Raw genomic sequence first — 72,089 nt, 5'->3', positions numbered from 1 at the left:
AAGAACACAGTGCACATAGAAATATCATGATTTAAAGGGCTAACATCAAATTGCCAGGTCTCTTGAAACTCTCCTCTGTCTCTTGATAGTAATAGTTAATATTTACACAGTGAGCTCTTGAACCGAAGAAGAGGAAAGAAAAAAAGAAACCTTGATGATGCAATTTCAGCAAACAGGAACATCCAGTATAATATTTTGTGCATCCATCAGCACACAATTTCTATGGGACAATAATATCCTCTCCTTTGCATATTAAGACAAGCCAAGAAGCAAGAGGGCACAGACAGTTGCCTCTGCTCTCCAATGAATTTCCCACATTGGAAGCAAGGCAATGGCAACAATGGGTACATGTCTTCATGACACCTGAGCAAGCATTTTTCTGTTTTGTTCTTGCTCACACCATGCAAATATGAGCTGAGATCACCAGCTATTCTCCTATAATTTTGGCAGGAAAGTGGAAGAGGGGGAGTAACTGCTGCTCGCCTAGCAGTGAGTTATGGGTTTTTGTATCATAATTTATGCTATCCTGAGAGGAAACTCAAGAAAAATTAATTTACACAGCCTAAAAAAAAGACTGCTAAGGAGCCCCTGTCATGGGTCATGTACTGATTTCATTTACACGGGTGTAAATCCTACATACCATAACCAAAATCAGAGGCATTAGGAAAGGCTTATAAGTGAAAGAGGACTTTGATTCACAGCTCCTAAACACTAGCAGCAAACACCCTTGAAAGCCCAGGAGATTGTTATTTTCAGTATGGGAGCAAGGAAAAGGAATAGCACAAAGTGAACAGGTGAACCCCTGAAGGGAAATAAAAGGAACCATGTTCAATGAGAAGAATCAATGATGTATTAGAGTGACCTTTTGAGGCAGGAGACAAAAACACTTCTGTTGTGTTCCTTTCTTCACTGGCCAGGGAACCTAGGAGATATCCAGAGACATTTAGAGAATTCAGTGTTGACTAAGCCCCATGAGATGGGCCACAGTGCCAGCCTTCCTCTTGACTCACAGCAAAACATTTCCTGCCTGCTCTCAAGGGCACCTGAGGACCTTGCTCATAGATGCCACCTGGTTGCTGTGCCACAGGCAGCACACAGCAGGCAGAGCATGCTGGCTCTTCTCACTTACAGGGTGCTGGGATAGAGACCTCTGGAGGGGTCCTGTCTTCTCTTGGGCTGTAAATCTTGCATTACCTTGGTGCAGAACAAGATGGGCTGAGTCGCCATTAAGAGGTATTTTTTCACCCCATTCAGTTTATTTTTCACCAGCCAGGTAAAAAATGCACCTCTCCTTCCTGGAGTCTTGAGCTGATTATTTCCTTCTGTCAGTGCCTTGCCTCCGTTTTATCAGCAGAGCAAGAGACTTTGGTCCAGGCAGACATCATTTTGAGAAGACAGCCCCTAGCATTAGATGGTAATGACATTTCAAAAACTAATGGAGAATTTTGCTTCATTAAGTAGCCCATAAAACTGGGAATAATTGAGCACCAGGGGGAAGACACCATAATTAGTCAACATTATCTATGCCTGGTTTCACAAAGGAGCACATAAAGGTTTTAATACAGCTCTACCTGCTGATCTGCTGGCAGATATCCCTGGATGTGAACTACTCTCACTTGAACAGGATCTTCATTCCTTTCAATACCACAGTAGCAAAACTCTTTGAATTAGAAAAGTTCTATCCTGGGTCTCAGTGATAGTGCTGAACTTATTAAACTGCAGTGTAACAAAGCCTTAGCCAAGCTGCTCTTGTACTCTGCCAAGCTTCACCTCTACCAAGGTACCTCTCAAGGTACAGAAACTTTTACAGAAAGCCATACTTTGGACCTTCTGCCTCAAGATACTCCAAAAAATAAAAAAATCTATACTATTAAATTTAATTCCCTTAGACTGAAAACTGAAACACTGCAAAATAGAATCAACCCACAACTAAGAATATTATGCAGATATTTTTCAGCCTGCAAACTCTTTCAGTGGTCCTGTAGACAGCTCCGCTTGATGCTTTCAGCAACAATGCTAAGGGAGGGACATATATTTAGTTAGGAATAATCTTCTTTGCCTTTTGGTGTCAGACAAATGACAAAGCTTTGCTTTACTCTACTAATAATTTAATAATAAAAATGTATAAGTCCTAGTCTGCCCTACCAGAACAGATGTACACGTACATAGTTCTATCCAATGCAACATAAAATAGCTTTTTTGAAACAACTGCAATATCTATTATACTTTTATGGCCCACACTCAGTACTTAAATAAACAAAGCAAAAAATAACTACGGTTCATAATTCATTCTCTATGTTTTCAAACTCTGTGGTAGTCTTGCTGGGCTACCATGTCTTTAGAATGATTATTTTGTAAGCTGGAATGCTCTATCTGTTGGCACTCCTGCTTTCTTTCAAGCATCTAATGCAAAATAATAATGACCTTATGAACACAAATAACATTTACAGCATCAGAGAAATAGTTATAAAGCAGTTAAAGGAAAATACAGACATTTCTTTTCCAGGCATGTTAGTGCTTTCCTATTCTTCTCTTCATTCTGTAAGTTAACATTTTTTTTCAGATAAAAAAGACAAATTCATAAATTACTGCATTTGGCAGTGGAATGCAGCAATGGTGGCAAGGCACAGCTGGAGAGTTTGAAATGTGGCAGCTTTCTTCGAGGCCATCATTTTCCTGCTCCTTTGGGAATCGCTGCTAAATGTGGCTACTGCTAATGTAATGAATATCAATCCATGTAAATCTCCGATGTGGAGCTGGAATCTGTCCCCTTGTGGGTAAAAAGGAATTTTTTTTCTATGCAGATTTTTTGAGTGTCTGTGTGTGCATAACTCTGACCTTACTTCAGCAGCTCACCTGCTCTTAGGTACCCAGGTACTGTCGACCTTCTCATTTTTCATTCTGCAGAAAACTAACAATATGCACTCCCTCGCTTTTGAGGATCCCTGGCAGAATAATACACCACCTGTTCAGCCCCCCTTTCCACTCCCCCCTCTTTACTAATTAAGCTCTGAAAGTGTTTCCAAACAAAATTGGATTTCTTTTCTTCTGCTCCCCTCTCCTTCATTCCCTGACTGCACCTTTGTAAACATTTTTGATTGGGCGTGAAAGGCACAGAAACAGCCACAAATAAGGGGACCTGTCACTTTTGCCAAAGCCATTAGTGCTGCATGGAGAAAACTGGCTGGGCTCATGCTGAGTGCCTGTGACATGCCCAGGGATGGAGAGAAGAAGATAGGGCCCTTAACCAGTGTCCAGAGGAGTCTCAGAAATTTGGGGATGCACAGGAGCTTCCTGGCTCCTTTTCTGCCCTGCAAGGGCTACTGGCTGACTGATTCGTTTAAAAAGTAGAGCATTTGAATAGCTGACAGATATTTTCCAAGGAGGGGGTGGCTGAGTGAGGTGTGCATATTCTGAGTTTGTTTCCACCATGGAACAGGCAGTTGGAATTTTAATCTATGTAACTTTAGTCTCTGTGGTTGTACAGTGCCTCACACAATGGGTCTTTGTGCGCTGCCAGAGTACTACTGCAATACATACCATAAATAATAATTGTAATAACAGTTACAAAGCTAAGATTTTTTTAAAGGTCTCTAGGGCTGGAAGTCTTTTCTGGGCAATTGGCATTTTTGAAAATCAGGTCACCTAGTTAGGCTGCTTATTCTGAATGCAGAGTCTTATTTCACCATTCATTTTCTTTAAAACATAAGCCTCCAACTTGGCTCATGTAGATAAATATTAAGTGAGGGGGAAGCAAAGGAAACACTTGTCAAAATAAACCAAGAATAATTATTGGATTCCATTCACAAGTTTTTGGAGAGGAAAGATCAGGCCAACCATCAAATAACAGCTTCAGCCAAGATCTACAAGTAGAGGGCCATTGTTCTGCTTGACAGTTCTTCACTAGGTGATTAACAAGCCTGGCTGATGACCCTTTGGGCTCAGATGTACAGTTGGGGTATCACACATCAGCTGAGCTATCAGCACACTTCCTATGTACATGGCCATGCAAATATAAAATTCTGTGACTTGGCTTCACCCTCTTCACTGGGACTAATCAAAGCCATGTTGTCTTACATTTGCTGTCACTTAAACCATTCATATAGATACCACAAGCTCAATTGTGGCACTGAAAGACAACATTGGCAGCTATTTCAAGCAACAGATTGGTTGCAGCTGGGATTCATGTCTAACCAAAAAGAGTTAGTCAGACAGTCTGGGTGCCATCCACCTTCTAAAATGCAAGTCTTGAGGTCAGAGGAATTGCACTTGAAAAGTGCGTATTTTTCTCTCTGGATCATGAAGGCAACCACCTCAGAAAGATAACTAGACTGGACGAAAATATTTTTATCTGGTATGAGTCCTGTCCTCTGTGCCTGAGCTTTTAGACAACTGTCTAAGAGCTGTCTGTCTTCTAACCTGAAATTTCCAGTATGGACTTCTGTATATGGGTTAATATACAGCATTAGAGCAGCACATAAAAAGTGTCATGGATGTCCTTTGCTTCAGTCCAAAAAGAAAGCGCATACTGGGTTCAAACTCCTCCAAGGAACTCCACCTCTCTTTTTTCTGGACAGGACAGAATTTAGCTACTGAGCAAAGAAGAGGTCATGCAAAGGCAGTCTATTACAGTCATCTCCTCTAACATATTTCACAAGAAATTTTATAGCCTAGCTCTGCTGCATTTCCAAACACACTAAATCACAATTCTGCCACATCGTGATTCAGAAACCAATGCAATCAATTTCAGCTAATTATGCATCCAACTTGTAAAGGAGGTGTACAGAGCTCACGTCACCACGTATGGCTGAACCACTACTGGAAAGCAGGGTTTTGGCAAGGATATTTTGTGTGTGATAACATGGTTTTATATTGGCAGCTTTCCAGTTTTAAATTTATGAAAAAGTGCAAACACAATTTCAAAGCAGAATTTGGTTTTAATAATTGTGTACCTGCTTCTGCTTCCACTGAAATTAATAGCAACCTGCCACTGACTTCAGTGGAAGAAGGTCTGAGGTCTTCATTCCATAGAAACTCCAGCAGAAAAATCCAAGAAATTCATTTTAGCTATTAGATTTTGGAAGGCTGACAACAGCTGCATGAAGAACTGAACCTGAATCTCCCAGGGAGACACGTAACACTTAAATCATGAAGCTATTCCCTTTGATATGCATGCTGTATTATAAAATTAATCTTTTGTAGCAATTAATTAGAGCAGTTATGAAGAAAGTCGTGCAGTCTGAGACTCACATTTATTGCTCAGTGTGGCCTTGTTTGTTTAGTCAGATTCCCTTAAGCCATTAATAGAGCTTTATGTTAATTTCCTTAATGCTTCTGATCAGCATGTTCAGAGTTACAACTCCACTAGGGTTTCACAGATTATCCCAACATACAGTACGAGTAAACAATAGAAGCTACTTCCCTCCATGTGTCATTCTCCAAGGATACCCTAACGAGATTACATCTATGCCAATCCAAAATGTTAACATGAAGTAAATGGAACTCCTTGGGCTGTGACAACTTTCTGACACATTCAGCCCTGAAGAGGTTAAAAATAAAAAGCTGCCTGGGTTTCTCGTTGAAATTGTGAATAAGTAAAGGAAGCAAGTACATTCTTCAGCCAGATTTCTTTTCTCTGAAGGTATTTATCTGGAAATGCTTGAAAAGCTGGGTAAAGCACAATCCCAATTTTCTTGAAAGGAAGTGAGATAAGAGTAAATCTTGAAAATGCCAGACGTAAATGCCGAACTGGAATTTGTTCAAATGCCTTTCATGTCTAATGCATAAAGCCTGGTTATTCCATCAGTCACTTTGAATCAACCCTAGGTACTTAAACATGTGAAAAACCCTAAGCTCATGTAGGAGATTTTATGTATGTAACTTAACAACTGGCCCAAATCTCTCACTGGTTTCAGATTTCAGTAGTGATATGGAAACAGCCAGGCACTTGTCTCAGGATGCCAGAGAATAATCACTACATTTGTTACACTTTCCTAAAGAAGTCATCTAATGGAAAAGTTACACCTTACTGTGCTAAAAATAAATCATTGCACCCCTTAAACACAATCAAACAAACAAAAATCCCCAGTCCAAAAGGAGTGGCGACCTCTACAGTGGCTGCTTAATGCACTTGTTTATGTATGTTTTCTTCTTCAGACTCTAGAGCAGCCTCTCACAGCTGCAAGACTGGAGTAATGATTCTTGTGTCCTTCATTTGCAGCCATAACTTCTAAAAATGGCAGTCTGTGGCTGTTTCAAAAAGCAGGAAGCCCTTGGAGCAGCGTGGGCATGGCTGTTTGAAGGCTGCAAACCTCACATACAGAGACCAGGTACTCCATCCCAGAGGAGGCAGAAGCTGCTGGTATGGACAACAGATCAGACTGTGGCAGGCCAAGCCCTCTGAGGTACAGCACACAGGGTCACGGATCCCAGCATGGACCAAGTGACCTTCTCACCTAAGGAGCCAGCCCCTAGATCTATTTGTCTCTCCCCTTCTCCTCAAAACCTGCAAGTCACCCACATCTGCACAATCTCATTGTCCTCTGACACAGATGTTTCACAGATAGTTACAGTGTGGGCATGTCAGCATTACTCGTGAAAAGAGTTTTTATCCTGAAATATCTCTTCTACACTGAGCATAGGACTAGCTCTTTTAACAGTTTTCTATCTTGGCCCTGATCAGAAAAAACAATCATAAGTCTGTGTCTCCATTTATATGCTGCCTTCTCTTCCTATTTACAATGGTGAGTTGGATTTTTTTCATCAATGTAAAAATCTTTTTTTGCAGCCTCATTTAATTTTTCTTCCTTTTTTTCCTGCAAACCTGAGCTGCCTACTTAAGATCAAACCTTATCCTCTGCAGATATCCACATTCACTGTATTTCAAAGGCACTGCCTTCCGATCAACTTTTAGAAATAGTCTGCACTAAAAAAAATAATTGTGGGATGCAAAAGCTACTATTGAGTAGTTCATTGAACTCTGAGATCTTTGCTCTAGAGATGAACCTGAAGAAAAAAGATGAGTCATATATTCAGAAAGAAATGGATATGTTCATGTCAGTGGTATATCAGTTTCTAATCAATATTAAACCTCTAACTGCCAAGATCAATAACAGCTGCAAGGTCACAGCTGTCGCATAGTTTCTCAAACATATCAGCTAATAATGATTTTTGCTTTGTGCTTTTTATGACTGGTGGATGAGGAATCTCTACTTTCATCTTTAATATTTTCAATATTGAAATTCATATTATGCCCTCATGATCAGGTACCAGGACCTGAATAAGCTTACCCTCTAGCTTAACAGACAATAAACACTCCACAAAGATCCTCCACTCTTTCCAAAATGTACTTCTGGAATGTTGAGGTAATTTGGAGTCAGAGACTTTTCAGCACTGCTGTGGTCAACAGCTTTTGGGTTGTCTGCCAGCATCCAAAACAACGCTGCAACAGCTCAGCATGATACTGAAATGGGAATTGTTCTCTATTACATTGCTGGCTGTACCTTAGAGAATAGCTGGCAAATTGTCACTGCCCAGAGATCCTCAGGAATATGAGAGCTGCATGTTCTGATAGTATTTGATGGAATCACCTACTTGGGAATACTTTTCACCAGTGGTTTTTCATGAGGGGATGTTCACTCCCACCATCTCACAGACAAGGGAAGAAGTTGCATTTTCTGGTGAAGTTGTAGCTTTGTTATAGTTGCAAAGGTAAAGAAGTGAGTAGGGTCTAAGCAAAAGCATAATATAATTTATGAGATTAATAGTTGTGGTAGGGAAAAAAAATCGACATATTTTTGGGTACATATTTTTTCAAATATGTTTGAAAAGTTGAAGTTTAACTGGATAATTGTAATTGTTAGACTGTCTGAGAGGAAAAGCTTCATTGGAAAAAGGATGGATTACAAAGCATCAAGTTTTCAATCTGTAGAAAGCTGGACTATCTACCCACGAAATTCGAAGTGCTCTTTAGGTATAATATTAATGGTCTGTTATTGTAATTATTAGTGTTCCTTTCCTTTTTAGCTCTAATATTTCTTGAAGTCTCAGTATAGGAACACGGAGTTCTCCACATGCACCCTAAGGGAGAAGTGACAGGGGATTTTGTAGTGCCCCTGAACCAGAAAAGGAAATTAATTTTATGCATTTCTTTCCTGTCTCCTCTCTAATTCCAATAATAGTGTGGCTGTGTCAATTCATTGTGTACAGCCTACATTAACACAGAAGCCTGTGAAAAAGCCCCATACAGTAAGAGCTCTTTGCCAGAGCTCTTTATTCTGCTGTGTCCTAACATGAAGGAAGGGCAGATTTTGTTTCAATTAATCACACTAAAATGGGGATTTTTAAAATGAGCATTTTTCTCTAGGGAATAATAATACTTTATTATGCACAGTGCTTAACTCATATACACATGGTAGGAGCTATGATGCTTGTTTCTATTGTTTCAATTAATAAATATATTACAGGATGATCAAATAACAAATGTGTTACAGACACAATCATCCCCAAAAGCAAGCAAGTTATTAAAAAATGAAGAGCTCAATTTTTAATGCAATCCCCTCTCCTCCTCTCTTATCTGTGAGTTTGTGTGAAAACCAAAGGTTACAGGAATGTCTGTAAGACAATGTTTTCGTTCAGTTTCACAAGTGTTTTGCTTTGTTGGCATTCAGTGGTTTTTACAAGAGAAAATAATGAAAGCACATAAAACCTGTAACCATCCCCAGTGGGACAGAAGTCAAACAAGAGAAAGCTGATGGCTTTGAGCTGACTGAGCCACAATAGACAGGTCTTAATACAGTAAAGGATTCCACAGACCGTGTTAAGGACTGTCAAACCTACCTCACTAACACCAATTAACTGGGAGATATGGGGATCTTAGAGTTTGGATCAAAGCCTTTCTTGTCCAGATGAAAGATCACATCAGCTTTGAAAGAAAGCTAAAGATGTCTATGGGAAGAAAAAAAAAATCCCTCTTCCATTCAGCTTGTTTTTCAGTGCATTTTGAATTGCTTTGTCAAGAAGCAAAAAATAACTTCCCAGCTGGAAAATGTGTCAGATGTTTCATTTAAAAACAACATGAAGTCAGGAAGGTGGTAACCAGCTTAGAGGGACTGTTTGATCCTTTCCCAAGACTATGTTGCTTTTGAGGAAAAGCAGTATTAAATAATTCTCTCTAATCAGTTCTCGATTTAAAAACAAGCAATCTTTTAAAAAAACCCACAAACAAAACCAACTAACTGTGCTCTCCTGCTTCATACAAGGATATCATAGCATCAGCACATAGTGCATGATACAGCAAACCACATGCAGGAATAGTGACCTCACTATGCTGTTACTTACTAAAAAGGTTACAGTGGTTATCAACCAAATTGGCTTAATAGTGTTCCATAAAAAGTTATGTGAACAGTAAATTCAAATATATTTGATGCATTAGTGGAGCAGAAAAGCTTACTGGAAAACAGCATCTGACACCATGTTCATTGCCTCATTCATTTTAGAGAGTAGAGATGGGCTGATAGCTTTAGAGATTAATACACACAAGTGCTGCATTGCTAGCAAGGAGCAGACATTTTAGTGAACATAAAAGAAATTCAGTCAAACCTACTACAGACTGTTTTGGGGACAGAAAGTGCACAGTTAGTGTCACATTTTGCCAGGGTAGAGGTGAATGTAGACGCATCCTCTGCTTGTCACAATTTCTCTCATATGTTTGTGTTTTAACTCTGAGAACACAGCCAAGAGACATGCCAGCTCCTTTGTTATACAAGTGGATCAGCAGGCTCAAGTTATTTCAGCATTTTCTGGGAAGGATTTTTAGGCAAGCTTCTATAGAGCACTTAAAAATGCAAGATGTCAAGATTAAACTGCTGGAGCAAACTGAATGGATCCAAGCCCAGGCATTGACATAAGAAGGTTTTATAGCTTAGGAAAAGGTACCCAACAGCTGTAGTCTGCTAGAATAAATTCTGCTCTGCTGTACAACCTACATTATCTTCAGAAATAGTTTTGCCTGTGTCTTCTGACTCTGGACAATATTTAGACTTTCTGTAGAAATATATTTACCACAAAGATGGGTTTATGCAAAGCTAAGAAAAAGAAGTACTCCAAGTTTTGGTGAAGTATGGATTGAATTCAGGGTCCTTTTCTCAGTTTCTTCTCTGAGAGGAACAGGAGGACAGCATTCCCTCTCAGACTTGGAATTCACCTGTGTGCAGCAATCTTGTTTAGACAGACATCAATATGTCAAATGCACGTGCTGAATGCTGCAGAATGGAAAGCACAAAATGTATCAAAACTACAAGACCTAGATTCATGGCTCCTTTGACCTGTGTGAGAATTAAATATCTGGATCAGAAATGTGCAGAACAAAATTCTGATTTTCTAATTTTGAAAAGAAACAAGCTTTCAGGTACTGTGAGCACTTGCTTGTATGGTGTTAGTGCTGCTCATTTTTGCTTTGATTTAAAACCAGAAGAACAGAAGCAAAAATATTCCAGCCTTTTAAATACCAACAAAATGTGTGAATTATCTTATAAATAAAAAAAAATCCATTAAAAAACAGTCTTGGAAATAATCATATAAATATTCTGCTGTAAACAAACTGAGCAAAATAAATTTATAAATTTAGGGGAGAAAAGCAGTAGAAAACCATAAGCATTCATTGCCTTCAGAAACCAAAGTGGATAAATAGGTTTAGTCACGTTTGTCCCAAGAGAGTCTCAAAGCATGCATTTTTTTCAATGTAAAGTGCAAAGAATTGCATTGCATTTTGAATTCCATTTTAAAACTAATTAAAGGTTTGATTGTGCTACTTTTTCCGTGTTGGAATGCATTTCAATACATACTCAGCTTAAGGCATGTGCTCAAGGAGAACTATACAAGCACTCAACATCATTAGCTATGATTTCATGTGCTTTGCTGGATCTGGACTGTAATGTATAGAGCAGAGTACTCATCTTGCAAGTGAGTTACAAAAAATAATGTAATCTAGGCAATTAATGAAATGGATTTACGCCAGATGTAGGTTGCTATATTTCAGAGCAGCCTCCTTCTCATTTAATATAAATATTGAGGCTATTTAAGTCAGACATGCAGTGTTGCATGGAAGATTTCAGATTTTGCTCACAGAGGCCCCAGAATAGCATCATAAAAATATATTTAGAGGCCAGCTTGACTAATGGGGATATTTAAAATCTGTTTTGATATTCTTTCCTGTCCATGCTATATTTTTATTTGCTACTATATTTTAGGTTAATGTCATTTGCAATAACAGTTTACTAAGTATTTTGATTGCAAACAAAGATCTGAAAAAGCAAAGTGACAATTTTGATTTCAGTTTACCAGGAAAGCTTCCTTTCCTCATATTTCCCAGTCATATGCCTAAAAAGCTCTCTTAAATAAATATCTCATGCCCCCATGTGGTTAAATGGAAACACTACTGAATAAATCCTTCGGCATGGCTTTTCTCTTTCCCTCTATTTGCAAAGAGCAGTGTGTGCCCTATGGAAGAAGGTGGCCAAACTGTGTAAGAGCATAATTTAGATATTATACCGATAATGAACATCTACAAATAAACAAAATATAGAAAATTCTGACCTGTTTTAGGCACTACCATAGACTAACCAATGATAGACTGTATTGAAATCTTACTAAAAATGCCTTACCTGAAATTGCAGCATGTATTGCATTGACCAGTGCTTGGAGGGCACCACCTACAACCCACTTCTTAATGTCTAGGTATCTTAGGTTTTTTTATCTATAGTTCAATTAAAATATGCCCTGAAAATAACAGCTTCTGTTCTAAATCAGTAGACTCAGTGTCAAGGAGGTGGATGCGTGAACTTTTTCTCAAAGCAAATGTCCAATCTTAGGAGTCTTGGAAAAGCAGATATCAAAATAGATTTCTTAATATACTTCTTCACATCCCAGACCCAAGAGAAAGAATGATTATCATGTGTCACATCCAGCACTTTGTTGTTTACAACAAAAAGAAACAAAGGAGTCTCCACGTGTAACTGGTCCTATGACACTACAATGATAATTTTCTAGATTAGAATTAGTGGTAATTCTGTATTTGTAAGGAAACACCTTTTCAATAATTCATATTCATCTGAAATCACAGTCCTGCAGACATGTCTATTACACATGATTCTGCATGTGGAGATAGGTTCGGTTCCTTTTGGCCACAGACATGCTTTTTGACATGCCAGAGAATCACTGAAAGTTGTACTGAAAGATGTTATTAGAGACACCGAATTTTTCTAAATGCCAAGGTCAGTACTTCCATCAAAATCAAAAGCTTCTGGGTATCCCCTACCTCTCTGTTCAAACACTTAACTCTCCTAAGCAGCTCCCCAGAACTGTTGCCAAGTTTGTGATGCCTTCTTTCTCGGTACTCAGGGTACAATGGGTAGATTGGCCAACCGTGCTGATTGTTAAATGCTTCTATTCATTTATGTGCACTAAGTAATTGGCACCATTACCTGTGGAGCAGAATATGGCTGTGATGCTACAGCAGACAAGCATATGACACTTCAATTACCTGCCTACTGTGCCCATCCTCTTTTGCTGTGACTATCTCCCTTCTACACTCATAACTAATCAAATTAATGGTTACGTCCATCTGTTCTGGACCAAAATCCATGGCATGGTGCTAGGGTGGGATCAAGCCCAAGAACTGTTTCTTCCTCAGTCCTGGCATCCACCTGTGGCGATCCACACTGACCTCTCCTCAGCCTTCCATTATGGTGACATCCTGTGCAAGGGGCTGGTGGGATGAGCTTTAATTGAGAAATTAATATACAGCAGGAGGGCAAGAAAGAGAAAGGAAAATATGTGGAAGTAGGAGTCTTACAGCTGTTTGTCACACAGAGATGTGAAATTCGCAGTCATTATGCTCTCCTGCATCTAGACAAATAGTTGCTAAATTAAACAATTTTTAGAGATAGAGAGGCAGAAAAGGAGCTTCCTTCATCTGTGTCCAGCCTGTCAGCCTGCTCCTAAAGAACAATTTTAATTTTTGCTTCAAAAACAAATGCAAGAGTATAAGGGACTATATGATAGGACTAGGTGACCATTACCAACTTCTCCAATGATGTACTGTCGTAAACAGGAAAATAAGAACCTCACTACTGTAAAAAATTACAGGGCTGTAATTCCACCAGGGGATTGTGGTGAAATCATAAACTATAAGAGCAGAGCTCAAGTGGCCTTATACAGTCACCACAATGCAGCAATGGAATTATAGCCCTATAACTCAAAATGTACTTAGTTCTTATACTCAAGAGCAAGGAACTAAGCTTTGGGTCAACATCCTGCACAGACTGTCCAGATTTGCTCTTCTCCTCCTGTGCTTTCTGCCTCTGATTCTTTTGCTGCCCTGGCACCACACACACCTCTCATTCTTCCTAGCACTTCCCTTACAATGCAGCAACCACCACTACAACTCCTTTGCTTTCGGGACTAAAACTCCTTGGTTTTGTCTTTTTAGAAAATCTGTGCAAGGTTCAGGGAACTGAGTAGCAAAATGAACTGACTTGGCATTTGATAAGGATTTTGAGGAATTTTGATTTTTGAAATTTGAGGATTTGTGTATTCTATTAAAAGCTTCTGATGCCCAAGCTGATATGTCAAGAATTTAAGAGTGACACTTCCAGGCAATTGTCTCCCCACCCCAGAAATGCTGGACACCACTGATAACTCCTAGAAGGACCAATAAATGGTTTTTACTCGTAAAGGTTTAGACAATGCTCTCAGGCACATGGTGTGAATCTTAGTGCAACCTCCACAGGGCCAGGAGTTGGACTCCGTGATCCTGATGGGTCCCTTCCAACTCATCAGATTATTTAATGAATTAGGGACCCCTGTGTAACAGTTTTAAAGCATTCTCCTTCAAAACAGAGTGAGGTTGAACACAGCTGTTTCAGTAGATACGGGCCCCAAACTAGCACAGCAATTAAACCTGAGTAATACTGGTGTTTTCCTCTAGATCCTTTTATTTGAAAATGGCATGTCCCATCCTGTATTCATGTTCTAGATTTGTCTTCTCAGTGCTTTTTTCCCCCTTATTTATTTCTTCAAGGGCTTTCCTCATTCAAATTCCCTGAGGTATCACAGATGAGCAGTAAAACATCCAGCACTGGCTTGCCCCTTACCATTCCCAGTCTTCCTCCAGAAACTTTCTGAGTCACATCATAAGGATCAGATCTTCACAAGAATCTGTCCTCTGTATTTCAGATGACACAATTAAAAAAAATTGTTAGGAAGGAGAGAAAGTAGGGGAGAAAAGTAACTTTCTTCTTTTTTTTTTTTCACAGGACCATTAAGAATTTCAGTGCTAAAGCAGCCAAATTGTCCAGCAATAACCAGTCCAAGGGGCAAAGAAAGCTGCACAGAATCAGCAATAATTGGGCCACTGTCTGCACTGTTAATCTTGTCTCTTTTCCATCAAGTTGTACCTCCCTTCCCCAGCCCTATTTCAACCAGCTGAGAAGGCCCTGACCCTCTTCCTGGGAGGTGGCTCTGGCAGGAAGCTTGCTCCAATAAGCTGGACCTGCTTCTCCAACTTTATCAGAAAAGTGCTTGTAGTCTTTTTCTTACTCCACAAAACATAGGTGTTCTCTCTTAATATTTTTCCTCTCCTAAATTGTTTACATTTTTCCCTAGAGTGAAAAATCAGTCCCTGCAACCCCCAATTCAACTAATATATAATTTAATCTTCAAACTCCTATGTTTATTACAAGACACAGGGGAACTATTAAAAGAGTATAATATTTCTGAGGAAAAAACATTCTGAAAAAGGGGAGAACAAGGAATGAAGGTATTTGTGTCTATTACTAGCACAAGTTCCAAACTGAAAAGTGAAGGGAAAACATGGAATAATGAATCTATTAGGAGTCCCTTGGTTAATAGTTAACTTGAATAAAATCTACTAATGATTTTTTAAAGTCCTGAAGGAGTTTTTAAGGCATAATTTAATGTTGTATTTTTTGCTCATGCGCTTCCCATTGCTGCCTGTGGACTCTATATTTAATCAGATTTCTTGTTCTTGTAAGACTTTATGAAGTCTTTCTTGATTTGCAGCCAACCAAAGCACTTTTAATAATGTATGGTAAAAGGGTTAAATTTTTAATAGACAAGAATGGGCAAGAGTGCTACAAGCTAGAGTAGATTGGTAAGTATAGTATTACACTCTGCAGAGTAGTTAGTAAAAAGGAAGATATTTATACCTCAAATGTTATTGAAAACATGTTTATTTTATTACTAACGCAAATGTATAATTGAAGAACCTGTCTAATCTGGAATTATTGTTCACACCTTATTTACCAAGAAGACAAAGTCATTTTCAGCTTGTTACCATAACAGCTCAAGCATCTCATTGTCTCTCATGCTGTCCTGCTGCTCCAAAAGCTCAAGGAAAAAAAAATTAAAATGTAAAATTACACATCTATAGTCTGTATTCATGGAATCAAGGGGGGAAATATCCTCTAACAGTCGTTATTAATTCATAGGGGTTAACCTAAAAATGAGATTACTTGTACCTTGATTTTTTTTGTATTCATTTGTCCTTAGTTTACTATCACCCAGCTAAAAGGAAAGCTCAGAAATACATGTAGGGGGAAATGTGGTTTAAAACTAAAGGTCTGATTATGCAATTCAGAGAGGGCTGTTTCATAAATGTTATTTTTCCATAGCAAGCTACGGTACACAAAGAATGGGGCTTTCACAGTGGAGTAAGTTCTCCTATTCTTTCACAGTAGAGTAGGTTCTCCTATTCTGCAAAACCCCAAAAGCTGAGCTAATGCCTCATTAATAAAGACTAAAATTATCACTGTGTCCACAGTAAATTTATAGATGTTGAGGCTTTATACCTGTGGTATTTCAGTAGAGCAATTCCTGATTTGGTATTGGTTTTCTAATGAAATGTGGCAAGTCTGTTTGTCTGTGCATAAGTGTGTGTCTGTTAGTCACCCTTGATAACTTTTAAGTCTAGCAGTCAAGTTCAGTCAAATTTGGCAGGGAAAAATTTCTCTGAAATAACAGACATTGCAAGAGAGGATAGAGACACTGCTCACAGGGACATCCTACAGTAAGGTTAATCCTTACTGGACCTCAGAGATTACCCACTGTCATTTAATATTCAATCAATAAGTTATGGGAAAGCAAGCTTCACTGGTTCCCCTGATCACTGAAATATTTATTATCAGTAGGAGAGGGACACCAGGCCCACATCTGCATACAGAGTCAGGGTACTGAGTGAAGTGGAGGTATATCTATCTGCTTGGAGTCCATCATATTCCAGGCAAACACTCCTTGCATTGCTCACCAGAACTGAAGCACAACACAGCAAAGCAAATACAACCCCCTGCATGCCATAGGAGTAGGTGAAAAAATGAATAGAATTGCTTGCCAATGAAAAGAGTTACAAATTTTTAAATCTTCTTACTTCAAAATGAGCCATCGGATAGGTCATATAATACATAATGGCAAAATGAATATATTATGAATGATTTATCATTATGGAAATGCACAGATGCTTATTGGTGTCATGAGTCATATAACATGCAATTTTCAGGCAATATGTTGTTAATAATGGATAAGAATTTATCAGTATATTCTCATATGAAGAAAGAGCAATATTAAAACTTGTTCTTTCATTGGAATCAAATAACTGTGCATGGAGTTGCTTGTGAAATTGAGCTACTTTTGCCATTACTACTAATTACATATTAATGTCAACATTTTTAAGTAGATATCCATTAACTTGTCACAGATCAGAACCATGTTACTCTTATACCACTAAGCCAAAATGCTCCTACCTATGTGCCAAAATGTGCCTATCTACATTAAATGAAGGGAAAACCAGAAGCAAACACTACCTTGCCCAGGTCTCTAGTATGCACCATTGGGAAAACACTTAAATTGTCATTGCCTGTGAGGCCTGTTTCACATGTAGATGGCACATTCATTCCTACTGAACTGGGAAATTTTAAAAACAGAAGTCCAGTTATGTTAAAGTCCTCTGAATAGCTTGGCTGACAATTGATGTAAGATGGCAAGAAAAAACAAGCATGGGACCAGAGGCTAAGAACCCAAAAATTATTTTCAACTATACCAAAAGCTGTTTCCCCTCCGTGTACCTTGATCCCTTTGTGGATCAAGCAGAAGCAATTAAAGAATAAACATCCCACTTCTACAACACAATGTGTCACCAACAAATGTGTCTTCCCTCTGCCAATAAATAATTTTAATTGATCATGACAGGATGCCTCAGCTGCCTCAGCTGGAAGTCAGCTGGGCCAGCTAATGCTGCTGCTGAAGTCATGATCACATTGATGAAGAGCACTCATGTTATCCATTCTGGTACTTGAGCAGTAAAGTCTGACAAGTTCTTCCTCAGGAAGGTAATGAACAATCACTGTAATTTCTTGACTTGAAATTTCCAAGGAGTTCCTGCTGTAGAGCCATCAGAGGCAAATTAAATCATTAGAAAGTAAAAAGACACCCTGACTGCCTGGCCTACAAAATACCTGAAAACTTCACTTTATGTTGATTAGAAAATCAACATACAGAGACAAGCTGAATGTCAAGAAAGCCTGATATGGTGTGGGCAACCGCAATACATTTTCTTTTTCTGTCCAGGAAAAGCACCATTTGTACTCATACCAAACAATGTAAGAGAGAATGTTTGGACCTAGCAAATACTATTTAATTTAGAAGGCAAATATTTTCACAGAGTTAATTGCAAGATCATTGATCAAGAGAGGTTCATAAAGCAGTAGCTAGATAAAAGAAAGGCCCAGCAGTAAATGACCATATTAGATAGATATCAGAGTATGGATTGCATTCTTTATTGTTATTGCATGTCTTTACTGTTACCATAAAGTAAAGGAACTTGGAAAATCTGTCTACTCCCACAGATTGAAGCCTGCTGACATAAGGCTCCAGAGAGTCAAGAATTCACATTCAGCCCTTGATGAAAAGAGACAATTGCTGCCCTATTGTGGCAGTGGTCCCCCAGCCAGAGAATAAAGAGCCTTGACTCCATGATTGCAGAAGGCTTGATCAAATGCTTTTATAAGTTATACGTATTATACTAAAAACTATACTAATACTACACTATACTTATACTATAATATACTAAAGAAAAATTTGTGACCCTTACAGACAATCACGACACAGCTTTGACCTAACTGGTCAATCAATCAAAATCACCATTACCAGTGTCCAATTAAGAAATCTCTTTTGGTAAACAATCTCCACAACACATTCCACATGTGCCAAACAACAGATGCAGCAAGTGAAGATAAGAATTGTGTTTCTTCTTTGTCTGATCTTTCTTGCAGACTTTCCCCAGGAAAATCCTGGGAGAGAATTAAGTCTCTCCTTGTTCAAAGAATATGTGAATACCACACTGCCCCTGCCCTGCCAGAGCACTAAGAGGACATGGGCTCCTTCTAGAGGTCTTCTCCATTATCATTTTAGTCTCTCTGTTTTCCAAAGAATTTGGCTCAGATTTGCAAATACCAAAATTTTGGTATCCCCAGAATACCATTTCCCTGCCATGAATATTATTTAAAAACAGAAGACAAGTCACCTACTCTGAGAAGAAGGCTCATACCAAGGCATTCTGAGGACAAATGCATCATCATGCATTCTTACTTCCTGCATACATGGTTTATGTGTGCTCATACAAGCCCTCTTCATGAATCATTACTGGTATCTTTTCCCTCGCTATCTACCACATCCCACTCTAAAGCAACTTGTAGAAGAGTCACAGAGAATGCAAGGGGAACCACTGTCCCTTAAGACTACACAGAACTGTACTTATTCCCATCACATGGGCCAGAAAAGTGATCTTGCATCCCAGAAAGCCAACCATAAGCGGGGTTACATCAAAAGAAGTGTGGCCAAGAGGTGAGAGAGGTGGCTCTGCCCCTCTACTCCACTCTCATGAGTTTCCACCTGAATTACAGCATCCAGCTCTGGGCCCACTGACATAATAAGGATATGGGCCTGTTGGAGTGGGTCCAGAGGAGAGCAATGAAGATGATCAGAAGGCTGGAGAACCTTTCCTATAAAGGCAGCTGAGACAGTTGGGGTTGTTCAGCATGGAGAAGGGAAGGCTTCAGGGAGATCTTAACCATCTTTCAGTACTTAAAGAGAGCCTACAAGAAAGCTGGAGGGAGACTTTTACAAGGGCCTGTAGTGAAAGGACAAGGGGGAGTATCTTTAAACTTAAAGAGAGTGGATTTGGATTAGATATGGGGAAGAAATTACTCACTGTGAGGGTGGTGAAACACTGGAACATGTTGCCAAGAAAAGCTGTGGATGTCCCCTCCCTGGAAGGGGATGGCCAGCTTGGATGGGGTTCAAAGCAACCTGATCTAGGGGAAAGTGCTCCCAACTATGGCACAGGGGGTTGGAACTAGATGATCTCTAAGGTCCCTTTCAACTCAAAACCATCTAGGGTTCTATGGTCTTTGAACCCAACCTTTTCTGCTGTCAGCCAGGGCCAAAAGGATTGCACATCTCAAAAAAACAAGAAGTACAAAAACGTAAATGTAAAAATGTAAATGTAAATGTAACTGTGCAACAGCAAAGCAAAGTGACATACAAAAGCCAGTAAAATTAAAATACACTCTTTTCTCACAGGAGCTCCTAATTATCTTACTGATACCATTCTCATCTATTTTAGCAATTTGATGGTCTCTGTCACATAAAAAATGAGCAGAATCTTTGACACCCTCTCCACCGGCGGAAGTTGATCTAAGCAAAACTCCCTTTTTCACTTCCAGTTCTGTCAATGGGATTTCCTTCTGAAGGCTGATTATGGCTTTCAGAATCTCAGTTTCAGAGAATCTAAGGTAGAAATGACTGCAGCCATGCACCCATCAAAACAGCCAACTTAATTAAAAAATGAGATTAGTTGCAAATCCTTCAGCTTCACTGTGCAGCAAAGACAGTAACATACTGTCAAGAGATAAACAGTCCATACTATCCATTCTGCCCACAGCATAAAACATGTTCTCTTGGAACAGCACTTCTAGTGCTGTAATGGAATGGACATTTTACAATTGTGGTGTTGAATTGCAAAATAACATGCCTGGAGTCCAGTTTTCAGTGTGAGCACTTAATGCGAGCAATCAAATTTCCTCCATATGGGGCTGATTTTAAGTACTAATTTAAATCAGTTCAAGAATTTAGGAATAACAAGTGAAAGAACAACACAATATGCTTTTTTGTCTAATATTAGCCTGGCTCACCAGCCTATCTAGCAACCAATTCAATGTGTGTATAAGGGTAGGTTTATTCTGCATCCTGAATCTCCTTCTGAGACAGACATGCATGGGCAGTCCAGTGCTTTCACTGTGTTCAGCTAAGTGGCAGATTAAAAATGGAAAATGGAAAATTTGGCCTGAAAAATATAGATGTAAAATAACATCTGGAATTTTTAAAAATTTACCTTATGGGCAGGGTTTTAAAAGCATGTACCTAACCCATTCTGAATGCAACTAAAATGTCAAATTTAGAGCATAGATATTATGTACGTCAATAGATTATATTAATGCATAACATCTCTTAGGATCTGATCAACAACTCCAATACACAGCACCAGATTATAATGGGACAAATGTTCCTAGCTGTACATAAGTATAAACAAGCATTCTGTGGTCCAAAAGGATTGTTTAAGCAGAAGAATGCTTACATGGGGAAAGCTTCCTTTCATAGTCCTTCTGAGGACACCGATACAAAAGAAAGAAACAAGGTGATTTTTTCTACTACTGATGGAGCATTGTGGCTGTTGTACATCTCTACTGTTGTGGCTCTCAAAATTAGCTAATTATGACATACTTCACTAGAAGAAAATATTAGTAAAGTCAGCGAGTCCCTAACAAGGAGTTATGTTGCCTAAGAAGCTTCACAAAAGAAATTCCCAACATTCTTCCAATAGATTCAAATTATTTCCCTAATTAATACTGGGAGTTGGAGCTTTAGAGACTGATGTCATGGTGCAAGCATGTTGTTTTGTTTTCTGATTATATAAAAAGATGGCAGTTTTATTTTCTGTACAGATTCTGAGCTCTCTAAGTAAGCTTAACTTGAGAAAAATGGAAGTAATTTCAACCAAGAAGTTTATTCTGTTTGCTTTAGCTACTGTTGTCTTTCTCACATCAAACAGCATGTGTCTAAATGAACCAATGAAGTCCAGGCTGCAGAGCAGAGAAGACAATGATGATAAATATTATGAGGTAAGATCTGTATTGCTATGACTTTGTTTGGGGGAACTGTGGGTCAGATCCTGAGCACACTGGGTGTTTCGGCACAGACTGTCCTAAACCCGTTCCACAACATTCAGCGTTACAGCACTAGCAGTATGAAAAAAGCTTATCAAAAGAATTTTCAAGAAATTCCTTTGCTCAAACACACATACTGTGTAAATCAACTCATATTTCAATTTTCTTGCAGTACAGCTTTGTGATTAGGCTGCAACTTTTTCTGAAATGTTTCTTACTTACACAGTGAATCCTCAATTAACATTCCTGTCAGGTGTTTTATGCAATAACAGATTATTAATCCAAATTTAATAAAGGCATGTTTGTAATACTCAAAAAATAATGATAAACAGAGAACATTTTAAATCTAATATACTTAATGGTCTTAAAATTTTACTCCGGAAATTGCCTATAAAAATTTCTTTGCAGGGTTGCACATTTATTATGTCTCAATAGGTGCCAAATGAAATTTGCACACTTCATCTGCATTATTTTTCATGTCTTCGCTACAAATACTCCCTAGGAAATGGGAGCCAACCTCTCTTTTTGACTTATCATCATTGGTATAATAAACATACTTCAAAACAAAATACAAATTCAATTATGCTAGTCAAATCCTCTGGACTTTAGCTCACTATCTTTTATATACTTCCAGAAGCAGTGTGCAAGTGCAATCAGAGGGATAGTTTATTTAAAGTTTAAATCATGAAGTATGAACTAGTATGGCTCATTTCTGTTCTCTGCCAGTAACTGGAGAAGCTCACAGGGAAGACAAATAGGGATAAGGAAGTGAAATTATGATTAGTAGCATTTGTGCGTTTGACTGAAATTTAAATCCATACTTGTACATATCTGCTGTTAAGTCCTGGAAACTTATTTTTGTCACAAAAGTAAGTTATTTTTAATATGCTGAAGGAAGAACACTGCTCTATAAGAAGGGTCATACTGATAAAGCTCTTTTTCAGGCAACAGCTGCCCTATACATCATGAGACAGGTAATATACTAGGCTCAGCTCCTCACTGAATGACAGCATAGATACAGAAAGCATATTTTGTGCTGGCTACACAAAAATTATGAGCCCAGGAGCTTGTGGGCTGGTGAAGGACCAAAGCCATTTAAAGCTCAGGGCATCTTCTATGCTGTCAGGCCAGAACCTGGATACTGATAACCTGGATGGATACTGGGTCCAAAGCACCCACCCAATACTGAGGAAGAAATTAACTATACCTTCAGGTAGCATGGTCCATCCTCCTGTTCATCCAGACCAGATGAGTAAGAGTCTGGGTCTGTGTGAAGTCACAAAATATGTTCAGCATCTTCCACTCCACAGAACTTCAGGTGGTGGTACAAGCAAATGTGGACCTGACAGCAACTGCTGTCCTATCTTAACTGACTGCACAGGTACTGACACATGTGCCCAGAAATATTTCCAACTGACACCATTTGAGCTGAACCATTTGCTGACAATTATATGGAAATATGCCCTTGTGGTCAGAGCTCTGAAAAGGTAAGCAGGACAATGTCAGCATATGAAGTAATCCACATGAAGGAGCTCACATTACAATGGAGTTTAGCAAATAGAACTAAAAAACATTAAATATTCAAGAAAAAAAAAGAGCATTACCCAGCAGCTTTCTAAGGAGTTATGAAATTTAATACTTTGTGTCATTGGTAGCCGGAGTAATGCCCTATAAAATGATCATGTCCTTTCTAAAAATATTTTTCTTTAGATTAAAGATAATATTTTTGAAGAAAAGCAGAGGAGTCTCAATTTTGAAGAAATGGAAGACTGGGGATCAAAAGGTATCATTAAAATGAACACTTTTACAGCAAGCAAGATGCCAAATTCAGTTGCTAATTTACCTCTTAGATTTGGAAGAAATTATCCAGAAGAAAGAAGCATTAAACCATTTTCTAATTTGCCCCTGAGATTTGGAAGAGCTTTTGGAGAGAACATACTTAATCATGCTCCAAAGGTATCACACAGGCTTGGGAGATCTCCACTTGTTAAAGGTTCCAGTCAATCACTTCTAAATTTGCCACAGAGATTTGGGAAGTCACTGGCTGTCAATCTGCCTCGAGACATTGAGGAATCTGAACCAGGTAACGCTATAGAAATGTTCAAGCCACATATTAAAATGCATATTAAATCATAGGTTAGCAATGATTAAATACAGCTAGAATTCCTCTAGGAATATTTCTAAGCATTTCAATATGAGTTCAATTTGCCAAAAGAAAGATTGCAGTTCATCAAATCAAAAAGCCTCATCAAAAGTAGTAGAGAAACTTTTTATAAAATCTTTTTTAATGAGAAGGTGCCAAATAACCAAATCTGAAAATGTTCATATGACAGGATTAGATTTGATGCTTTTTTAGATCAGGTTGCATTTTGAAAAGTCATAGCTTTGGTGAAGAAGGTTCAGAATCATTAAAATATCCCATTTCAGCCTATAAACCTTAACTGAAAATTACTCTTCCATTTTCTAAATTTACGCAAATTAGAGTTAAAAAAATACTAAATTCCAAGCTGAACCGCAGCATTCTGAAAATTATTTTTTCTCATCCAATCCTATTTTTTTTTCATATTTTCTTACTGAGACAATGTTTGAGATTTTGATTTTTCATTCCACATTATCATGGAAAAATTTTTGTGACATCTCAGAATTTTTTTCAGCACAGAAAAACTATTTCCTATTACTAAGATTAATTTAAACCAGCTCTTCAACAACAGTCCTTCTTGTCATAACTGCTGCTTTACTGGAACTGCCCATTTGTCTTGTAACCAAGTTTCAGTTGGTTACCCCTGACCTCCCTCTGACACATGCATAAAGTAGAAGTTCAGGCCAGAAAAGATAATGGATATATTAGAAGCCAAGGTTCTCTCTCATTTAATTTGATTCCTTTCATTTCTTTCTCACTGTCTCACCTAATTATAACAGCTTTTGTTTTATTTGTCTGGTATTTTTAGGGATATGAGCTCTAACAGTTACATTAATACTGGAATGAAATTATGAAGACAGAATCTGAAAGACTTGGAAAAGCTGCAATGTGTTTTCAAAACTAAAGGTCATGAAAAGGAAATGTGTGAATTGAAATGCAAACCTGCCTTCACGTATGCATAATGTATTTTTTTCTGTACAAACCCTTGACATATAAGGCAATGATAATTGTAGTGATTGTTGTGGTATTTTGCTTCAGTGGTGGTCTAGTATAAATTCTATTTAATTTTGCGCTACTTATGTCCTATTGGTTATAAAACTGAATTTCAGAACAATGGCTGTATAATTTACAGCATTTAAAGCAGAATTTTTAAAAGCATAAAATTAATAAAGGTGCATGGTTCAAATAATAAGAAGCCTACAATGTGAATAATAACAATGAGAAGAAGAATCAAAACTGCTGATAGCCTTTGTGTCATGAGCAGCTAGAGAAAATCAAGCATTGAGTAAAAACTTTTCCTGTTTTTACAGGAAAAGTTTTTATGGGTCATCTTAGATATAAATCTGAAAGACAACTTGTCTCTCTGGCAGCTGGCTGCTACACCTCTTCTTCAGCTCACCAGCTAGTCCAGCTTTAAACTGACATTAGAATCACACACACAAACGGGCGCCTTCATCAGCAGCCCTTGGATGCTCAGTCTGTTCAATAGCTTGGAGCAGACAATCTGTGTCTCTCCAGCTCCTAGCCCTCAGACCTCCAGATCCCTTTGACTCCTCAGTTGCTGGCAATCAGACCACTCACTCTACTGTCCAGCTAGCCTGGCTTGAGGTGTGCTATCAGATCACACGCACCCATGTTCACAGTGTCCCTGCACAGTGTCCATGCAGTGTCTGGCTGAACCTCCTCAAGCCATTGAGTGGCTCTGTTCTAGTCCCATCAAGAAGTGGTCTGGGAGTTCTGCTCTTTGCTATTGTCCTGTTGCCTCCTCTTCCTCAAGGTTTGGGTATCTGAGAGTTTATTACTTCTTCCTGTCTCTTGTCTTAGTCTTTATGCTGAAAAACCAATAACCAGATCTCCTTACATTCCACATATATTTACAAGAACCTGGGAAAAAGCCCTATCAAACTGATCAGATCAGTTCATAGATGGGACAGAGGTTGAGGTGCCATTCCTCCACAAAGTTAATGAGGCTACAGGAAACACAACATTATTCAACCTGTGTCTGCTGAATCTAATGCAATCCAAAGGAATCAGACTATAGTCCTGAGAATATCTATTCTCTCTACTCACTCATAACAGAAATAACAAAGAAAGAGGAAATTCTAAACAGGTAAAAACCAGTGAGCTTACACTTTCTGAATGTAAGAGTCCCAAACCAATCTTTGGGTTTTTCTCTGAGCCTCAGAAAACACTTTACCTAACAAGTGCTGCTGAAAGACCTGCTTTGCAGTATAACACTTGGCTACATCAGCCAAGTCCATGCTGAAGGACACTGGTCAACAAATTGTGTGCGGGGAAAGTCAAAGATCCAGGCTATGAAGTAGAAGTCTTGCCACTGCCTACCACCAGAACAGGTGTCATTTATTCCTCAGTCAGGAAAACCAGACTGAGGAAGTGATTTACAGTCAAATGGACAGCAGAAGGAAATGCCCTGAACTTTGAGCTGTGTTTCTGGTCCTAAAAACCTCACTGCACATCATGTGAACCAAAAGGAAACAAGATTTGTGAGAATCCCTGAGCAGCAATAGAAGCTGCCTTTTTAAGGCACCTATCACCTAGCAACAGAGAAAGGGTACACATCTATTGGCATTAATGATAGCTGCTGTGGGAGGAAAGCAGAAGCCCAAACACTGGCCCAGCAGCAGGTTACAATTAAGTTGTCCTTTTATAGCAAGCTTCATAGCATGGATAAAGGGGGTGGCTATTGATTTATTTTCCCTTAGCAGAGGAACTGCTAGCTGAAAAGTACATAAAGCAGAAATTATGCTGTGCTGTGCAAAATTTCTGTTTGGCTTGAGAGCACATGAGCCAAGAAAACAATCACTGGATAGTGCAACAGGAGGAGAAGGGGCACAACAGGCAACATACATCGCTCTAGCTATCACTCACTGGATTATTTATTATCCACACACAGATATTATTCATGAATTGGGAAAAAGCAAGAAAAGGACACAAGTAAATCAATTGACAGACTACTGGGACTTCCTGGCATGAATTCTTGTAGGGTTCAGGAGCTCCCAGCCTTCCTTGCCATACAAGTAATATCTATGCCTATTATTAAAGTCTCCATGAAAAAAACACCAGGCCTATTTTAGGTTCTTACTTAAGCTTATAGAGAAGACAGCTGACAACGTACTGATTAATTTATAAGTCCAAAGGCTCATCATGGGATTGATTTCCATATATCATTCAGACAGATTTAGTTGAGTGTAAAGTGACACTTTTGGTTTACCCGCAGAAGGAGCCAGACTTGGGAATCGTGTTTGAAATCTGTCAGTCTTAGATTCCTTTCAATTGCTTTTGCAACTGCCTTTTACATTTGCTTTAAAATATGAAAATGGGGCTATCCTTAGAAACAACAGCCCACTAGAAATTTCCAAACTTTAAGCAAGACATTTTAAAAATTTCCCCAAGTTTAAGAGCACCTGTTAGCAGGAACTGGAAATGCTTTCATCAGTGCCACCCACAAAAGTACATCTGCCACAGATACATTGACAGGCATAGATATCTGATTTGCATTTGTGCTGGTCTCCTGATGACATAATGTAGAAGGGCCTCAGCTAGTGCCACTCAGGTCTTTTGTAGCACAGAGCTTGGATGAGAAAAATTTCTTCTACTAGGAAAGAAAAGGGAGGCTTACAGTATCTCTACATGTATTTTATCTCATGAAAAATGGATAGGGCAAAATACAATTTTCATCTCTTCATATCTGTGCACAATGTATCCTATGCAGTGATTAGCCAGAAAGTCAGTCCTATGGCTTTACTCAGAAGAGTATCTAATTAAAATTTTAGTGAAAATCAATAAAACATGGGTTTCTCTTACAGTTGTCATACAAATTATCCACTTAGATCCCCAGAGTTAACTGGTACAAGAAATATTCTAGATTGGTTTTCAGAAAACTCAGACTCCTCTGTAGGCTGCCATTGTACTTGAAATACTGAAGAAAAAAAAAGTATATGGTTATGACAGATTTCTAAACCCAGAACTTATTAAATGTTATTTAAGTTCATTCCACCCTTTTATTACCATCCTCCAACATGCTGATGGTGCATAAAGTGAAATGAAAAGCAGAAGGGTACTTCCGTTGTTTGCAGGTCTTAAAAAAGGAGTCAGGTGATTAAGACAGACATAAGTCAGAAAAACCTTGCACAGGAAAATTCATTTTGCTACATCCCAAATTTTCAGAGGCACCCAAGTAATGCTTTGTCTCACACAGCAATACTTCAGCAGATAATTATTTCTTTTAAAGTCATGCTTTCAACAGGAGGTTGGCCATGCTTTCAACAGGAGGTTTGACCACATGTTCTCCTTTCTCCTCATATGTATTTGATACCTCAGCACTGAAAGAAATGTTTAAATAATAGAAACAGGAGCTAAACTTCGCATGCTGCATTCTGTAGCACAAATGCAGAGACATGCAGCAATGCAATATGAGTGTTGTAGGGCACACAGAGCCATGCAGCTGTCTTTGCAAATATCACATTTATGCATATACAGGTAACAAGTAATAGATGAAAAGTGGTTCAAAACCAGAAGCAACAATTAGGAATGCTGTAAACCAAAACTTTGCTTGGGTTTTGATCCTTAGTTTCTAAAGCCACCCCACCTCACATGAAAGAAAACATTAAATCAGTTTGCATTGCTGAGGTTCAAAGTACATCATAAATCTCTGAGGAGCTTTATATCAAAGTTATCAGTTGAAAACAGATTTACAGTTTGTGGAGATGCTTGTGGTGGGCTGATCCAGGGTGGACAAAAGGAGCCTACCAAAATCACCACATTATTCCATCTTCAGCTGGGCAGTTAAGAAAAAATATAACAAAAGTCTCATGGGTGAAGATAAGGAAGATCACTCCCAAATTCTCTACCTCCACCTCCTCCATCCTTGCAGTGCAGGGAATGGGGATTTGGGATTGGGGTCAGTTAATCAAGTGATGTTTCTGCCATCCCATCCCCCTCAGGGAGAGGACTCCTCATGCTATTCTTCTGCTCCAATGTGGGGTCCATTTTCCTGGAGACACTCCTCTGTGGGCTTCTCCAGTATGAGTCCTTTCCATAGGCTGCACATCTTCACAAAGTGCCACAGTGAGTCCCTCCCATGAGGTGCTGTCCTTCAGGAACAGACTGTCCAGTGTGGGTCCCCTGCAGGGTCACAAGTCCTGCCAGCAAACCCACTCCAGCACAGGCATCCCACATGGGTCACCAGCTCTCTCTGGCATCCCCTTGCTCTGGCATGGGGTCCTCCATGGGATGTAGGGGGACAGCCTGCCTCACCTGGATCTGCAGGATACAGGGGGATCTCTGCTCCAAAACCTGGAGCACTTCCTATTTGCATGAAATAGTGAAGGAGAACAGAGGGGAACTTTTAAAGATCATCTACTTCTCTTAGCTGCTAAACTCTGCAGGTACTTAAAATGCATCCACATCTTGGGGCAATAAAAGTGTTTGGAATTTATGCTATGGCAAATATGGAGAAATTTATTTGTAAAAGAATGGAGACAAACTTTCTTTGAACTCTGCTGTTGAAGAGAGCGGCTCAAGAAAAACATAAAAGCACGTTTGGTGCTGAGCATGTCTTTGAGTGAAGTTACCATTTTGACTAAGTACCTACTTGCCTTTAGAGACCACCATCAATTCTGAGAAGTGCAGTCTGCCTATCCCTAAAAACACATTTCAAACAAAATTGTACAGCCCAATTCAGCAGCTGACTTATTTTGGCAGCTATGAAAGAAAAGTCAGAAGTTTAATTTAGATTCCTGTGAAGAAATTAAATTCCAATGTAGGTGCTGCAGAGCAGCCTATAGTGTAGTTATACTGGGATCACATATGGCTGGTGGACACTTGAAAGAAGTGTGAATCCAGGTGCTTCTGAATTGCTCTTGATGTGTCAGTCTGTGGTAAGAGCAGGGGAGGGGAAAACAGCAGACCGTTTTCAGAAGGTTCTTCCTGTGTCTGCTCAGACACCATGGCATGTTTCTGGAAGTTCTGTATTTCAAGACATTTTCTACCAAATATGTTCTTGCACATATTTATACTGCATATGATTTTATGAATCCAGGGGGAGCCTGGAGGATTTCAGAGCCCACACCCATCTCAAATGTGTAACTAGTGAAAAATTCGTTCTGGGTCTTATTTCCCTCTGCTGCTAAGTGCAGATAGTGCACAATTTGGCACTAGCACAACATGTGCAATAGTGATTTTCTTAGTTAACCCAGAAATCACCAAGATGAGGATACAGTAACTTGGGCTGACTGAAAAGGAGCACATAGGAAAAAAATTTGCAGGTAATGTATAAAGTAATGGGGTTTTGTTCCCCATTTTCCAACATGTAACAAAAACAGTCTCATTTGTTAGTATTATTTGCCAGTGAATAATCTATTCTTTTTTTATATAATACTTTTCTCTTGAATCACTATTGCATTATATGCTCTTACATGCATGCTACAAAATTTCTTGTTCAGATTCTGTCTTGTAACATGCAAGTCACAGCTTCATATTCTGGGTTATGGCATAAACTAGAAGAATTTTATGTCATTAATTTGATAATCTAAATAATCAACTATTATATTCAAATGAAAGATATACATAAATACATTTTGTACAAGAAAACTGACTCGGAGATACAAAACTTACGCCTGTTCTCTAAAGTAAAAGCAATTTGCAATTATCGAAATGAGATTCAATTCTGGAATTCTCGTCGATGCAAAACTGCAAAATGGTCCGTGGCCACGAGAGGGCAGAAATAACATTCCTTGTAAAGCCTGATTTTGGGGAGAATCGTGTATTCCCTTATAGAACCTGGGATGTAAATTAGCACGGCAAACTCCTGGAGGAGTTAGGAAAATGGAAACTACAGCATTAGCTTTACAAAATCTATCTCATGAGCTTTAAACCTTAACAAGTCTGGTCATCTCAACTTTCTGACTTTTAATAACTATTCCCAGAACAAATAATTCTTTTTTAAAAAGAAATTATAGTGGCATTTGACATAAAGCCTGAAGAGAGGATTTGTTGCAGTGTGTATTAATCTGCCTATAAATGCTTTCTAACTTTTGCCTTTTAACACCAGCTTAAGGATAAGAATATGTATAATTTCTCACTTCAATAAACAGCTTGCTTTGGCTCTTTTTGGATCTGAGTGCATCTCTAGCCCTCACAATATTATGGCTATCAAAATCAGTGACAAATCCAGAGAATGATGTCTCTAACTTATTCACTGAAATGCTCAAATCCCTCCATTTTTTCCACCAAAATTATGGGGGAAAACAAAAATAATTAGACACATTACTTTTCTCCCTATTTAGCTCAACTGGCCTCATCTTTTCTTGACCCACTACTATGTAGGTAACATAGCTTTCTTCACTTAGAAATGATGTTTCAATGTTTGGTTTCCACCGGCCCTGTCCCATTTCACCATCTGAAGCATATTGAGTTTCAGCATGTAGAGACTATTGACTTACCTCAGCAAGTCTTCATCTTTTCTGTATTAGTCAAGGGGAAGGTTATAAGATCCCTGTCCTGAGATCATATATGTACCACATCTAAACACAAGTTAGTATTTTACCTGCCTGTGAGAACCATCAAGTGATTTTTAGTCCCTGGCAGCAGAATATTTTGGTTAAGAAGGTGGATTATGCTTTCCATTCCTTGTTGTAGAGTTCCTTCCTCTCTTTGCCCCAGGAAAAGTGGGGTACTTTCCACTTTCCACATTCTGCATGTGGAACAACCTTGGACAGGCCTTCAGTGTGGGATTATAAGAGCAAGCAATCAGCAGGGCAGTGGAGTAAGAGAGGAAAGCAGTGGCCAAGCTCTCAAGAAAAAAACATAGATAGGTAGAAACAGAAGCACTACAAGGAGAACTCACTGCAGGACATTTTTAATATGCTTAGCTAGATAGCTGGAGTAGTAAAGTTGTCAGGCTTGTAACTGTCATTTTTAGGACTGTGTTGAAGTCACCTTTTCTTAGGTTTCCTGAATAGCCTAGAAAGAATTCTTGAATGACCATATTTCTTAATACCAGCATTTCTGCTTTTGACTTCTGACCTTCACAGCATTTTAGAAGCAGAACTGGTTGTGACAAGTTTATTCTCTATATTCTCCATGACACAAGATGGGACAAAAAGGACAAGAGTGTTTTACTTAGCAGTCTTTGAAAAGCCTTTAAAATACACATGCATGAGTCTTTGGGCCCTACTGGGGTGAGTGCTGAAGGACATGGCTGATATCCTGAGGCACTCTAAACCATTAACAATCATGGCAACTGGGAGACATGTCTGGAACTGGAAGAAAGCAAATGCCATTTGTATCTTTGAAAAGGGCAGGAAGAAGGAGCCATGGAACTATAGGCTGGTCAGACTTATTTCCAGCCCTAGGAAGATACAGAGCCACTCATCCTGGAAGCCAGTTCCAGGCACAATATGAAGATGACCAGGAGCATGAACTCACCAAAGGAGAGTAATGGTTGATGAACCTGATGGTATTTTACGATGGTATTCTATGACAGACATGGTCAGGACAATGGACATTGTCTACCTTGACTTAAGTCATGCTTTTGACACTGTTTCCCATAAGACCCACACATAGAGGAGATGATGAATTATGGCCTGAATGAGTACGAAAACTGGCTGAATTGCTGGGCCCAGAGGGTGATGATTGGTGCTACAAAGACTAGTTGGAAGCCAGTAATGAGCAAGGTACCCCAGGAACAATACCGGGGACAGACGTGCTCAATGTTGTCATGATTATCTGGGTGGTGGGGCAGGGTGTGTATCCTCAGCAAGTTAGCTGATGCTGGAAAATTGTGAGTCATGATGCCAACCAAAGGGATCTGAACAGGTTGGAGAAATGGACCGACATGCAATTCAACAACTCATGCAGTTCAACAAAGGCAAATGTAAAGTCTTGCATGTAAAAAGGAACAGCCCCATGCTGCGAGGAGGACCAGCATGTGCTGCAGCTGGCCAGCTGGAAAGCAGCTTTGCAGGATGGACTAGGGGTGCTGGTGGACACCAAGTTGGACAGGAGCCAACAAACTGCCTTTACTAGAAGGAAAGCAAAGGGTACCTGGGGCTGCATGAGGAGTGGACAGCAGTTTGAGGGAAGTGGTCCTTCCACTCTACTCAGCACTGGTGGGACCACATCTGGAGTACGGTGTCCAGTTCAGAACTCCCCAGAACAAAGAAGGTGGTGGTACTGGAGCAAGTCTCGTGAAAGGCCATCAAGCTAATGAAGGGTCTAGAACATTTCTTGTATGATGAAAGGCAGCCTGGAGAAGAAAAGCCTTAGGGAGGATCTCATCAATGTGTACAAACACCTGAAAGGAGGTTGCAAAAGAAAATGGAGCCAGGCTCTTTTCATTTATGCCCAGTAAGAAGACCAGAGGTGATGGGCACCAACTGAAACCCAGGATGGTCCATCTGAACATAAGGAAGCACTTAGCCTGTGAGGGTGACTGAGCCCTGAGAGGGTGTGATATCTCCTTGGAAACATGGTCACAGGCAGCCTGATTTAGGTGGCCTTGCCTGGGTAGGGGTTGCACCAGGTGACCATCAGAAGTCCCCTCCCACCTCAAGCATTCTGTGATTTTTTGATATCCATCTTTCCCTGACACTATTGCTCCACCAGCACAAGACATCCACGGCAGCCTGGTAAGGGAGCTATACAGAGATGTATCAAGGACCTTCATTCTCCCAATTAGTTTTTTGTCCAAAGAAATTCAGTCATGTGGAGATACAGGTGGCAGCGAAACACACAACTAAGGTACTGATAGATTTACATGTGGGGGATGACCTTTTTTTGTGAAGATTCGGAGGGTAGAACTGATGTCCTAAGCCTTTTTCTTCCAGTCAGCAACACCCTCTATAATAACAACTGAGATAGCTTATTCCCATTGTATCCTAAAACCACAATTCTAATTCTTTCATAGTATATTTCTGGAAGGAAATTTCAGACAATTTTTAACAGTTGAGTAATTAATGAAATGAAGGAAAATATTCTGCTGAGCCTTTCCGAACATTCAGCTCTAGAGAAAGACGGATCATGAAAAAGACATACTGAAATATTTTTTTTTCAGAATATATTAAACTTGTGAACTCTGGAAATCACTGATACAGCTGTATCACTGGCACATGGCACCAGCATTAAAGCTTAGTTCACTTTAATATGATGGACAAGCCATCCAGGTTAAAAACAAATCAGTGGTTCAAAATCATAATAAACCAATTACTGGCTCAACTGGTTATTAATAACAAAATAGTGCATTTAATAGGTGTTCAGAAAAACTATTTATGTACTGTCACCTGCCAAAAGACATGCTTCCAGCTTTTTTCACACTGCTTTTCCAAGAAAAGTAAGACCTCCAGCTAGTTTTGCTCTCACTGGTGAAAAAAAAAAAAAAAAAAAAAAAAAAAAAAAACAACAGAAAAAAACCACTCTTTTCAAATTCATCCACTTATTTTGATGCCAATTCAAGCCAAACAAAAAACATATTGAGAGAAAAAAGAAGGTCAGCAGAAGAAAGTAAAACAGATCAAAATCTATCACCATGTCTGTCAAACACAGGAAGGCAAAAACATCCAGCAAGCCAACCTAACCAGAATCCAAACTCCACCAGTGGTGGCCAGCTCCAACTGTTTTGAAGGATGATGTGAACATCCCACAAGATCTTAGCAAAGAATAATGGTATCTCTGAGAACAGGAATAAAAAATTGGCACTTCATGGAAGTCTTGCTGCTGTGCTGCCTGCCTTACTTGAAATCCACTAGGCTCAGCGAATTTCTCAAGAATTGAACCGACATCCACATGACTCCACTCAATTCTTCTCAATCAAATTTTCTGTAACAAACTGTCTTGGTTTGTGGCTGTATTTATTGCTTTATTCAGGAGAGGTAAAACTGCACATGGCCTATGTGTGTCTTGGATCCCAGCTCCCAGGTGTGCTCTAATATCCTTCCACCCCACTGAACAGTTAAACCCCTGCTGGCATCACCAGCTGCCTCATCCTATGTGCTGCTCCCCAACACCCTCTTGCTGTGATGTCAAATACTACCAGAACACAGACCACAGCATAGTCATGGGGCACTGAATAAGAAGGTAAGCTTAGTTCAGAGTTCAGCCCTACACAGCTTCCTATTAACGCTTTTCTTCCAAAGAGACAGACAATAATGGTTGAGAAGAGAGGGGCTGATCTCCAGATATTGTCTCCTATGTAGGAATAATATTTCTTTAGGTTCTGTAAGCACAATATTTGTTACATTTAGAAATCAACTTTTACTTAGGTATCATTTCCAAAATAATAATGTATAATTTTCCTATACCTTCTTACTTCCTCCCACTGGGAGCTTTTCCTCAGCAAAGCCCCCCAGTGAGATAATTCATTGTCTTGATAATGGATTTCTGAAAGTTCTGGGGCTGAAATGTGTATGATGGTGGCTCCTGCTTTAGAGAGATATCATCCTGGAAACTACTGATTTCCTTTGCGGGTGATTTCCCCTGGATCAATAAGGACTTGTGACTTTGGTCACTAAGCTAAAATCTCCTTGGATTCTTCTGCCAAGGAACTGGGCCAGTTTGCCAAGGAACATAGCTACACAGACAGTGTGGGCTCCTCTGTGACTGTGTTCAGAGAGCACTGTTCCTAGGGATGTCCTGACCCTTGGTCTGCATTCTCCTCCTAATGGGAGGTGCCAATGACTACAAGCTTGAGGTCCCCAAGCCAGCCACCTGGAAGTGCTGTGCAAGGAACTAATTTTCTGGAGCTGAAGGCAAGTTTTAGGATTTGAATGGTGGGTTTGGACTAGTGCAGCTGCAGACATAGGACACATATGTTCAGAACCCTTTTGATGAGGGAGGGTGGATTATTGTGAATCAGTGGTCCTGGTGCTGGTGTGCTGGGTAAGACTGCAGATAGGTTTAAGTCTGTATGTACTACGTGGATTTGAAGCTGAGTGCAGTCAATCATGATCCGGTGCTATGGATGATAGCTGAATGCTAGGAGACTGATGAAATACGATTGATGGCATAGATCCCTGCCTCAGTGGGCAGCTGCTGTCATGGAGTTGCAAAGAGAACCCATGAAATGTGGGAGCTCCCTATATGTGCAACAGGCAGGGGCAAAAAATCTACTAGTCACAGGCTCCATCTGTAATTCTGGCAGCCGGAAATAAATTTCTGAGACAGGCTAATAAAGCTGGATAGAAAGGAAATTCCACTGGGGTCGGAACAATGTGGACTCAGAAGTGCATTGCAGAGAAATTTCTAGCAGAACCACAGCAGTTCTGCTAAAAGGAAAGTCTGATTTCTGTTTCTTGCCCACTTGCAGATTATGGATCAACAACTCAGAACAATTTTCTCATTGCAAGCCAATTATACTTTAATGTGAGTCATCAATGTAAGATTCCCACTGTGTTCATATAGATACCATAGCAGACCTACCCAGTACTCTATAAACTTCCAGCATGATAGAATTAGTTTAGGGTTTTTCACTTGAATATGCTACATCAACTTATTTTCTTCAAAAACATATGGCTGAACTCCCAGACATCCTAGAAGAATAACAAATTTCAAATATTTTCAAATTAGTTCCCTATTTTAATAAGGCAAAGCAAAACCTTTTGCACTTTACTAACATATGCCAGAGAAGAAGAGGACTTGTTTAAAATATCCGTTTTGTCAAAGCTTTGCCAAAGTCAGAACAGCAAATGTACCAGTCAGATGAATATAAATTGCTCCTTTCTCCTTGAGACTCTTCTTAGACTCTTCTTCCCATTGCAAGGTCCATATCCAAAAGCTAGCAGATCACTAAGTACACAGCAACACAGAAGCCTTAAAAGCACAACTCAAATGTAAGGATGCAAAACAAAGGCCTCTCAGTCTTCTTCACCTGAGGAGCCATTGTTTTTTAGTCAAAAGGAGTCTTGTCACAGTGTGTGGCAAGCAGAGTGAATTCAGTGTTTCCCTTTGTGAACTTATCTAGCCATTATTACACACTGTGCTTGTCATGGAACAAAGGTTCCTGAGGGCTTCCCCAGGACTGCCCCAGAAGAAGCAGGCACAGATACAAGGGAGTGCTCTGCTGGCTCTTGGTGGATGGGAAAGGAAGCAGTAGTGCTTCTTTGTCTATTTTGTCTAAGAAGCTGATGGTGGCTTTTTGAGCAGACTCTGTGTCTTTGAACCAAAGCTTCATCTGATAGAAAGTAAAAGTCCTGGCGCTTTTGTCTTGCACAAGAGAGCAGCTCAAAGCAGAGGCAACTTATTTAGATATAAATGCCTGCATGAAGTTCTAGAGAGCTCAGTGGTTTACACTGACCTAGTACAGCTCCTCTCCCCACAAACAGCTGATCAACCAGCATTGAAATACAAATTTGTTCAAGTGAAAGGAGGACTGAATCATTTCCCCTAAGCACAGATGTAGAGAGAAAAACCATGGCAGTTAAGGAAGAAGGTATTTTCTATTAAAAGTATCATGGGTTTAAAGTCCTTTTCGGAGTGGGACTGGAGCTTCACAGTGAAACTGAATTCACCAGGGAGACTTTCTGTGCAGAAGTCCTTTTCTGTGCAAGTCCAAACTTTCCGCTCTTACTTGAAAGCTTATTTCCAGCTTCTGTTCAGCAGTAATACAAAGCAATAGTATCACACCCCTTTAATCTGCTTCTTTTAACTTTGTTTTTATGTTTCTTTTATTTTGTCACCTGGTAAAAATAACCAGTAGCAGTAGTAAAAGCAACCACTGTTTCCTGTAGACACTTGTCAGAATTAGGCAGAACTCATCTGTTTTCTCCTTTGTATTCAGATGCAGTAAAAAATCCTCTGGTATCTGGTATTTTATTCTGCATCTTCCCCTAAAAGTTGAAATATGAAACATGATAACCTGCTACTGCATAACCTGCCCCAACACTGCCAAGCAAATGAGGAACCTGAAGTCCTATCAAGAACCTTCAATTTGAATGTAGTACTAACTCCATTTCAAATTCCTTGCTGTCCGACTGTCTCAAAACACAGGTAAGAACAGAACCGGTAAAGGAAAATTATTCCATTAGAAGTATTTGATATCAATTTACTGTTACTGAAAGCATTTTCTCGTGGTTATGTTTTTCTGATAAGACACTTTTTTTTTTTTTCTTTAATGAAACAGAGTATCTTCAACTTTGCACAATAGTCTGTCAGTCCCCCAGGAAATATGTTCATTACAGCTGAAAAGAGGACTGCTAAAATAAATTACACAGTGGCTTTAGCATTCAAAATCTCCTGAAATAATTTTTATAAAGAATAAAATGAACACATATATTGCATTTATTTCTAATTTGGAAAAGATGGGCATATTTCACATAAAATCACCAACATTTATCACAGTATCTACTCCTGTTTTAAACCTCTTTTTTTTCCTAGATTACAGTTTGACCTAGAATTACTAAAATAAACTTTTAAATTAAAATTTAAAATTAAATTAAGCTTGCATTTAGCTTTCATAAGCATCAGTATGTAATCAGGAAGTTTCAGGAATCAATGTGTTTTTACTGTTTTTTACAGGCTCAATTATACTAATAGCTGGGGGGCAGGATATGGCAGAATTCCTGCAATTTTTAAAGGTCTGTAAAGCTGAACTTCCATGCTGCTTGGCACTCATGACTTTTTTTTTTTAACCTAAATTTGTATTTTTTCCATACATAATGCATTCCAGAGTGGACCTCAAGTCCTCCAGTGTTCTTTCATATGAGATTTTGTCTCTATTATTAGCAAAATCAGGTCCTAGTTTCCATCTTTCTGGCAGGCTTCAGGTTTACTACACTTGATAAATTCTTTCATTATTTGTAATGTCTCCTATCCAACATCTGAATTTCAGTCAGAATACTTTGATATTATTGAATTATCACGCCTGTCAAACTGTGTATTGATGCCTCCCACTTACATATCTGCCCTGAGGCAAGTTTTTGTGGTATTCCTTGCATTGCAGGATTTTGGTGAATTTCCATCTGCACTCTTTTAACTATTAATAGGCTTGGAAGTTTACTGAATTATAGACCTGATTTATGTTTTAATGAATATCCAGGAAAGAATCATGTTAGTTACACAGGATACCCAGAAAAAGGAAAAATTAAGCAATGCAACAGCAAGGCACCTTTCAGATGACAACTATGTTGGACCCAATTCGGAAACACAAACATTAAATACACATAGCATGGTTGTAACATTCTTTTCTCTGTGACCACGAAAATCTGTATTGTAACACAGGTCATAAGCTACATTTTTCTGCTACTGTAAAACACCACATGAACTCCCCAAACCATACCTGGAAAGAAGGCAGCTGCATGTTTTACAATGTCATATGTTTTTAAAATGTTACATTTTTTCCTAGTCACATAAATCCAGATAAATAAATAAATAGAACAGTTGTTCTCAGCTTTTAAAAATAATTAATCCATTAATTTTATTACATTATTTTCTTGGACTGGAGCATTTGCTACCAATATTTGCATAGCTAGACCCTGAATAACCAGAAGCATGCATATATATTTGAATAATGCTACGTTCTATATATATATACAAAGAAGGTATCCTATGTATTTTACCCTATCATCAGATAGTCAAATTCAGAGTTGATATACTAAGATTATGTGTATAGTTATTTACATGTTTATTGGGAAACACTTAATAAAAACAAATTCAGACCATCCCAAGCCAAAAAAAAATCAATTAATTCCAAATCTGTATGTTGCTCAGTGACTATGCCACTGGCATGTATTGTGGACTACAGGAGAAGATGTGTAGAGTGAAACAGTGAGTGCTGAGGATCTGAGGTGCCAAGAAAATATATTTCAGATGCTCTTTACTTTGGATTAAGGGTCCACTTGTGGCTGTGGTACCCTCCTGGTATATTTCTGGAACACAGCTTTCAGATAATTACATCCATAAGGAACCCAGTTCATGTACTCCAAGACCAAGGTACTGCAAAACAGAGACCTTTGGGAGATTCATGTCAAAAGTAGAGTCCTGAATTAAAATGCCAGTATGAATAAGAATTCTCCTTCCAAGACCTGCTGGAAGCTGTTGGCAGCACATACCCTCAGATGTGTTGGCTTCATACACTGATCAAAACAATGACTGGAGGCCTTCACAAGCTCATAATTTAAGACACTGTATTCTTACACTCTGGTTTGAGATCCACATGACATACGAAACAAACCTGAAGGGAAAAATGTAAGTTTTTAATAACAAAGAAGCAAACTAATATTCTGATCCCAGAACATTATATTTTTGCTGGTGTGGGTTTTTCTCAAAAGAAAAGAGCCAGAAAGCTGGAAGTTGTCTGTCAGAATTCAGAATAAATCTACTATTGTGGAAGTTAGAAACCCTAATAGTGTCTATTAAATCATTGTGTGCAGTGCTGAGGCTCTTAAGGATTGCTTATGATAGACACTTTAAAAATAAGTTCACCTTTTTTGAAAATCTCTGGGCTGAGACCTTTTTTAACGTGTCTTGAGATCTCAAATGTCACTGGATCAACATCGGCTATAAATGTTTCTTTGGGAGAAGGAGACTTGTAAATATTTTAAGTTTAACACAGTCCCATTTGAACAGAATAGATGATCAGACCTTTGTATGCAATGCTTCTCTTTTATGTCTAAGGTAAAGTGGTTGTTCTGCAGCTTGGCAGCCTATAGAGAGCAGCCAACAGGAAGGTTTATTAATGTTTCCAGTGAGAACTGGCCTAATGCATACAAACATCACAGCCACACAGGTGACTTGGCATCTGCCTGACTACTTTCAGACTGGGGGCAAAATTTTAGACAGAACTTGTAAGTGAATGCTTGAGTTCCTTCAGAAACTGAGAAACAGAAAAGTTTTCTGATACTCTATAGCACATCAGATTCTTATTTTGGTTCATCATACACATCAAACTGCTCGATGTCAAATGGCACCAATATATGGAAATGTACAGAGTATCCTCAGCCTCTAGCACATCCATGTGAGTGCCTAAAACAGCATTCCTTCAGTCTGAACTAGAGCTACTAAACAGTAACATTCCTCACCCCTCTCTAGAGATGGAGGGGGAAGTTTCCAAAGGCATAAATAACAAATTCTGAAATCAGTGGGAATTAGATGCTAAAGCTTCCATCTCTGCTATTTGCTGTCCATATGCTACTGAGAGTGCAGGTATGTATGTGCTGGCAGCTGTTACTCAATAACACTGCAAGATGCACATGCTGCACACATCTATTGCCTCGTTTCTTCCCCTCACTGATCAAAACATCATTGACTTGACCCAACCTTCATTAAACAATTGCCAGTTGCTGTTGTACTAACTCCTCCTAGTGACGGTTCACCCTGATGGCATTAGCCAGAATAAGCTGAGCAAGTCACAGTCATGAAAACAGAGCCAAGTTGTCATTGCTTAAAAGACTTCAGGTGACCATCACTGCTGCTGCTATCAAAAGACATTTTGGTTTTGGGGTTTTTTTTCTTTCAGCTATAAAGAGCTCAGAAAATTCCTCCACTGCTGCAAGCTTCCCAGAAGAGCACAGAAGAAGCATGGAGGACTTGCTCTAGGTGTACTGCCAGAAGACAACTGAGCAAGGGAAAAGGATCGCCATATACATTTGTTAATGGATGTACACCTTATGGTAGTGGAGAAGACTCTCAGCCAATGTAGACTAGACATATACTTCTCACAGTCAAAATGTTTAAGTGAAGTGCTTTCACCAGAGAAGCACCAGGCAGCAAAATTGTCAGATGGCAATTTAGACTGATATGTACAAATATCTGCATGGGGACTTTAAGCTTTTATTTTTTTCACAATGCCCTAAATATTAATGTGGAAATATATTAGTACTCACAAATCTCTACATAATATTTAGCTGAAACACTTGAAGTTCCAAATTTCTGTATTTATTTTTTGCCCATCATTTGATAACTGTTTACTGTTGGCTGTTGTCCCAAACATCCTTCCTGAACTTAAAGATTTCACTTTTGGCCTAATTTACCGCATCCCCAAATACCATAGTCATAAACATGAAACGTCAGTGCTCAGCTTTTTCAGAAAGCTGTTGTAAAAGAAGAGACATGTCTAGGAACAACAGCTGAGGAGCTGTTGGGGAATGCTTTTGCAATTAGGGCTCCTTTTCCTAGACTCTAACCACAGCCAATTTGTTCTTTAAAATATACTGAAGTTGGTGCCACTTCCACTCAAACCAGTTCAAACCAGTTCCAAGATTTCTTTTTCTTCATGACAGCATTAAAAAAAAAAAAACAAAAACAAACAAACAAACAAGCAAAAAAAAACATCAAACAAAAAACTGGCTAACTGAAAGATAGGGGATTCAGGATTCAGATCACCGTTATTGTCTTACAGGAAAGCTTTGAAAGCAGAGCACACTGCTTAAGGCTGACTCAGAAAAGTCCAAAGATAGCCTTCAGTCCTGCAGCCTTTCCTGGACAAAAGGAATGGAAGATGCAGACCAGAATGTCAAAGAGTTAAAACATGACTCATAGACTGGAAACTTCCCTTCCTGTCCTTGTTCTCCTCTTTGTTATCATGAGCTAACCGTTACGTGAAATGATCACAGAATATCTCAATTTGGAAGGGACCCATACAGATCACCAAGTCCAACTCCCTGCTCCTCACATGACTATCTAACACTAAACCATGGCCAAGACCATTGTCCAGATGCTCCTTGAACTCTGACAGACTTGGTGCAATGATCACTCCCCTGGGGTGTCTGTTCCATTGATTGGTCACCCACACAGTGGAGAACCTTTCCCAAATATCCATCCTGAACTTTCCCTGATGGACCTTCATGCCATTCTCTCACATCCTATCATTTCTGGCCACCAGAGAGAGGAGATCAGCACCTCTCCCTCCACTGCCTCCCTTGAGGAAGGTGTAGACTTTGTGGAGGTCACCCCTCTGCCTTCTCTTCTCCCGGCTGAGCAGACCTCAGCTGCTCCTTGAACATCTTGCCCTTGAGACCTTTCATCACCATGGTCCCCTCCTCTGGACACACTCTAGCAGTTCGATGTGCTTCTTCCACTAAGGCACCCAAACCAGCTCAGAGTGCTGGAGGTGAGGCTGCAGCAGTGCAAAACAGAGCAGGACAGTCACCTCCCAGTCACCTCCTAGTCACCTCCCAGTCACTTGGCTCACTGCACTCTGCTGATGCACCCCAGGGTACAGCTGGCCCTTTTGGCTGCCAGAGCACGCTGTTGACTCATCTACAGCCTGCCATCAACCCAAACACCAGATCTCTTTCCCCAGGGCTGCTCTCCAGCCTCTCATCACCCAATCTGTACATATAACGAGGGTTACCCCATCCCAGGGGAGAGTCCAGCACTTGCCTTTGTTAAATGATGCTGATGGGACTTCCATCCCAGAATCATGGCAAGGTGCTAGGATGCCACAATGATAGGACAGATGCAAGAATGCCGAATGAGCTTGAAACAAGAATTTTCATTGCTCTTGTGTTTGTCTTTTCTGAATATGCAATCCCTTGGATTGCATATTCATCCCTTGAACATCCCTTGGATGTTCAAGGCACACTAGGGTAGAGCCCCTAACCAATCAAAGTGAATCCCATTCTGGAGAAAAGAAAAGGTCCAGAAACAAACCTTTCCTATTCCACAAGGCAGAGATTGCCTAAGCTGCATGTAGTCTATGTCTCTACATTCCTACATTCACACTGCAAGCCAGGAGAGATTTTGGCCAACTCAGGCATAATATCTCATGAGAAAGTAGATGAGTCATAGCAACTCTGTGTCCCATCTCAGAAAACCAATGTAGCAGTCAGAAAGGAAAAAGAGGTTAGCAAGCTACTTCATGCACCTATGTTAATGACATCCATTTGCTGGTGGTTCTGGACAGCTCTCACAGTAAAATGTTACTGCAGGAGAGCTGCTCAAAGCATACTCACAATCCTGAAGGTGCTACTCAGGGGCCAAGGAGTGTAGCCTTTCCTCCATGCTAAGTTTCTGTAAAACACAGAAAACAGGCAAGCAACAGAGCCACAACAACCCAAATAGCATCAGTTTCACTGATCTCCAAATGTACCAGGCTAGAGATAATTAAAAGCTTGGTCTAGTGCTAATAATTACAGAGTAAAAAGCTGAAGTGGGCAAGATTCAAATGAAATATTTTAGCATTTGTGCCTCTGATAGTACTGGCACAAATTTAAGTGGGGAAAGTATAAGAAGCCTAAATATGCTTATAATAGAATTTGTGAATAAAATTTCATGAAGTATCCACAGTGAGAATTAATTAAAATGTAAGGCTTTTTCTAATCCCAGGAAAATCTTACTGATTATGGCTGATCTTTCCACCTGCACTGCCATCATTTTCACACTCTCATTTGCTCTCTGTTGTTGGTTTTGGGTTTTGCTGTGGAGCTGTTTTCAGATTCTTGTTAGTGAAAACCACCATGCAGTTTCACTGGATTCTGTGAGCACCTTGGCAGAAGGAGCTGAAAACAGTCCCCAGAGTGTAGAAATAACTCATTTTAAGGTAAAAAGTTGGAGCCTTTACTTATATGAGGCATTCCCATAGCTCCTGTTGGAAGTGTAAGGAAGTGTGAGAGCCAGGCTTTCACAAGGGGAAATGCTCAGCATTCTCAGGAACTTAAAGTCAGGCATGAGTGCTCAGTGCTTCTCAAAATCAGCCCTGCATGATTTAGATTTTGAAACACAGGATAATTTCTACACTGGCAACATCTATGAGTTTTGATATTAGCAGTCCCCTGAGAAATCAAGACAAAACCATACCAATTTATTTGGATTTTTATAAGGAAATAGAGCATAAGCTTTATAAATTTATGTGTTTCTTCTGCACAGAGGCCTTCCTACTGAACAATATTATGATGTCACTCAGGTGGCAAAAAAAGAAAAAGTGATGTGTGTATGAATGATGAACTTTAAGTTTAAATTTTCAGTTAACCAGACTGTGAAGTTAGAGAATACAGCAGCAAATTGAATATTCACTCTACTCTGATGATATGAAGTGCAACTATGATAGGAAATCAAAGGGCCATGTTCTGTAAAAAGGGAATAGCTAGTAACAAAGGACAGCAAACACAGAAATTCAGAATACAGCATTGTGCCACTTCAAGTAGCTCTTCAACAAGGATCTCTGATTTTGCTTTATAGGTTGCCTATATTTATCAACTAGTAATACTCAAAAAATAGCCTTTCTACTTTTTAGAATCCAGATCAAACTGAAGTAACTGAAGTAATCATGACACCATATGTATTTCAGTCCATTTTTCTCATACATATTTATATATATGTATTTTTGAAGGAGACTTGTCAGGGACTATTTTCCTCATTGGTGCTGTTCAAGAGGTATTTGAGTCAATTTGGATGCTGTGGGACTTCTGCAATCCAACATTACGCCACTTGATGGCACCAGCAAAACACTTGATCAACTACCAGGATTTTAGATTAAGGTAGTTTGAAGTGTAGATGTCAATTCTTCAAAAAGAGAAAATAACCTCTTATATCAGCATTGATAAGTATATTAGAAACATGAGAATAATTCTGTGATGATTTCACAGTTAACTTTACAGGGCTGTGAGGTGCATTCCTCATGACATTTGCTCACCAGAATGGGTTATCCAGGTACACAGGCTGAGGAAGAGATCACAGCACCTTTCTACGGATTTTCTTCCCTAACAGGAAGCAACCAGGGCCTGCTGTGACTGTGCCCTTGTATCACCTATATAAGGAGGAAGGAGATTTTACAAGAGTAGGTCAAATTCTGTCCTCATACACGCTGAAAAGTACATAACCTTGGACTCTGAATATTTGACCAACAGATCATTAAAATGCTTTCTCTGTTATTATGCACTCACATCTTAACCTGAAATATGCTGGGTATCTAAAAACATTTTCATTTTTCCTAGTTTAAGCATTTTCTTTCCCTATTTTCTTGGTCTTTAAAAGACCTTTAAACTGAAGGAAAGAATATATCCTTTTAAACAAAAAGTGAAACACAACAAAAAGTCTCCCACATTAGTAGTCCAAGGTCTTTCAGAGCAAATATTCTTCCTGCCATCAGGAACTATGAAATGGTGACAGCCACATGGAACCTTTCCTGAAAAATACACTCTGAGTGGTGCTAAGCAGGCCTGCTTGGGAGCTATTAACACTCAGTTTATTTACCTTATAGCCTGTGAGGGCTCCTTTGAGCCATTACTGTCTTTTGTGGGAAATGAATAACAAGGTATTTGCAATAACTCTTTACACTTTCATGGACCAACAATGCCTTTGCCTGGAGGATGAGCACTATCTATCCTTGTGCAGTTTTGCACACTGGAATCAGTCACTGACTGGCTGAAGATGTGCTTTGCTGAGTGCACTGGCAGGGGGTCACACACTCATGACCTCCAGTCAAAGGTACTGGAGAAAAGTAGTTGCCTCCTTGCTTCTATAGGTGTAATGAGTCCTCAGGTTCACATCAAACAAGACCACAAAAACTGGGAAAGGTGTTGAAAAACACCTTTCAGCCACTGCCAAGAGCCTTAGTTATACACATACACATCAGGCTAGAGCATTGGCAGCTGTCCTTCCACGGACAAGCCACACCAATAAGGCTTCCAGTAGGTTTAGTGACCGCATACAGTGAATGAAAATTGTTTTGTTGGGGCTTTTTTGTTTGTTTTGTTTTGGAGTTTTTTTGCCTTGTGGGTTTTAATACAGTTTTGCTGTTTATCATGACACAAAGTATTTACAGTCCTCTGGCTGTCTCCCAGCTGCTTGACCCATGGTGGTTCCCAGACCTGCAGATTCCTGCAGGATTTAAGGTTAGGCAAGATAAGTGATTGCCTCCCTTTGCAAGAATAAAAGGCTGTAGAGAAAGTCAATTTACACATTTGAAACAATTTATTCTCTAGATGTAATTTCCTTTCTGCTAAAATTGGCAAGAGTGATACATCTGACTCTCTTAATAATTTACAGAATACATGGGAAAGTAACAGGAAAGAGAAGCAAAATGTTCTCTGGCCTGATCTAGAAAAGAAGGTGAAGGTCATGAGGATACCCATGCTGCATCCCTTCCAGGCCAAAACCACACTTGAGAAAAAAAACAGATCTTTAGAGGCCTCTATCATGTGTCAGAGAGTAGGAAAGTGGCACTAAGTGGGAGACCCTCATGAAGGTCACAGAGTTTCCAATGTGTCTCTTATTATCACTGAACAAGTGCATCTCTCCACTTAATGCTCTGCCATCATGAGGGAAGCTGCAGAACTACTGCACAGAAGCCAGAGTGTCCATAAGGATATTCTCTCTCATGTGAAACTTGATTTATGACTATTTTATCAAAAAGTGTTTGAAGAGAGCCCATAGTGCACTCATTGCTACGGAAATGGAATGGAGTTCATCTGCACAACTCCCTGGATTTGTTCTGGGCCTTTCCAAACTGGGAGCATAAATCCCTCCACCGTGAGCCTTGATTTCTTTTCAGTAGACAACGTCCATATGCTCTATGGTCTGATCATAAAGGGACAGATGATATAATACTGAGAAACTGTTCCTTGTATGGCAGACTCCACCAAAAGTCTAACAGAACTCCAGTGAAAACAGTACCAAATTTTAAAAACTGCTGTTATCTTACTTTCCAGAAAAAGCTCTACCTTTCCTCTTTCTCTTCGGCCTTCCATTCTGGGTGGCTTCAGCCTTGATTAAACAGTAAGAGTTTTAAAAATATAACAAATATTCAGAACTACCATCTACCCTTAAAAATGCAAAACTTTGCTGGCTGTTACAACCTGAGCTCAGAAACCTCTAAATCACAGCAGTCATGAAAATGCACATTCATCCTTATTTTATTGCTGTCTTAAGTTTAGATGTTAAAATGAAAAGTGATATACAATGATAGTTAAGTAGTTCTGCCATGCCAAAGCTCAAAGCATATTGACTGTCCTTATTTACATGTATGTGCATCAGCAATATGTCCAATTATTGCAGTGAAAAATGTAGCAAGTCACACTGTAACACAAAAAAATGGAAATTGAAAATACTTCTCAGTATTTCTTTTCAATTCACATTATGTTACAATAATACAGCTGTAATAGAATGTGAATTGAATAAATAAGATGTATTCTGCATATGTACAGCACTGGTAGGTATACATCAGTTCTAACAGTAAAAATAAATGGAAAATCAACTAGAATTATCCATGGAATAAACTTTCAGAGATTGCTGGTCTGCAAGTATGGCATTTCTATAAAGGCTTCCCATTATTAACACAGATATGAACTTTGAATCAGAGTCCCAGTTTGTTATAAATGCAACAATATACAAATGCTTGCCTGAATTCAACACTTTAAGTCCTGTTATTTTTGTAGCATCACACATTAAAAGTAGATCTTTTGTTCAGCTCAGCTGAAGCATGAGTTATGCTGGCACAGCAATTTGTGAGATCTCACACCTCATGTTGATTGCAGTGAGTCCCATAACAACACAGCACAGATTTTACAATTAAGCGCATGACTTCTGTATTTCATATCAGAATGTGTGAGTAAAATTGATCTGGCAGTTGAAGTTTACTTTAAAACACCCTTGTTAGTATGGAAAGAAATAAACACTGTATTTAAACTCTTTTTTATGAAGGGACTTTTTTCCTCTTCGTAACTCTGCAACACTTATCTTTATAGAGACCAATTCAATGATGGAGTGGCCCAGCTGCACCCTGAGTCACAGATGACTTGGACAGAGCTTGGGTACAGCTCCCATGTCACAGCCATGTCATTAACCAGGCTACTGAACAAACCCCAGCCATGGGAGCAAGAGAGCTCCCACAGGAACTGCTAAGGCTGAAATGATGGAATCCCTGCAGGGCCGATTAACATCCCAACAGTTCTACGTCCTCAAGGTGAGCAAGGGGAGGAGCCCTGAGAAGTTACCATCACCTCCTGTTTGGAAATTAATCTGGGACATCCCTCTTCTCACTGAGGAAAATAAGGGATTTTAGCAATATGCAGGTTTTGGTATACAGCTTTTGAAGAAACAAGAAACATTGTGTGACAATGTACAAATAATAAAGCTTTAAAAAGGGCTCTCATCTGGAAACATCTCCTACCCATTTACAATATAGACCCTTTGAAGCAAGGCCTGGTAGAGTAGCCTTTCTTATGAAATACACAAAATTTTGGATCTCTAGGTGAACTACTTAGATTAGCACAGTAATACTTCAGGCATTTATTTTTTATTATACCAAAAAGAGTCATTAAGCAAATAATTACTTTTTCAACCGTAGATATTTTTCTGACTTGGTAAAATTGCCAAGAGACTCTTAGCTAGGTTTAGTGATTAAATTCTTGCCCTTTAAAGTTAGTGTTTTATTTTGCTTGCCTTGAAATAAATAAGTCTCCAAGGTAAAATATAAATGATGTATTAGCATGGTATGAAGAGGTAATTTCTCTGCAAGTATAAACAGGGTATGTTTTTTGTTTTGCATTACTGATAAAAGGATTTTTTTTAATTTATTTTTTGTACTAATAATACATACCATTGTAAACTAATATAGAGCTTATTACACAAAAGTCTAAGGAGATAGATTTTTTTTTTCCTTCACTCTGTTTTAAAAAGACATTCCACACATCACATGATGTCTTTTCAGTCTTTGGCACCTGGCAACACAAAACATTCCTCATGTAATGAGTGGCATCAGTAAGAACACTGCCTGCACTGCTTACACATTGATTTGTCCCTAATGTATATTGACTGCACTGATTCAGATAAAGTGTGGGACATGCAAATGAGAGTGGGTCACTTCACCTAAGCTTTTACATTTCTTCCCTAATATAGCCATGATATTATGACTTCCCAAACCACCAGACACTTTGCCTAGGTACATTTCACCTGTATCTTACCTTTCCTTAATTAAATAAAAGGGCAACTTGTTCTTCTCACAATCATAATTGCACAGTGCAGGTTCCTTGGCAATAAGCAGCAGCAACACTATGAGGCACAAAAATGTCTCTATTGAACAAAGCATCCAATGATTAGGTTTAGAAGATTAGCAGTGTTTACTTAGCACACACACTCTCCTAACAAATACTGATCTTGCTGACTTGCCTATGGGCTAATTGGGTTTTCTCGGCTGTGTTGTTCATGGCCTCTTTACCTAATGTGAATTAGTGTCTGAGAGCAACTATAAAGAACAACTTCTCTGTCAAAAAGCAGATTTATGAGAGAGAAGCCTCAGAAAAGCCCAGCTTGGTAAGATCTCGTTATGTCATGACACAGCTCCAGGAACCAAATTAATCTGGCTCCTGTACGAGACTGTGACTTTGCTTTACACAGCAGCTGGGGGAAGGTGTTTGCTCTCAGCAAGTTGCTGGATGCAGTGGTGATAAAGGTAAATTGTTATGAATAAAAAGTTACCTATTTTTGTTTAAGGTTACAGAACTAAAACCGGTTGGACCAGTTGCTGTTAAATTAGCTTCATTGTTAAGAGTTCTTCTTTAATTGCCCGTCAATGGTTGGTGATTTAGCCATTGTCCTCCCAATGCTTGCCCCGGAGCTACACCTGGACACGGCAGCCCAGGAGAACGGGAGTGGCCTGAGACCTCGTATGCAGATGAGGAATGCACTGCTCCAAAATTTTCCCGTTTTCTAGGAAAACCCCTAAAAACAACGAACCAATATAGAATTAGGGGACCCTAGGTGATGTCTAAGGATGGGCGTGAAGTCCAGTGCCTGCTTGGATCCTTTTTTCTTCACACCCTGACCTCAAAGGATGTTCACTAAGGAGGGGACCCGGAGTGTTGGACTGAAAAGCAGGAATCTGCGAATCTCCCGTGAGGACGCAGTCCCCAGCTCTGCCTGCAGACCAGCGGACAGAGCTGCATCACCCTCCTCCTCCGTGCCACTCTTGGGGACAGCGGCGGCGTGGGCGCGACCCGTCGATTTCTCCCCACCTGAGCTGAATCTCTTTAATAAAGGCATTGAAAAGGAGAAAGATCTCCTGCCCTATTTATGTCATGAATGAATCCCAACAGGGATTCATTTAACAGGCTAGTCTTTCTTACTGGAATAAACCGCTGCTTTCGTTTTCCTCAGATTTCATTATTCTCTTGATTTTATTAAGTCTTAAATTACTCTATCATTAAAAATTTATAGCTGAAAAAACCAGCCACAGGAACATGGGCACTTCATGAAATGCCAGTTCTCAGTATCCCATAAAATCTCCAGTTTAGCTTTATCCTCCTTCCTTACAGAAATAAATGCCATCTTAGAGACAAATTTTGATTACACAAGCACAAACTCAGTTACTATTAATTGGAGCTGTGCAAGAATTTTAAATTCCCTTAAGCCACATAAAGTAAATGAGAATCAGTATGATTGATCATGTAAAAAAGCTGCAAGGGCAGCATCATTGGGAATTCTTGCAGGGTGCAAGCAAAAGGGGATTAAAAAACTAAGATATCACCTTTTTGATTCTCACATTTCTCCCTGTTCTTGCAAAGTGTTATACTTAATCTAAAACTCAGTGAAATGTGAAATAAGGAAATTTTCTTTCTTTCTGTCCTTCTTCCTGACAACTTAAACCAACCCAAGATCATTGTGCCTGCCATTTTCCTCCTCTCACCCCTACCCTACGCACATTTCTAGGTACACCATGTTCCCAAACTTCAGATCACCTGAGGGTTGAGACACTGGGATCAATTCAAGCAGTCATCAACCTTTCCATCCCACTATCTCTAGCAAGACTTTTGACATGGCTGTTCTGAGGAAGACCAGAGGTAAGAGAGAACTCCACTGGTTCACCCTTTATTCTTGAAACTTACCTAAAAACACTATGACATCTGTGACTCTTTTCTGCTGAAGTTTAACAGAATCAGACTACACCAGTGATCAAGGTAAGCACTTTAGCTTAAAATAAAGCTGTATGTGCTGATAGTTGCAGTCTCATGGAGGATGTCTCAGCACTAAGAATAAAAGCAATTTGTGGCCCCCTTGTAGCCTCAGAAGCCAACAGAGCTATTAGCATAGATGCCATCCCCCACAAAAGCATGATGGATCACTTACTGTGTCTGGTGTCTTCTGCCAGACAACTAATTCTCCACAGTTCAAAACAGGAAAAGAAAAATAATAAAAAAATCATCAGTGGGATCCAAAGGTAGCATTTTTGAGCCAAAGTCATGCCCGCCACCTGCACAGGGATCAACAGACATACCCATGGAATAAGAGCTGAATGATTTAAAACATTTTATCACTACACAAATAGTAGAACAAGATTCTGAGAGAAAAAACAATTCTTCCTATCCCCTATGAAGTCTGAGATGAAACCCTAGACATTCATTATTTGCAGAAAACTATGTAAGCCATCATGAGCTCTTTGTTTTTAACCCCAGCAGCATCTTACCCTGAGAGTGTTTTACATCAAATATTGGAGGAAAAGGGCATGAAATTATTGTTCTTAACTGACAGATACTTTGTTTCAGAAGACTTCAAAGACCACCTGCGTGAACTGATGAGAAGCACTTGGCAGCTGCTGACCGCACAGAGTTAGGGGGAATTTGTTCCATGGCAGTGCTTGTCAGGAAAGGTTTGGCAGTAACTGCTTGAAAGAGACAAAGCACATGCTGGTGTGGATAAGAAGCTTTTCAGCCAAGTAAAAGCTGATAATGTTAAGTGGGAGGTCAATTTGCATTAATTAGCTGCCATTCCCAGTCATCAGTACAATACTGTACTGTTATTTTTATAATTAGGTACATGAGTATTTTAGTGAAGTATTTGTCCATCCAAAACCAAAATCCTTCCACAGATTATGTAATGCTAGGAGTAGTCACCAGTCAATTTAAGAAACACTAATCATGTGTGGAGGTGGACTTACAAAGCCTATTTTTGCACAACAGGAGGATCATCAGAGACCAAAACCTATTTCAATCTAGCAATGTTTAACAGGTTCAAAATTATCAGCTAAAGGGACAGTCACTATGGGCACTCAGGAAATACTTTCATTTCATTTGCTGTTCCCTCCATATGTGTTGACTTTCTTGGAGATTGGGACACTCCAGCTCTCATGGCTGAAGGAGAATCCCTGGTTAAATACAGATAACCCAGACTACAGTCGGGTAACTTTTACTAATAGAAAGACGTGCTTAAAAGCTTTGTGTCTTTTCCACATCTCTCCTTTACAAAACTCACAATGTCTGTTATGTAATTAATGCTGGCAGCATCATTGTGAGGTAAATAAGGAAACAAGAGGCAGAAAGACTGGAGAGAGAAAAAGTGGTGACTGGGTTTGAAACTAATTCCACTGCACTTTCATTTTTAAAAGACATCTAGAAAAACTTAGTTATTCCTCATGGTGACATTAGGAGTTCAGAACGAGCTTCACAATTCATTAAGCTTTAGAGTCTGCTGTTCCTGTTTGTAAAAATCGTGCACAGAAAACGAAATAAGAACCTTCCCTGCTGGTGTGTGAATCAACCCAGAGCTCCTGCAATTGGCAATGGGAAGATGGCCTTCTGCAAAGGCAGTATTTTCTGGTACAAAATTGAGCTCTCAGCTGCTTGTCACCACCTCTTTGCCTGAGACAAGTAGATTTCCAGATCTAGTGGTGCAGATGACCACGTATAATACCGCCACTAAGACTTTATCACACATCACTGGGTTAACTGATGCTGATAAAACAGCTGATCTGGTCTAATCCTGCTGATTTTGTACCAAAAGAGTGAAGATGACTAGTTTCCAAAGGCAAAAGAGACATTAGCAGCAGCTCACAGAAAGCACCTCTCCTACCATCAGAGCTGTCTTTATAGTGAGCATTCATCTACAGCTAAAAATGCAGATCCGTCTGTCATTCTGATCAATGCAGACACACTGTTTACAGATGTGGCAATGGAAACAATAAGCGGCACTTCATTTTAAGGCAGTTTATAACTGTGACTACTACAAAAGAAAGCTTACATAGCTTTTCCCAACCATATGTGACTACCATGAGAACTTGATTCCAAGTTATTTGACCCAAGTTCAGCATAAGTACATTCCTGTTGAAACTTCCACTTGAGTACTAACACTGCAACAAATATATTTTCCCACCAGACTTAAATTTTATTAGCATTTGCAAAACAGATAACTGAGGGAGAGCAGGGTGACCACATGTTATTTCAAGTCTTTAAAATAGTCTTCCCCATACAACACACATATTTGTTTTATACCTTACCTGTTTCTTATCCTTCAGCTTTCCAAATTTGTTGAAGAAAATGGTCAAATATATTTTTCAAATCCACCAAAGACAGTGGTACCCAGCTCCATTTTAAAAGCTCAAATAGATCTCCATTTTAAGGAGCTCAAATGTAACTTTTCTCCAAGAATAACCAACATGCTACAAAACACTGAAAGGGCTCTGGCGATCACAACACACAGTCAGGTCTTCACAGGTGAGCAATTTTTATTAAATTAATTTAGTTGGGATAGCAATGTGAGACCACAAATTGTTAGCCCCTAAATTACTCAAAGACACTGATTTTTTGTCATTTAGTAACAAAGGACACATAAACTGTAAATTATTTGAGGTTTTTTAGGGGGATTGTGGATTAGTCCTGATTTTCGTAACCCATAAAAATGTGTGACAATAAAACATTTCTCTGTTTAGGAAGAGTTCCAATATATTGCCTTTACATAAACGCAGTTTATAGATTGACTGGAGAACAAGGTGAAGACACAGAACTAATAAATACTGGATTTACTAAGAATCTCACACTTCCACCACAAGTAATACTGGCAAGAGTATTATCAGAATCAGCTGGCAGAATTAAGCCCTCTCTTGACAATACTGAAGCACAGGGCAGAGCTCACTCTAAAGCAGAGGCAAGAGTTCAGAATACTAAATTAGTCCTGACACAGCAGGTTGACAGAATGGATTAATAGCTTCTTTGGGGTTTGCAGAAGGGGCAGTTACTGTGATTATCTGCTTACTTTTGTCTTACCATTTTAAGTTGGCACCAACACACAACAGAAATTCAAAAGACCTTTAGCCTTGAGCAGTATGTGTAACAGTGTCCATAAAATGAGTTGGCAGCTGTCATGTGAATGGGGACAATCAGCACAGTCTGACTGAACTCACCAATTTACTGTCCTTATTGCACTATGTGTTTGATAAGTGACTTATTACCATTGCAGACTACTGCTTCCTTACTAACCACACCAAAGTTTGGCAGAGTTTCTATGATTTATACTCCTCCATTTACATGAGTGATTTGCCTTTCTTCCTCCAGGGTGCATCAATAACACTAGCAAATTCTATTTTAATACCCAGATTTACTCTGAAGGGTGTAAAAAACTATATTGAAAAACTTGTCCAAAGACAACTTTGTTGTCTTCAACACTTTTTATATTCTCTGCAACCTGTATAAAACTGAAAAGATATTATCTGCATTAAATGCTACTCATGCAAGCAGAGCATAATGTGGCATATAAGCAGAGCAAATCAGATTGAGAGTTGTGTTTTGCTAATGCATCATTACTTGTGATGGCTTTATATACACAGCTCTGATTGATTGCAACTCTAAGCAATTGTAACTGACTAAGCAATTCTGCAGGTAAAACAGAAGGAACACATTCCTGCTCTGCTGGCTTTCTAGCACTTTGTCCTAGCATGACTAAACCAGAACACACTTCCAGATTCAAACTGCATGGATTTCAAAAAGCAGGGCAACTAAATAAGATGCTGTCATTTTCTTAGTAGTAGTCCCAAATGGCCCTGGATAAGAACACCCCAAATTGTTCTGCTTTTCTTCTATTGCATTAAAACAAATCCAAGTAACAAAATCCCTTCTGATTTACATTTTACATTTTCTGACATATTTACAAATTTCTGATAATTGAATCTCTGTATCTGAAATGGAATAACCTTTTTTTTTTTCAGTGTAATGAAGAAAAAAAAAATTGTTTGCTTTATGATTATGAGCACTTCAAAGAGCACTTTCACCAGTTTGTCTCCGGAAATGAAAATCCAGACCAGCACCTTACATAATTCAAAACTGAGCAGTTTTATTGCCCTCTGGCTTCCAAAGTGAGATTGGCAGAGGCCTATCCTGGGCCATGGTGATTTACCTGAACTTACAGCATACATATGCTGAATATCAAACACTGAGAATGTTCAGCACAGTAACTGCTGAAGTTTATTCTTTGGCTAAGGGACTCACATGTACTTTACGTTTGAACAGTTCCTTTGCCTCTGCACCAGCATCTAAAGCCTCAACAATGCAAAAGATTCATAAAGGTTAACAGTATGTGAGCAGTGGATCAAACCGTGGCTGAGAAAGCTAAAACAGTCACATGCAGGTGGGCATCCTAAAAACCACATGCAACTGTTCCTAAAAGAAGTTAAAAACACATTAATTCAAGTCACCGTTTATACTATCACTCATATGAGAAGACAGATGCTTATAGAAGAAAGAAAAAAGCACAAGACATCTATACCCATTTAAATCTTACGCACCAGAGTGGAACAGAATATTTAATTCTCCAAATCATAAAGAGTGACCCTGAGCACCCTATATGACTGGGGCAATAGTGAAGGTCTGGGCAGTTTCTCTTAACTGAGTGACCTCTAACTGTGCCTTTTCAGGGCAGTCAGGGTCAATGGTCTGCTAAAATAAGCAGTCCCTGCTAAGAGACATAGATGGCAGTATAAATCCTGCTACTTTCTCCATACAGAAAGATTTCTGCTGGTCTGTCACAAGTGACACCTCCTGAAGAGTGCACTGCATGCTTACTTCAAGGTGAACATCCCCATGAATCAATTCTGCAAAAACAGTACTCCTTCAGATGCCTTCACCAGTACTCAGCATTCCCACTGTTGTCACCAGCTACTAAGGCACAATGCTGAGTGAAATAAAAAGAGCAGCCAGCCAAGGTCAGCAGTGCAAAGTGACAGAAAGCACAGACCAAAATGGGATGTGAGCCAAGAGCAGGACACTCTGTCTTAGACATGCTACCAGAAAGTTCCTTATCTTGATTCAAGCCCCACAATAAACAATCTTCTGAAAATCACTGACATGTTGAAAAAAGAAGCACTGTAGAGGTGGCATCTTTCAGGAAGGCCCAAATTTGAACCCCTTCCAAAATTTGCACTTTCCTACGAAGACTTCAAGCCCAGATATTTGGACCATACAATATTGGAAAACCCAGGTAGCCTAAATAAGCCAAGCTTCCACTGGATGTCAAGCATGAAGAAAGTGGAATTTTGTTGCACAGACTTTGCCATCAAGAAACATGTCTGCCTGTATAGAAACCTGAGGATGGGCCAAGAGAGATAACACTGCCTGAATGGATCCCCAGCTGTGATGTTCCTCAGATCCAGACAGTTCCTACGGAGCTGCAACATTCCTTCTCTATGACAGCAGCACAAAAACATTTATATGATTCCGTAAAAGGAGAGGAAAAAAATCCTCACTATCCTCAGAAAACACTACTGAAAGAGACACAAGAACTATGGTTTCAATGATTTTTTTATTTCTTTAACTGACACATTTTTTTTAAAAATGGAGGAACAAATAAAAAGAACTTCAACATAAATTGTCTGGCCTTTCCCAGAGAACCATAATAAATACAAACAGTAAAGAGAAGAGCAATTAGAGTAGCCCAGGACATGTGCAGACTATTTGAGACCACTAGAAGAGCTTGAGCTAGAATCTGTGAAAACATGACTATTCTAGATAAACACATCAGTGGGGTAAACACTGGTTTGGAAAGAGTTGGTTCATTAAAGGCCAAATGGATTAATAAATGAGTATTGCAGTATGACTGAGAATAAGCTTAGGGTGGGTATGACAAGATGATTTTTAATGTTCACAGCAGGAAGCTTCAGGAATAGCTGAGGAGAGGATCAGAAAAGAGGCTTGCCTCCATTTATGAAAGGAACCATGATGAAATTGCCAACAACAGCTGGGCACCAGCGTTACGGCCCCAATAAGGCCCTTTGCAGGCCCTCCCAAACACCAAACTTCCATGTTAAAAGGATCTTCTGCTACTCTGGAGGGGGTCAAATGCCAATGAAGACAGCACTGCTGCGCACACACGGGGACAAACATGACTCTTATGAGCCACTGGTGTCTCTTTGTGCACAGCACATTCTCCAAGTCTCCACGCTCTAAGGCTGACTGGCCCCTCCAAACACACATTCCTGTGTCAGACTATTGTGGCTTGTGTTTCAGACTCTTCTCTCTCCTTTTTCACTCATTGGCCCCTCCAAACACACATTCCTGTGTCAGACTATTGTGGCTTGTGGCTCTTCTCTCTCCTTTTTCACTCACTGTCTGAGACAGGAATGTTTCAGAGAATTCGAAGGAAAGGACATATACACTGAAGGGAAGTCTGGTAGAGGGAGAATGGGATTTAATAGTCCCGCCAGGGATTTGAAGAACCTTTAGGTCGAAGCAGGAAAGCTACCAAAAACATGTAATCTCTTATTAGGAGTCAGGCCTAAATGGCTGAAAGTGATAAATATAGTAGCCAGAGATTAATAATGAGCATTAATGTGGCAGTTATAAAAAAAATAATACTAAGATATAAGGAAAGAACAGCCCTGCTGTCATGTTGTGGTCATAGAGCTGTTCTAGATTCCTGAGAAGTGTGAACAAAAATCAACTAAACAAAACAGTCCCCAAATACAATATATGTAAATATCTTGAATATTTTTTGTGAAGATTTTTGAAAATAAGAAAACAGCAAAGGAAACTTTTGTGGAAAGCTATCTCATAACAGCATGCAAGAATACACTTAAATTGCTATCTTCTGTGTGCTGACAGATTTATGATGCTACTAAACAGATTTCAGGAACATAATATTGGAACAGCTGTTTCAGGACCAGCTCATGTTGATTCAATACATATCTTAAGAAGCTTGCAGCCAAGTGGGGATTAAAGAAGCAGAAACAGCACACAGACATTCATTAGGGGTTCTTTTAACTCTTAAATAAATGAGATTATTCAGTCGTTCCCTAGAGAGAAGCGGAAGAGGGAGGAAAATACCATTGTGTTTTTCATTGAGAATTTTTTTCATTGCATTCTTCTAAGCTGTCCCATTAAGGAATCAGATATATTTCCCTCACCAGAGTTCAGGAGACTGGCAGGATCATATCCTGAATACAAGCTCAGACAGAACCTTGTTTCCAGCTAGTCCTTATCAACTGAATTTTCCCTTACAAAAAAGAGATACTAGCAAAGAATCACAGCACAAATCACTTATGACTTTATTCATGTGTGAGATCTTCAGAAGGTTAGCCAGGACAGAGTGCCCCAGCAGTGCACTATTTTCGGGGCAAGTATTCTGAGTACAAAGGGCTCCAAGGCTACCAAAAGGATACAACTAAAATGACATGACAGGAGTCAGAGACCTTATTGTCTGTTAGGACAGGATACTCACCTTCTATCTCACTTTCACACATTTCAGAAACAATGAGATTTTTAGTTGTTAAAACAGAGGTGATTTATGCATTTATTAGGACACAAGGAGAGTACAGGAGAGCATCTAGAGGACAGTACAAAAATAACTGAGCAGCATAATTACAGCTTAAATTTAAAAGTGAAGTATGAAGAAACTTACTGCAAAGAACTGCTGATGACAACTCAGCCATAAATGGGTTTTTAGATGGTTGTTACCTCCTGGAGCAATTATTTTAAAACAAATGCAGACCCCTGCCTTTTGCTCTGCCTCTAGTACAATTCAGGACAGCAGAAAAGACAAATATTGTGTTATTTGGATATCTTGCATTTAGTTTTGTTCAGCACACTTCCTAAGTAACAAAAAGCAAAAAAGTCTGGGAATATGATGAAGGCAAAAAGATTGACATAATTTTTTTAAAGCCCTAGAGACATGTCCTAACAGCATAAGAAAAACATCTTCCACACTAGCAGTTTGGATTAAGTGTTCTCAGAGCTCTGAAAGTCCATGCCTTAGGATTATAAACTCATCCTGGGTAGTTTTTTGTGACTGCAAAACAGCCAGCATTCATCACTGTCAGAAACAGCACTAAACCCCTAATCTGGTCTGATAGAACACTTGACAGATACCTGAAGAAGTCTGATGTAAAAAGAAGCAATGAAGCTGGGCTATTAAAATCTGATTCTAAAACTACCAGCCAGGTGATTACTTGGTGACCAAACTCATGAAAACTTGACACAACAGGCAGCAAAACAAGCATAAGATCCTTACAGGGAGGAAACCCACCTGTCCACTGACAGAAACACCCCACGTGTTCCACCACATGCAGGAGTGACTTCCTCTCAATGAAGAAGACTATAAAGAAGACAATCCATGAACGTGTTGTCTCGGGACTTGGTCAGGCTTCACATTCAACAGCTCCTCCCTGTGCTGTACACAGAGGCCTTGTAGCTCTGCAGAGAACTGGGTTTACACTTACAAAAATTAAGCCTGTCAAAGCACACCAGTTCCATTTCTGTCAGAGAGTGGAGAGAAATTTGCTAGTTTATGGCCTTATCTCTATTTATGTTATAAAAGGCTTCTCCTTTGAAAATTCTAAGGTGAGCAAAGCTTTTATTTTTAAGATTCTCATGTGACTCTTGGGACCATACTAATGCTCATATTTCAAGCAAGCTCTTCCTGTCTGGCCTATACCTCAGACACAAGAACTGCATAGGCTTTAGCAGATTACATTAAATTAGCACGTCACCATTACATAAGGAGACGCAACCATACAAATCTCCTTACAAAAGGACTCTTAATTTTAAGCTTTTCTTGGGGCTAAGTTGGTGCTTTGGAGACTAGTTTCAGAATGTCTGAATTTCGGCTGTTGCAGAGATACTTCTCACTCTACAGCTTGGATTATTCAGAAGACTACATCCCAGATGATCACGGATACACAAAGCAAATGTGTTATTAATGTAACTAATTGTCATCCCCTCCAAATAGGATATTCCAGTAATTCTCCCATCTCTTTGATTTAGTTTGGACCAACTACCTGCCATCCAAAAGTTAAAATTGAGGCCAGTAGAAATTACTGTTGTCGTAGCACGTTTCTTGTTAAATGCAATCACACTTTCAGACAATGTTCAAGGACATTTATTACACCTCTATTATTTTAAGCTTTCCAGTAAACTGTGGCAGACTCCACAACAGCATGAGATTAACTCTAAAGTTTAAAACATAATGGACTTGGTAAAATAATCTCCTTTCATTTACCTTTCATTTGTTGAAGACCTAAAGTTAATTTTTAAGTTCTTTTCCAAAGAAAGAGTTATGTCTTTAAGAAAAGCTGAACTTCTGGAAAATTGCTGGGTCTTCAATCTTTCAAATGTGAATGACCTTCTTGGTTAACTTAATTCATTTTGTCCTTGAACTAAAAAAGTTTGTTTGTTTGTTTGTTTGTTTTCTAAATTGCTATCTTGAATCACCTCTCTTTTTAACCTACTTTCACTATGGAAAGTAGGTTATAAGGATTCAGAATTGTTTTTCTGATAGTAAACCAGAAGCAGCCCCACCCTAGGACAAGTCTTGCATTCAGTCCTTTCTTGCTATTCCATGCTTCAGTGCAAATTACCCCAACTTCATGCAGGTATGTTTTATACTCACTACTCTGTACTCATTCAAACAAGATGTCTATGTTGTGTCACTTTTCTCAAACCATCATCTTATTACAGAGAAGTTGTATCCCACACATCTTATTTTGAGGCTCAAGGTTATTTATCTGTGAGCCCACAGATAAGAAGGCATTTATCAGTCTGCAGGCAGCAACTGGGGCAAGTGCTCAAGCAGGGCAACCCGGTATCTCCACACAGTGAAGGCAGGTACTGAGTCCATGTTCTCAGTTTGAGGTCTGTGCTTGTTTTAAGTGACAAAGAGTGACTCTGAACCCTGGATCTCCTTATCTACACAGTTCCCCACAGGCCAGATGAATGACAGACACTTCTACCTACCCCAGTCATGGGGACACTTTATCACACAATAAATGGCTGCTGAATAAATCTTTATACCTGAGGCTTAGAACCACAGCATCAAGGGATGGTCAAAGTCCTTTGCTATTTTCACACCTGTTAAATTCATCAGTAAATTCATCACTCGGAAAGCCATGGTATTATAATGGTTGTGCAATTGATTCAGCTAGGAAAGCTTGGCAATCTTCCAGCTGCCCCACTTGCTTTCTACTCTGGCTGGATTGGCTGTCTCTCCCTCTGCCTCCTGAAATTTCTTTTACAGCTCATTGCGACGCTGAGCAGCATTGCCTCACCCTGTGCCTAAGTGGAACCTACAACATCCTGGCCAGGCAATTCTCATCACTTGGCACTTAAAGAGACATTCTTATGTCCCTTAGTGCCAAGTAGTTGCTTTCACAGTTTCACAAAACCCACTTTCCAAAAACACAGGAACAGCAGAAAGAACTCCAAGTTCTGCCTTCCTCTGTCAAGATCAACTCTTTCAACTGCCACTCCATACATTGGCTGTGGAAAATATTTTTCTGTCCCACTCCCAAATAATTGGTCTTTATAACACAGGAATGAGACAGTATCAGAATTTCTTTAAAATGCGGGAATAGTTTTTTCTTTTTCAATAAGGGCAATTAAGCATTGAATTCAATCCAGACACTCAAGTCAATGTAACACTTGTCATTAAAAAAAAAAAAACCACCACAACATTGTCAGAGACAACTGCACAAAGAATAAATACACTGCCACATGAAATAACTAAAAGCAGTCCTTAAAATAAACCTGAGAAATGTTTGGTAAAATATTACACAAAAGTAGATGCCAGGCCAATATTTAGCTTTGTCTTAAGAAGGAATACAGTCACCTTTAGGAACTGCAGCATCTCAGAGACTGCCCTTGCAACTGTTTAAAGCAGTAGCAAAACTGGCTTCTCTGTCTTAGACTATATAAAACACAACAAGCAGTAGAGATTAGAGGCACACCATTTATCAGGCATTTTTATTTCCTTTTGAGTCTCTAATGCTTTTCAACTTTCAAGACTTGCACACCAGATGATGAACAACAAGCCTCAAAAGTTTATTGAATAGGCACACACATTTATAGCAGTGTTAATAAGGCTAATGCATATTGCAAAAATTGAGCTCATCATTGGTTAGTCATTTATCAGTCAACTACGTCTACGTTTACATTCTTGTGTTCACCTTGTTATGGTTTCTACTATCATTCCTTCATTCTTGCTAGCTAACGAGCTTCTCCCACAACCTCAAGTTTCGGCAAGGGCACAGTGACCTTGCCGCTTTTATCCTCGTCTCCTTCTTGCTTCCAGCATGATCTTTGTTAGCTAGCTAACTATCTACAAAATCCTCTACATTTCTCCTGTTTGTATCTCAGGCAGATTAATCTGGCTGTGGCCCTTATCCAGGAGCCAGCTTGTTACAAAGCTCTCAACATAATGCTTTTCAACTTTGCTCCCTACCTGTTTGGGTGAACAGGTTCCTGTCTTCCCCCAGAACAGCCTGTAAAAGACATAATAAACATAAGGTCAGCAGTATATTCCAAGTGACAGGACTTGTACCATAAAAGTGTAGAAAAGTAACCCTGAACCCATACATTTGCCACTGCAGAATATTCCTTTCTGAAGGATACTAGCATAAAAAACTTTTCAAGCCCAGCCCAGAATAACTCTTTCATCTTTATAAACTGGACTTTGAAAAACTCAAGAAGAGGATATACCCTTCTCCCAAACAATTCCAAAGGCAAAGATAAAATCAGAAGAAAGAAACAAAAAAAATCTGCATGTTTTCCGAACTGCTTCAGTACAGTTTAGAAATCACAATGGTGCAAATCAGTCAGTACTGCTTTGTGATGAGGTAAGATGTATGACTCAGGTCATAACTCCAACCGTTTCTTAAAACCAGCTCACACCACAAGGACTCCAGCACAAATCACACACTCCCCAGTGCTGGCACAGTTTGCTGATAACCAGCAACAGCTCAGGGTTGTCCCACTTCCACATGGTAAGGGGATGAAAACAGGCCAAGGTACTCAAGCTGCTCAGGGATGAGGCGATGATTTCCACAGGAAATGGGTTCTAAGTTCTTTGTCAAAGACCAAACCAGAAGTTTAGCACAGAGTTGAGAAAAAAAAAATCACACATTCTCCTGAGTTCCAGTCTAGGTCCATAAGGCAGGGCTACCTTTTTTCTTTTATTTGCAGTGTCCCTGGTAAAGAGATCTGGATGCTTCCTTTGACATGTTTTGTTTATTATTGGACTCGACACATTTGGTTTATTTTTCCTTCATTTGGGACAGAATAACATAGAGTTACACACAGAATTCTGATTGCAAAATAACTGTAGTTCCAGTGTGTAATGGTCTGAGCTAGGAAAGAGTATTCCAGGTGTAACCACAGTGAATAACTGAAAGACTAAAACATGAGCCTTCTAGGCAAACCACACCAAGGCAAATAGTCTAATGAATGTTAATGTGTATAAAGTATAGAGCACTGAAATTGCACCCCGAGTCATTTGAGTTTACTCCAGCAATTCAAACCCACAAAGCCAGGAAAGTCCTGCCGTTGTCTTCAGTGCTGCCTCTGGAAGTCCTACAGCATACTCTACCCTACACAGGAAGCCAAATGCAGGATTTTACATACATTTCACACACATCTGCAATGTATGTTGCAGATGCCACATTTAGCAGAGAAGCCAAAAATTTCACTATTAGTCTGTTCTATCACAGAACACTGGGCACCTTGAACACCACCAGTTTTACTGTGGCCAGTGAACTGTCAATAAGACAACAACATAAATTTTTAAAAGTTTAAGAATGCATATTTTGTATATACCTTGTGATGAAGTGTTTAAAAATGCACAAAACCTGTGTCTTGTGATCTAGACACCATGAGCTTTGGAAGGTAATGCACTGTCTGAACTAGGGAGTGATAATTTCTGAATGGTCTTGTGAATTATCTACAAAATTCTGCCATCAGAGGAACCCTTGATCTATTTTTACAGTTCTCACTCCTTTCTGCTTTATGTTGACTCTTCACATGAGCCTTGGCCCATGGGCAATTACAGGGGCACACCCACACCAGTTCCAGGACAACATAAAAGCACACACAGAAAATAAGTGTTTTTCCAATGTCAGACAGTGGAAAATTCTGACCATTTTTATGCCCATAGTTAAAGCAAACAGTTCGACTCTTTTGAACGCTGGACATTATTACACTGGGCTTTTCCAACAGCTCTTCCTCCTCCTTGCCAAGGAGAGTGAGATGCCAGTCATGTCAGGAACTCCCCATTCAAATTCTGCTTGGAAGGCAGAATAATGTGCGAATACTGACATGTCCTCTTCAAGCACTACCACGCTGCTGGGCTGGTGTTTGGGACGCTCCCATCCCTTCGTGTGGCAGTCCCTTCCACAACCCTCTCGTCTTTGTCGGAGCAGCGTGGCTTTGGCGTCCCACACGGACGGAGGGTGCGGCCGCACGCCCGCTCCCCTCCAGGCCCTCGTGGGGCCATGCTGGCAGGCGGCCCTGGCCGCGCTCTCCAGGGGCATTTCGCCTCACTTTGGCTACTGCAACACTTCCACATCATTACTCCCTTGGCTCCCCTGGAGAAGGTTTTAAAACTCATGGACAAGCTGGTGAAGGGTCTGGAACACATGCCCTGTGAGGAAAAGCTGAAGGAGCCGTGGGTGTTTAGCCTGGAGAAAAGGTGACTCAGGGGACACCTTATCCTCTCTACAAGTGCCTGAAAGGAGGCTGTAGCCACATGGCCACATGAGGGTTGGCCTCTTGTCCCAGACAACCAGTGACTGGAGGATACAGTATTAAATTACACCAGGGGAGGTTCAGGTTGGACATCAGGAAGAATTTCTCCCAGAAAGGGTGATTAGCCATTAGAATGGGCTGCGGAGGGAGGGGGTGAAGTCGCTGTCCTTGGAGGTGTTTAAGACTGGACACGGCACTTAGTGCGGTGGTGTAAATGACACGACGGTGTTCATTCCATGGAAAGGACTCGGTGACCGGAGGTGTTTCCCGCCCTCACGGATGCTGTGATTCCGTCACGGCGCCCTTTGCTCCCGCCCTCACGGCCCGGCCGCCACGCGCCACCCGCCACCGAGCGCGCGGGACGGCCGCGACTCGCGTTGCGTCACTGCCTAGGCCCCGCCCACCGCTCTCGTCACTGGCTGAGGGCGCCGCGCGACCCTTGCTTCCACTTGCGCTATGCGCATGCGCCCGCAACGCCTGCGCCCCTCTGCTGCGCGCCCCCTCGGCAGCACAGTGACGTGTGACGTCACTCCGCCGCTATTGGAGGGAAGAGGGGCAGGAAGGAAGGAAGTCCGGGGGCCCGTCAGTCGCAACCTACCCCACTAGCCGCCGGCGGCGTGACGTCAGCTGGTTGTAACCAATCAGCACTCCAGAGGCCGGCGCTTAATTGGCTGTCGCGGCGGAAAGGCGGGCGGCGGGCAGGGTTGGTTGCGGCGGTGCCGGGTTACATAGGGCGGAGTACAGCGTGTCCTTGGGCGCAGACGGAGCGCGAGGTGCCGGCAGCGCGGTCACGGTGTCTGAGGGCGCAGCGGGGCAGCCGGGCAGGCAGGTGCGGCAGGGCGGCCGGGCCCCGCGGGGTGGTGGCGGCGGCGGCTGGCAGGGACGTGGGGCGAGCGGGCGTCGCTCTCGGCCGTCCCGAGCGCCGTTCGCGCTGCCGGGGCCGCGACCTGAGGCGGCCGGGGTGTGGCGGAAGGTCACCGTGGGGCCGGGCGGCCCCGCCGCGGGCGGGAGGCTGAGGGCCTGGCTGGGCGCGGTAGAGCCGGAGCCGGGCGGTGCGGGCGCCCTTGGGCCCTCCCGCCGCCTCGCGCGTGGCTGCCGGCGGGACCCCGGGGGTCATCCCGGGACACGGTGGCAGCCGGGTGCCCTCTGCCCTCCGGCCCTCCCCGGGTGCCTGGCTGGTGCGCTTTTTCAGCTGCAGAGGAAAAACCTGCCGAGAGTCCTCCGCTTGACACGAGGTCATTCACGACTAGGAAACTCCAGTTGTAGCTGTATAAGTTGTATCAAATTTGTTCTTCAGAAATTGTCGCCGTACCCTTTAAATACTCTGAGGCAATTATTTTGTCCGAGGGAAGGTTTTCTCTGCCCTTCAAGCGTATGTATCACCTTGACACCTTTTGGGTTGTTTCATGCTTCCATATTAAACTTCAAGCCCAGGAGCTGTGGCTTTTGGGTAGACAGTGTGCTGGAGCATTGCCAGATTCACGTGCTGCATGTGGTGGTTTTGTAAACCTGCAGGACGCTTTTTAGAGTTTCAGCTCTGTTGGTGACCTTGAGGTGGCAATACTGACCTCTGTGTGTGTTCTTGGTCTAGTACTGACAATGGGAGACGTCGAGAAAGGCAAGAAGATCTTTGTCCAGAAATGCTCCCAGTGCCACACAGTTGAAAAGGGAGGGAAGCATAAGACTGGACCCAACTTGAATGGCCTGTTCGGACGCAAGACTGGGCAAGCCGAAGGCTTCTCTTACACGGATGCTAATAAGAACAAAGGTAAACTTAAAGCTGCCCTTAGGGGACAAAAGTACTCAGTTCTTGGTGATGATTTTAAAAACTGCCAAAAATTGAGCAGAGGACAAGAGTATAAGGTTTGCTATTTTGAATTTATTAACTGGAGTTTTTTATCTTCTTTTAGGTATCACCTGGGGTGAGGATACTCTGATGGAGTATTTGGAAAATCCAAAGAAGTATATTCCTGGAACAAAGATGATTTTTGCGGGTATTAAGAAGAAGGGCGAGAGAGCAGACTTAATAGCATACCTCAAAGTTGCCACTGCAAAGTAAAAGTTATCTGCTGCCTTATTTATTTCACAAAGGAGATGGCAATGGAAATGTCTGTGATGAGATTGGTTTTTAAACTTTCTATTTTTACATGTACTGTGTCTAACCTTAAAATCACCCATCAAATAACTTTGCTCACGATAGGTCACACCTGTTTGGCAGCCATTAACTTCACAAAGACTATGTAATTGGGTTCAGTCATCCTTGATCATAAAAAGTAAAAGAAAATAAACATTTCCTGCCTCTTCATTGTTTAAAAAAAATGTGAATAATCAAATGAGTAATCAACAGCAGCATAATAGCTTTGACAGCTCAGCTCTTTAACATCAAAAAGCAGGGTCCTTTTTGGCATCTTCTGCCTTACATCTTCTGTTACATGAACAACAAAACAACAAAGGCTATTAAAAAAAAAAACCTAATCCCAGTATAATATTTTTCTAAATTTAATCAGTGCTAGGTGTTGCAATATGTATTAATCTAAAGCCTGTGATGAACAGGCATTTCATCTGATTTAAGTTCTATTTGTGAACTGCCAGTTGTGCCCAGCTACTTGCCTTTTATCTAGGGAAAGCATGTTACCTAATTCATTCAGACTTTGACAGCTGCATGCACCTACAGAGTACAGCTCCCCTTCAGAAACATCTCCAGTTTTGACGTGTTATTGGTGCCCTTTGCTCAGTAAATCTACTGATCACAGCCATTCGTAGTGTAAGAGAAAGCATCCTGTTCTGGGAATACGAGTGCTAGTGGCCAAGCTGAGAGTTACTTAATCTTCTTAATTCAGCAGAAACATTCACCTAAAATTCATTGTTACGGGAAGTTTCAGATGAAGGGGTGGAGGAATGAATGTGCTGGTAGATTGAAAGACAAAATCAAGCAGTCTTCCTCTGTGCTGGCTGTAGCCACCATCATTACTTCTGAAGGTTCTGTTTCGCACATTGTAAAGCAGTATTTTTAATGTTTTACTTGCATTTTTTCATACGAAGTTGTTCAGAAGATTGTATTTACTGTGTACCAACAGGCATAATTTGGAGCAATCAATACTGTAAATTAAAAAATTAAAAGTCTTGCTTGCTGTATGTGTATGAAATTAAGTGAAAAACACTGGGAATGCAGTGCAAAGTTGCATGCCCAGATTTACATCCTTAGGAAACAAGACAAAGAAAAAGCTCCACGTGGGAAAAGGTAAATTCTAATTGAGTTGGTGGGGGAAGTATAAATGTTGCAGTTAGTATTTTGGACCAGAGCCAGCAAAGCTCTTCCAGGGATGTGCTGTTTACCAGCATTTTCTGCTGTGCTTCCAAAGTGAGTGGGAGAAAATTCAAGGTAACTGAAAAGTTGTAGCTGTGCTGTAGGATGGGCTGCATTTGATTTATATGTAGTAGTGTACTTAATAATGGAATGGCAAAGTGCTTTACTCAGAGGAAATGAGTGAAAAGAACTAAGATTACTGACAGTGGTCTCAGTGTTTGCTATCATATGTGTTGTGATTATTTTTTCTTTCCAGACTAACCTGCAAACAGTATTTCTTGCAGTTATGGATACACTATAAAGCAAGAGCAGTTTTTTTACTAAAATCTTGTTAACAGAAAATTTCTGTTCCAGTTTCCATAAGGGATGTTTGTCACAGCACTTTTCTGGCTATGCAGAACTGAGGCTTTTTCTATGCCAAAATCCTGATAGAGCAGTTGTAGATACAGAATGTAACTGCACCCAGCTCTGCAGTCTTCCGGGATGATGATGGTGAAGAGAGAGGTGTGACACTTTGTTCTGTTAGCACCTTTATGAAAGACGACTGTGACCTCCAAGCTGCTCTTCTTTACAACTCATTTCTTCTCTAGATCAATTAGGGAAGAGGATTTTTCAGTCAAGTGTGGTAATTTCTGCACAGATTACAATTTGCAACAAGTAAGTTACCCATCATCAGAAAAACTTGAGGAAGCAGAATTATCCTTTGCCCAAAGTAAGCAGAGGACACAATTAAGCTTAGCTTTTGTATCTGTGTATACAAAGACAAATGTTACTTCTAAATAACGCTGAAGACTGAGAAAATTTAATTTAGATTCAGCATGCATCCTTGGTAACATGTTAGGGAGAAGACCATTCAGACCTTTAAAATTTCGTCTTTCTATGTATACAGCCCTAGACTGCAATGGCTTAAAAGTTTTGTAGTAGGTAATGAGCAGCCATTTGCCACTGGAGAAACACAATACTATGGTGTTTTTACTAATGGATAAGCAAAGAATATTGGAAGGAGGTTAGATTATCACTTGAGTAAGTGTTAATGCAAGGGCTTGCTTGGGTGGGTTCTTTGCAGGGTGGGAAGCAGACATCATGATCAGTTACATAATCAAGCTTTAGTTCTTTGTTTATATTGCAGAGTAGAGGGGTGGGGTTTGCCTTTGTGTTATGAAGTGCCAACTTTAGTGGTTTTCATTCTGATGGTGATACCAGTCTAGACACTTGGTTTACAGTTACCAGTTAGGGAATCAAAGCACCACTGCCAAACATTGCACCATCCTGTAGAAATTGTGCTTGGCTACTAGTTCACAGTTTTGCTTGGGCATGCCTTTGAAACTGATCTTGTGATATTTTCACGTGTAGTTATGCAAATGAACAAAGATGATTAATGACTGGAAAAAAAGGTGAAATCCAAAAGCACACCTTTTCATAGTATCATTTCCAAATAAGTAGGATACTTAAAAAGTTACAAAGCTTACTAGTTGTACATCCAATTGAAATTTAGTGATACAGAAGCTGTCTTGTTTACTTAGAGTCTTAACAATTCAAGTGTAACCACTCTACAACCCGCTTGGGAAAGTTCCATTTGTTGCAGCCTGTAAAATTGTAAATCATTGCTTCAGATAAAGATCTTCATTTTGATAGATTTAGTCTTGTATGGGATTATGTAATGCTTTCCTTTTTTTGGTATAAAATATAGCATCAGTTTCTAAAAGAAATGTGGTACACTATCCTCCTATTCACAGCAGAGAACAAAACCAGCTAATAGGTAATAATTAGATATTCTAGTCTGTCACATATATCAAAGCCCATTGAAGTGCACACATTTACCTCTATAGTAAGTCTTGTAATTTGCCTTTATCCAAAACACATGCTGAAATCTCATCTAGGGCTAAAGGCAACAGAAGTCTGTTTCACTACATACAGGATGAGTTGAACCATTTCAAGCTGATGTTTGTCCTGAAACCAGGTTGCTCTGGGAGGTGAGCAGCCCAGAGCTAGCAGTAGGACACGTTAACCCTGGGAAAGAGTATGAAATCCTGCCCCTTCCCAGTGCTGCAGTTGGTGAGTCAGGACTCCAGGTAGTTGTCCCTCGGCTCGTGATTTAGAGCTTGTGTGTGAGTACTTGCATGCTTTTTTCCAGGATTGTTCTTGTGATCTGAAATACAGAAAATGTGATGGTCACCTTTTGAATGACTGCTTTCAGTTTAGTGTCACAGGAGGTAAAAGAAGTGGGTGTTGTGTGCTTCTCTAACACCATTCAGATTCACATCCTCAGTTTCCAAAAGGCTGAAGTAACCAATAAACTGAACCTGTGTTCTGGGAAGAAGATGCCCTGCACCTCTGTTGAAGCTGTCATGATGCAAAACAAAAGCCAAAAAGAAAATTAGCAAAAGAGGAACTAACTATAACGCAGTGTTCAAAACACATACCTGCGAGCTGGGCAGGTGTGTTCTCCCCAGGTTATTTATGCATTTAATTGTAAACAGCCTTGGATAAAAATAAACCTGTCAGTGGAGGTCAGAAGTCATTACTCTGCTGGTTTTACATCTCATTAAAGCTGTTCAATGCAGCTTGCTTATGCAATGTGAGCCACTGCATTTTTCCTTTAAGAATCACCCACTCTCCAGATCCATCTTCCCTTTATGTGTTAAAGCATTTTTGTGTGGAAGTCTGTGCTGTCCTTGTCTTACCTCACTACCAGTCTTCTGGTCATAAGCACTTAAATGAAAAGCTGTTAGCAGAAATACCAAGCTGTATTCTCACCCTTACAATAATTCACAGAAATTGACTTCTGACGGCCCCATTCGGTTGTGAGTGTCTGGTGACAATTTCTTTTTAAGATGTCTCATGGTTCTTAAGATATGGGACATTGCCTTTTATTGGTGTTTTTTCATTCTAAATTTTTAAGAGCTAACTAAAGCAGGTAGTTTTATGTGGCTTTTACCTGCACTATGCCTCAGGGTTTTTTTTAGTATGAGATACACCATGATTATATGAGCGTTCCCTGATGTGCAGTCCTTCCAGATAAGAAGACAAATGCACACACACTGCATTTAAAAAATATCATGGTTGTCACCTATGTGGCACCAGTACCCTCAATAATCTGGTGCTCTTATCCAGATTTTGTTGCAGGAGTGCTATATTGACTGTAACCAGCCTTTCTCTGGAAGTATGTCTCATATTTCTACTTCCACTGTTGATTTTTTTTTGGAAAACAGAGAGGAAAGGAAATCAGAATTCTCCATACCTTGCCATGCTTCCTTTAAGGCTCTGTCATTTTTTTCCAGTTATTTAGTCAGTTTATTTGCTCACAGAATCACTGAATCATTTTTATTGATCACAGAATCACTGAATCATTTCAGTTGGAAAAGGCCTCCAAGATCATCAAGTACGACTGGTGACCAGCCACCACCTTGCCAGCTGGACCATGGCACTAAGTGCAAACAATGTCCAGTTGTTCTTGAACACCTCCAGGAATGGTGACCACTGCCTCCCTGAGCAGTCCATTCCAATGCTTAACAACCCTTTCCATGAAGAAATTCATCCTAATGTCCAAGCTGAACCTCACCTGGAACAGTTTAAGGCTGTGTCCTCCTGTCGCTGGTTGCATGGGAGGAGAGGCTGACCCTCACTTGGCTACAACCTCCTTTCAGGCAGTTGTAGAGAGTGATACGGTCTCCCCTGAACCTCCTTTTCTA

The 72,089-nt window shown here is 40.0% G+C and overlaps 3 protein-coding genes across 4 annotated transcripts; all 3 read left to right on the top strand.

Moving 5' to 3' along the window:
- Positions 1-21,076: 21,076 nt before the first annotated feature.
- On the top strand, positions 21,077-24,722 carry NPVF (neuropeptide VF precursor). Its single transcript, XM_041411532.1, has 3 exons — positions 21,077-21,251; positions 23,007-23,379; positions 24,245-24,722. The coding sequence occupies exons 1-3, from the start codon at positions 21,111-21,113 to the stop codon at positions 24,250-24,252; spliced, it is 522 nt and encodes a 173-aa protein (XP_041267466.1). The 5' UTR covers positions 21,077-21,110; the 3' UTR covers positions 24,253-24,722.
- A 12,569-nt stretch (positions 24,723-37,291) lies between these two features.
- CUNH7orf31 (chromosome unknown C7orf31 homolog) lies at positions 37,292-60,537 on the top strand. Its single transcript, XM_041411444.1, is given in 11 exon segments — positions 37,292-37,437; positions 40,904-41,018; positions 41,021-41,082; positions 50,980-51,164; positions 52,480-52,499; positions 53,612-53,810; positions 56,003-56,006; positions 56,092-56,251; positions 56,457-56,576; positions 56,579-56,824; positions 60,433-60,537. Coding segments are annotated over 11 exon segments (1,362 nt in total).
- A 5,224-nt stretch (positions 60,538-65,761) lies between these two features.
- On the top strand, positions 65,762-68,213 carry LOC121339573 (cytochrome c). Of its 2 annotated transcripts, none has more exons than XM_041411462.1 (3): positions 65,762-65,919; positions 66,682-66,858; positions 67,001-68,213. In XM_041411462.1, the coding sequence occupies exons 2-3, from the start codon at positions 66,690-66,692 to the stop codon at positions 67,147-67,149; spliced, it is 318 nt and encodes a 105-aa protein (XP_041267396.1). In that variant the 5' UTR covers positions 65,762-65,919; positions 66,682-66,689; the 3' UTR covers positions 67,150-68,213. The 2 variants fall into 2 exon arrangements, with proteins under 2 accessions (XP_041267396.1, XP_041267397.1); XM_041411463.1 differs by having other exon boundaries at positions 65,788-65,915.
- Positions 68,214-72,089: the final 3,876 nt, after the last annotated feature.

Source organism: Onychostruthus taczanowskii, unplaced genomic scaffold (assembly GCF_017590055.1).
Source record: "Onychostruthus taczanowskii isolate IOZ18803 unplaced genomic scaffold, ASM1759005v1 scaffold36, whole genome shotgun sequence".
Lineage (NCBI taxonomy): Eukaryota > Metazoa > Chordata > Aves > Passeriformes > Passeridae > Onychostruthus > Onychostruthus taczanowskii.
The sequence above is the reverse complement of the archived record's forward strand: the minus strand, read 5'-3'. Positions and strand labels throughout refer to the sequence as shown.

Bases quoted from the DNA above. Each gene is read 5' to 3' on its own strand.
- NPVF (XM_041411532.1), top strand. From the start codon at position 21,111: ATGGAAGTAATTTCAACCAAGAAGTTTATTCTGTTTGCTTTAGCTACT. The intron at 21,252-23,006 runs GTAAGATCTGTA...ATTTTTCTTTAG, and splicing joins ATGATGATAAATATTATGAG to ATTAAAGATAATATTTTTGA.
- LOC121339573 (XM_041411462.1), top strand. From the start codon at position 66,690: ATGGGAGACGTCGAGAAAGGCAAGAAGATCTTTGTCCAGAAATGCTCC. The intron at 66,859-67,000 runs GTAAACTTAAAG...ATCTTCTTTTAG, and splicing joins GGATGCTAATAAGAACAAAG to GTATCACCTGGGGTGAGGAT.